General features: G+C 60.8%; 2 protein-coding genes and 1 long non-coding RNA gene across 16 annotated transcripts; 1 reads left to right on the top strand and 2 right to left on the bottom strand.

Annotated features, from left to right (window-relative positions):
- Positions 1 to 10250: 10250 nt before the first annotated feature.
- On the bottom strand, positions 10251 to 36997 carry LOC139704650 (uncharacterized). Of its 7 annotated transcripts, none has more exons than XR_011706490.1 (4): positions 36213 to 36997; positions 33773 to 33919; positions 10890 to 18232; positions 10251 to 10717 (listed from the first exon to the last, which is right to left on the bottom strand). It is a non-coding gene; the product is annotated as an uncharacterized lncRNA (long non-coding RNA). The 7 variants fall into 7 exon arrangements; XR_011706494.1 differs by lacking the exon at positions 33773 to 33919 and having other exon boundaries at positions 10890 to 15291; positions 16235 to 18232; XR_011706492.1 differs by lacking the exon at positions 33773 to 33919 and having other exon boundaries at positions 10890 to 16331; positions 16504 to 18232.
- On the top strand, positions 34657 to 43276 carry C2H14orf180 (chromosome 2 C14orf180 homolog). 8 transcript variants are annotated; one of them, XM_071607476.1, is made up of 5 exons: positions 34657 to 34746; positions 39630 to 39735; positions 41381 to 41510; positions 41866 to 41901; positions 42270 to 43276. In XM_071607476.1, exons 2-5 carry the CDS (start codon positions 39646 to 39648, stop codon positions 42557 to 42559), a joined length of 546 nt encoding a protein of 181 aa, XP_071463577.1. In that variant the 5' UTR covers positions 34657 to 34746; positions 39630 to 39645; the 3' UTR covers positions 42560 to 43276. The 8 variants fall into 8 exon arrangements, with proteins under 8 accessions (XP_071463577.1, XP_071463574.1, XP_071463575.1 ...); XM_071607473.1 differs by having other exon boundaries at positions 39630 to 39753; XM_071607474.1 differs by lacking the exon at positions 34657 to 34746 and adding an exon at positions 35137 to 35718 and having other exon boundaries at positions 39630 to 39753.
- Positions 43277 to 44994: 1718 nt separating this feature from the next.
- Tmem179 (transmembrane protein 179) lies at positions 44995 to 54110 on the bottom strand. Its single transcript, XM_027946644.2, has 4 exons — positions 53777 to 54110; positions 46974 to 47111; positions 46060 to 46138; positions 44995 to 45174 (listed from the first exon to the last, which is right to left on the bottom strand). Exons 1-4 carry the CDS (start codon positions 54079 to 54081, stop codon positions 44995 to 44997), a joined length of 702 nt encoding a protein of 233 aa, XP_027802445.1. The 5' UTR covers positions 54082 to 54110.
- Between the last annotated feature and the right edge of the window lie 14403 nt (positions 54111 to 68513).

Genomic DNA, 68513 nt, shown 5'->3' with positions numbered 1-68513 from the left:
AGCTGGACGAGTGTCAAGGGGCAGGATGGCTGGATCTCGGGGTAGGAGAGTGCCCTGGGCACTGCCCTTCTGCCTCCCAGCCCTGGGGAGCTCGGGGTGCTGCAGCCTCCCCAGCACTCCGAAGGCCCTGGGCCGTTCTGCTCACCTCACCTGGGTGCAGAGGCATCTCATTGTTGGAATTAGCAATTCTGTGATAGCAAGGGCCTGGGCTCTTTTCATATGCTTATCTGCCATCTGTCTGTCTTCTTCCTGCTGTCTCTTCAGATGTTTTCCATTGTTAATCAGGATGTTTGTTTCCTTATTGCTGAGTCCTGAGATTTCTTTGTATATTTTGGACAAAAGTTGAGTGGTGAGTGTAAAAATGAACAGAGCCCTATATAAAGAGAGACTGACCCCCGGCCTGCAGCCCACCACCCGGACAGCAGCCTCAGAGGCTGACCTGCTGGACGCTGGAGCTGCAGAAGCCAGGCCATAGGCTGCAGCAGGCAGCCCGGTGGCCAGCACTGTGATGACCTTCCCTAACCCCTTCCCCTTCTCCCTCAGCCCAACCACAGGAAGCCCACAGCAGCTGCAGCCACTTCCTGGGCCACAGCCCTGTCCACTTCCCTGGGCCACAGCCCTGTCCGGCACCCCAGCCTCTCCTTTGTGTGGTGTCTTGCACAGAGCAGGAGTTGTTGATTTCTTTCTTTCTTTTTTGGCACTGGGAATTGAACTCAGGGGCACTCAACCACTGAGCCACATCCCCAGCCCTACTTTGTATTGTTTTATTTAGAGACAGGGTCTCACTGAGTTGCTTAGTGCCTCTCTAAGTTGCTGAGGCTGGCTTTGAACTCGCGATCCTCCTGCCCCAGCCTCCCAAGCTGCTGGGATGACAGGCGTGTGCCACTGCGCCCAGCGAGTTGTTGATTTCTGTGAAGTCCAGCTTCCGGTTTTCTTTCAGGGATCATGATTCCGTATTGAGAGGCTCATTGCTGAACTTAATATTGGTTTGAGTCTCAACACGCTGTGTTCCTGGAGTCTGTGGTATTGCGTTTTCCATCAGGCCCGGGGCCTGGTGGACAGCTTCTGTGAAGGGTGAAGGCCTGGGTGCCATCTGCTGGGAAGAGCCCCACCCCAGCCCACCCTCCACCCTCCACCCTCCACCCCTCCACCCCTCCACCCTGGGCCTCTGTCAAGACCAGCTGCCTGAGTCTGTGTGAGTCTATTTCTGGGATCTTTACTCTTTTCCATTTATAAATTTTATACCTTGTTGAGTTTGATTAATGTTTTTCTAGAATCTTTGCATCTATGTTCTTGAGAGATTGGGGTCTGGTTTTCCGTCTGGGTGGGGATCTGGGCAGTGGGGCCACAGAGTGAGTCCGGGAGGCTCCTCTGCTTAGCTCTCTGGAGAGGGTGTAGGGACAGTACCACCCCTCCCTGAAGAGCTGGGAGCTGGCCAGCAGGACACCTGGCCCGGCAGGTCTTCCAGGGAGTTATCACTAGTGGGTGCCGCTCTTCAATACAGGAACCCCCTTGGCCACCGTCTCCCTTTGCACACTCAGCTACCCAGTCACCTGCAGTTTGAAAACAGTAAATGGAAAATTCCAGAAATAAACAACTTACAAGTTTAAAGTACGTGTCATTCTGAGCACTGTGAAAGCACCCTCACGCCCTCTGAGGACCCCCCCCAGGGTGCAAAGCACCCCTTCGTCCCGCGAACCCACACCGTAGACGCTGCCTGCCCGTCGTGGCGCGGTGGCCAGGGCCACCTGGAGTAGGTGCGTCCTCAGAGGGGCCATCACCTGAGCTAGGCCAGATCCCACCCTTCACCTCACTGCACCCCACACTAGCCAATGTCCCACGTCACCACAGGAAGGTGAGCGCAGAACAGCGCAACCCCAGGGAGGGGGCCGCGCACGTGGAGGAAGTACACGGGGGCTCCTTCCTGACCCTTGCCAGGACTGCCAGTGCCCTGGGGCTGGACCCAGTGGCTGGACCCTCAGAGCACTTGGCCCACTGGGTCCCCCGGGTGCCCTGGGAAACCCCATGCTGTGCCTGTCCAGCCTGCGCTGTGCCAGGAGGCTGACCCGGCCCTGCCTCCTGCTAGGCCAGGGAGATGCTCTGGCAAGGAGCTGTGGTCACCTTGTCTAGTCCCTGAGCTGTTGCTGTCCCCCACCACCATGCGCTTCTGAAGGGCTACAGCCAGCCGCCTCTCCATCTGCTTCTCCCCCTCCCCGTGGCTGACCCTGGGCAGTGACCAGCCCGAGGTTCCATCTCCTGCCACAGTTACGAGGTGCCACCTGGTTCTCACCTGGCGCTGGTGGATGCTTCTGCGTGGGATGCAATGAGGCCCTGGCCATGGGGGTGGGGGGCGGGGGGCAGCTGAAATGACAGGAGAAGCCCGAGGCCCCACCCTTGCCCCTCACTGTGAGCCGATGCCTGGCAGTCAGCTTGGGCACACAGAAAAGAGCAGCGTCCTGGGGTCAGGGACAGTGGAGGCAGCAAGAGCCTGGGCCTCTGAAACTCTAGACCACGGCAGACGAGCCCAACGTTGGACAAGGAGACTCGGGGCCTGTCCTTGCAGCAGGACCCAGATTCCAGCCAGGCAGTGACCTCTTCCTCTCAAAAGCCCTGTCAAGGTCCCAGAACTGTCCCTCTGGGCTGGAGCCACCTGACCACTGTTGCCAGGGAAATGGACAGTCCTGAGTGAGCCCCAGGTCCTCCCAGGAGCTAGAGGGAGGTCATCAGGCCACCCTGCAGCTAGGGGCTAGGGTGGGGCAGCAGCTGGGAGGAGGGTCTGTGCAGGCTCTGCCAGGCAGCCGGCTCCTGGCACAGCTCTGGAGCTACGTTCTGTGACGCCCTCCAAGCCCTGGCACCTTCCGCCCTGCGGCCCTCCTCTCAGCCTTCTGTCCATGCCTCCTGCGGCTACGCAGGCCCGTGGGCCTGGCAGGGATGCCCCTGCGCGGGTTCCCATGCGGCTGTCATCTAGAGTGAACGGGCTAGGGTCGAGGAAGGCTCACTGGGCCAGCCTCCAAGATGGCGGCCATCACAGGCACCTGCCAGCTGGAGTTGGGCAGGCCCGCTGGGGACTAGCATGCCCACACGTGGCCTCTTCATGGGCTCCCTACGTAATCCCATTTCTCACATGACGGCTGCTTCGAAGAGCAGGAAGAGGAAGTTCTGCAGCCATGAAGGGCTGCGTCCACAGCTGGCATGGCCTCTCTTCCACCACATCTTTGGACAAAGCAGTCTCAGGTTTCAAGGGTGGTCAGAAATAGGGTCCCGAGTACAGGGGCAGTGGCCAGCTACACGGCAGAGTGTGGAGGGCCCCTCTAAGTGTGCATGCTTGATTGCCTGTCAATCACACCTCAAAACACTGCTTAAAGTATGCTTTAAACTTAGAATTTGCCACCAGGAGGACGAACACGAGGACGCGGTCTTCTAGAACAGCAGGGAAACAAAAGTAAACAGCTCTCGAGCCAGAGAAGAAGGGAGGAAGCATAAATAACAGATGAGCCGCCAACACTCCTGCTGACAACAAACAGCGTCTAGAGCCCACGGTCCCCACACGCTCTCTGCCCAGAGTCCCCTCGAGCAGGGAAGGCAAAGACACCTTGGGCCAACCCAAACAGTGAAAAAAGAGCTGATAGAATCAACACCAGGTAGCTGGAAAGGACTAAGAGGGACCAAGGGTGATTGACATCGAGGAAAGACTGCAGGCCCAGGATGACCTTGATCAACTCTTAAGCAGCAGATGCTTCCCCATCCAGATCTGTACAGGTAAAGCTGTAAGAGATACACAGCAGATCCTCACGGAAACAGACGCCGCCCCAAGACTCGAGTTACATAAATTCACATTGTTGAACTCTGTCAGGTCTATTTTATTTTTATTTTTAGCTGTAGACAGACACAATACCCTTATTTTATCTATTTATTTTATGTGGTGCTGGGGATCAACCCAGGGCCTTGCACATCTAGGCGAGCGCTCCGCCACTGAGCCCCAGCGCCCGACTCTCTCAATTCTTGACTTTGAACAGTAGGGTGGGTTTGAAGAGTGGGAACCGTGTATGTCCTCCAGCTGCGACTGTGGAGTGTCAGGTTGACCTTGGTGTGGACCCTCGTGGCCCCCCCACTGGGGTCCTTCACTGTCCCAGGCTCCGGCAGGGGCAGCAGAGCAGAGTCAGCCAGTGGCCCTGGAGTGAGGTGGGTGGCGTTGGAGCCCCCCTTTCCTCCCTGGAGCCCAGGTCTCTGGCGGAGACTGGGGTCCCCTGCGTCACCCAGGAGGGGCTGGTGGCCGTTTCCCTGCAGCGTCAGGCCCTGGTGACCAGAGCTCCCACATGCTCTGCAGCTCCAGGGCTTTGCCACCAACCCAGATGCCTGTGTGGAAGCAGCGGGGGCCAAACGCCCCGTCTGCACCCAGCCTGGTTACAGGGTGACTAGACCTGACAGGGAGGTGCCAGACGCCCACCGGGCCCCACACTTCTCCTCCCATATGTCAGCAGAGACATGAGTCATGGCCATGAGAAGCCACCAGGTGCTCAGTCCCTACGCCCACCCCAGGGCACACCTCGAACCCACCGTGACCAGGGGTCTGCCTCGGCTCTCACCTGCCGTCTTCTCCAGAGCCCCAACCCAGACAGGAGCGCCGCCTTCCCCTTGCTCTGCCTAGCAGGGCCCCTCCCTCCACCCAGGTCTGATGGGGACCCTCCCTCCACCCAGGTCTGCCGGGGACCCTCCCTCCACCCAGGTCTGCCTGCACCCCTCCCTCCACCCAGGTCTGCTGGGACCCTCCCTCCACCCAGACCTGCTCGGGCCCCTCCACCACACGATGCGCCTGGCACACACCTAAAGTGACACCCTCCCACTCTGTCCCAGGCCTCAGCCTGCCCCCGCCCAAGCCTCCTGCTTCCCTGACCTGCGACTGAACCAAGGCTCAGTGTGGGGGGCACGAGTCCCCAGCCGCCACCCCTACCAAATGGGGAAACTGAGGCCGGAGAGGCTGAGGGACTTGGCTGAGATCACAAAGGGAGCTGGAGCCAGCATCCAAAAGGGGTGTCCCTGGGACAGCAATACCAAACGGGAGCCGGGGCTTAGAGGCGCAGATCCCTGGGTACCTCACACCAAGCCTGAGAATGCCCACCTGAGTCCTTCCTTCCAGTTTGAAGAAAAGCAAAGCTCCCGCCCTGAGGGGGCGTCTGCATGGTGTGTGCCTGTGCACGCGCATTTGTGGGTCCCTGTCGTAGGCGTCCATGTGGGCTGTGTGTCTGTCTGTCTGACCTGGGCCTCCAAGCCGAGCTCCGCCCTCCCCTGAGGCGGCCTAAGGGATAGATCCCCCCACTTTGTCCCTGGCTTGGCTGCCCGTCCTGGGGGTGAGATCCCTCTCCTGCCCTTTCTCCGTCCCTCCTCGGCCCAGGGGAGAAGAGGGCCAGCAGGGGGGCAGCCCCAGCCGGCCACTGTGCTCGGGTGCCAAGGCCTCTTGGAGGTTGTGGGAGGGAAGGGATCAATTTGAAACCTTAAGTATGGCTTTGGAACCAACTTGGCGCCTCAGTGACAGCCTGCCTTGTTCCAGATGGTTCCGTGCAGCTCGCGGTTGTTAGCATGCTAATTTATTCTGACTCATCCTGTGGCGCTCGCTGGGTGCCAGAGCAGGGCCCGGGGCTGACTCCCCGTCGAGCACGCCCTCCCAGGACTGTCACAGCCGGTGGGGGCTGGCGGGGTGGCCCGGGTGGCACTCCAGCAGCAGAGCTGACACTCGCAGGGAGCTGTCGCCTGGGACAGAACTGTCACACAAGGACAGGACACAGGGCTGGGGACATCCGAGCTGTGGAGTCCCTGGCAGATGCCTGTGCAGCGTCAACCAGCCTCAGAACAGGAGCCTGCGTGAGCCACCGCTCTCCCCAGGTGTCCCAGGGCTGGTGGGGGCTCAGCACCACGTGGACAGCAGGAGGGGAAGGGGCAGCCAGCCCAGTGGGCACCCTGCCCATATCCCCTGTGTCAGCTCCCCTGGGCACACAGCCACATGGCTTCCCACAGCCAAGGCTGCAGCTCTCCCCAAGACATTTTCTGGCCACCAGAGTGGGCTGGCAGTGCCAGGGAAGGCTGCAGGAAAGCCAGCCTGGAGAGATGGCTGGATACAGGGATCTGACCGGGCCTCCCCCCAGCAGACCAGGCTGAGCGTCCAGCCCACCCCCAGGACAGTGGGAGGTCTCTGCCCACTGAACAAACTCCTCTTCCCTGTCCTGGACTGAGCTGGCAGACCCATCCCACAGAGGGCAGGACACTGGCCCCTGACCTCAAGACCCCTCCTAGACTGGGATTGCAGTGGCTGCAGCTGGCCGCCAGGAACCCTGGGGAGTGTCTGTGACCTGGCAAGGTTCCCATCCGGCCCCCTCTGGCTGTCCCTCCAGCCTTCAGAACTGGCCTTGGCCTGCACGCTCTCCCTCACCTCTGCCCCTCACTGCCCCTCACTGCCCCTCCCGTGCCTTGGGGTCCCTGAGCCAGACAGATGGCAACCTGACTGCAGCATCTGCAGCGCCGCACTCACCTGCAAGGCCTCGCCGGCCCCGTGCAGGCAGCGGCCAAGTGTCGGTCAGCAGGGTGCAGGCCTGGACCGACCCAGAGTGCTCAGCACCTGTCTGCACCTCCAGGGCCACTGACATGAGTCTCTGTCCAGTCCTCGGGAGCCTCCGGGTGGGAGGAGGAAAGCAGGAGGAGGGGTGAAGGGACGGCCACTGTGCTGTGCATCCGCAGCACCTGGACAGAGCCGGCGCTCCCCTCCCCAGGTCAGGGCCTGCCTGGACAGAGCCGGCGCTCCCCTCCCTAGGACGAGGCCAGCTCAGGCCACCACCATGGGTCAGAGAAGGTGGCCTTCCATCCAGCTGGTCAGGAGGGGCTCGGGGTATGCCTATGGCTGGAAGCACCCTCTTTCTCTCCAGGTCCTGGTTGAATATGTTCCACGTGACAGAGAGAGGCTATGTCCCCTGATTCCAAGGACCTACAGGACAAGCCCGTGAAGTGGCAAGGAGACTAATGTGAAGAGTGAGCGTGGAGGGTCAGGTCGGAGAGCAGCCTCGCTGGGCAGCCTTAGCAGGGCCTCGGGGAGAGGCACCATGGGAGCCTCGCCTGCCAAGCTAAGGGGTGTGGGCCAGGGAGCCAGGGGAGGTCCTTGAGAAGTGGCACAAAAGCATCAGGACGTCTCTTGGTAAGATGCATCAGGCAGCCATGGGGGCCTCCTCCAGGAGGGGCTGCCTGTGGTGGGGTCACCTGTTTTGGTCCTGGCCACCTGCCCCCTACCTGTGTGGAGGGATCTCCCATTTGACCAGCTGGGTGAGAAGCGCGTGTGTGTGGGGGGGAGCCACGAAATCCCTGCACCAGCAGCAGCACATCCAAGCTGGTCTCCCCATAACTGGACGGTTCCCCTGGTCAGACTGAGGACTGTTCTGCCACCACAGAACTCCTAGGCTCCACGCATTTTCCAAGCCTGGTTCCCAAACTCCCCGTCCATTCTGTGAGCTGCCCGATCCCTTCTCTGCCTGAACAACCCACAGTGGAGTCTGTGGCTCGCAGCGAGGACCCTTGAAAGCTCAGGTCTCTCTTGGTGGCAGGCGTGGAGGGCAGTGGGCTAGGTGAGTTCCCTGCCCAGCAGCGAGCAGGGCATGGAAACCCTGGCACTCGGAGGGAGGCGCCCTGCCCACTGTGGTGCTGGGTGCCTAAATCACCCGGGGATGCCCAGGGAGGAGCCCTGAGGACATGCACCCTGGGGCGCTGACCAGGCAGGAAAAGGCCTGCAGGACGTGGGTGGCAGGGTGGCTGCAGCTGCCAGCAGGGGTCACGGGGGGCCAGAGGACACAGAGACCTACACCAAGCAGGGCGGACCCTGCAGGTTGCCACCTTGGTGCCAGCTCAGGACACTTCACATGTGCTACCCACCCAGTGACCCTAAGAACTGGGGGCATATTGGAGGTCCAGCTCAGGGACCTGGGGATGAGTGGGGCTCTGCCCTGCATCAGCTCAGGGTCAGCCTGAGGCCCCTGCCAGGCCTTGCTAATTCCTGAGGGCAAAGGAAAGTGCATCCCCGGGACCCCCCACCGGCTTGACCCCAGCACTGAGCTGGCCCACGGGGGCCCAGGCCCCTGCCACCACTGCCCAGCGCCTCGCCACTGTCCTGGTGAGTGCACTCCAGCGGCAGCCCCAGCACGGCTTTGATGCGTCTCCAAGAGTGCAACCACAGCGAGCGGCACAGCTGCGCGGTCCAGATGGGGGTCCTCCCGGGAACACCAGGCCCACGGCTCGGCCGGCAGCCGCTTCCCTCCTCAGGAGAACCGGAGCCTGAACCCCGGCTTCCGAGCGGCTGTGTGTCCCACCTCTCCTCTAGGGCTCACTGCAGCGCCCCTCCCAGTGCCACAGAATTGGCGTCTGCCTCACAGTCGCCCAGGCCACGTGCTGTCCCACGGCGCTCAGGCTGCAGGACCAGAGAGCACGATGTGGGGGCTGCCTGCTGAGGTGGGGACGAGCCTACCAAGTCCCCTGGCCTCCCAGTGAGCGCTGGCAACGGGGCTCTCTAGGCGGCCCCCCAGGAAGAGCCCCACTGTGAACGGCACCCTGGCCACCGAGACAGAGGCGCTGGCTCAGCTGGCCTTTGAGGGTGGGGGGCGGTGACTCCACCACAGAGGAGCTCACCAGGCCCCCCTTCCTGGGCAGACAACCCTGATGACCAGGGGCGTCACTGGTGCCCAAAAGGTGGGACAGATGGGAATTCCGTGCAAGGGTCCTGTGGGAGAGTCCAGCAGGTGTCCATCGAAGGTAGCATCTTCACCTGGCTTACGTGGGGCACAGGGGTCTGTGACACCTGACATGGGACACAAGTGACCCAGAGGTCCAGGTGGTCCCAGGTGGCCTGAGAGCCACCTGACCCAGGCCCGCTCACCCTCAGGTGGGCAGGAAGGGCCTCCAGAATCTCCCAGGCTGGCTCTGAGCCTGTGGAAGGGAGGGGCTGGGCCCAGCTATCCCCACCACCCCACCTAACCTCCCATGTGGGGTTGGCAACCAGGCCCCCAGCCCCTCAGAGGCCTGAACAGTGCCAAGAGAGACTGTCAAGCCTCAGGGTGACCCCTCCAGGGGCTTGCAGCGTCCCAGGAATTACCAGGCCATGCCCCCTGCCGGGAAGGCAGTCTCTATCCAGGAGGACAACCCTGGGCTTCCGGACGGAATGAGAATGTCCACTGCTCCAAGTCACCGTGAGTACGCAGGGCAAGGGCTGAGTTCCATGCACCCGCTGATTGCCTGGAAGGCGCCCTTACTTAATCATAATGAAAGCAGCCAGCTACCCAGCTCTCCGCTGTTGATCACCAGGGTGCCCAGGAAGAGCAGTGCCCCACCAGCTCCAAGCCTCACTCATCTCTGCGTCTTTGGTTCGTGGCAGGCCAGGGGGCAGGTGGATGGTGCCTGCAGCCGCCAGGAGGCCCCAGCTCTGTCCCCTCCCAGGTGTCGGCTGTGCCATCGGTGGCTGGTGACTCAGGGACAGGCTCATCACTTCCCACCCACACCAGGGCCATTCCATGGCCACAGGAACTTGCTGGGAGAATAGGCCAGGGGCAAACGCGGGCACCGGCCCAGCCCCAAATCCTGCCCTGTGGCCCCAAAAGTAAGGGGAGGAGGCAAGGGCCCAGGAGCACAGGTTTCAGGAGGAGCAAGGTCCAGGCCTGTCCAGCCAGACCTCCAGACTGGGCGCCACCCTGACTGGCAACCGGTCACCGCGTGCTCAGCTGACCCGCGCAGCTGGGTGCGCGACTCCAGTGCGTGCCTGCGGTGAGGCCTGCTCCGGGCTCTGCTGCGGAAAGGAGGCAACAGGAAGGAATCGGAGGCAGGTCCTCCCCAGGGCAGAATGTGAGAACTGCGGGTGTCCTGACCAGAGCCACCTGGGGTCCACTCTGCCTTCTGAGGTCACGCCCTGCAGCCCCTAATCTTGTTCCTGGCAGCAATGCAGCCTCCTAGGCACAAAGGATTCTCGGCACCCCTTGAAGCCAGAGATGGCCAAGCGCTGGGCCAATAGGAGATAAGTAGAAGCACTGAGATGGAGCAGCCACCTTGCAACCATGAGGCAAAAGGAGAAGGACGAAACCCACTTTAAGGAGAGTGGAACAGAAGGAGCCGGAACCCCTGGGGCATGATGGAGACCCCACTTCCACCCTGAACTGTGACATCCTCCAGACTTCTTGTTATGTAAGACATAGAAAACCATTTTGGTGAATCCATGTTAAATCAGGCCTCACAAAGCACAAAGTTGAATTTATTCCTGATCAATGCACCCAAGAATAATGGATGCTAAAAACAAAACCAAAAAGGTCTCTAGTGCCATTTTAATTGGGCTCATCTGTAAGGGGCAGATCCAGGACCTGGACCTGCGAGCTCCTGGACACGCAGAGGACGGCACCTGCCTGGCCCTGAGGTCAGGCCCAGCTGCCCACCTGAGGGCAGGAGAGCTGTGTCCCTTCAGGGGGCATGTCCCATCACCAGGGCTCAGCTCTCTCCTGTCTCTCCTGCCCACAGGCACCCCTCCTTGCTGGCCTTCCTGGCTCTCCACTCTTGGGAATCCAGGTGTCCTGGGCAGCGCCTGGTCTTCACTGCGCTTCCAATCCTCTGTCACACAAGGACCGGCCAGCAGCTGGGTCCAAGCAGCCCTCTGCTCATCCTCACCGACTGCATGGAGCCCTGCACTTCTGTGGCCTCCAGTGGCTACCTTGGGGAGTGGCCGAGGGGGTGACAGGAGTGAGTGACAAGTGTCAGTAAGGGTCAGAGGGCAGGTCAGCTGAGGGAGGGCCAGGCCTGCCTTGAGGGCCCCCAGGGTGGCCTGCGGGCTGTGCTCCCTCCTCTTGCCGTCTGCACTCCCAGCCACCAGCTTCCCCTCTCACCAGGCCTCACCGCCTGCTCCACAGAAAGGTCCAGTCTCTGCTGGTGGCTTCTGTTGGTGACGGGGACAGAGGACAGGGTCCAGCAGGGGGCATCCTCCAAGCTGCTCTGAATGGCTCCTCATGACAGCCAGCTGTCCTCAGAAAAGCGGCCCTGCCCTCCAGGCCCGCGGGGTCTCCCTGTGCCTGTCCCGCCAGTGTGAACAGCAGCAGGGAAGAATCTTCCAGAAGAATCTGCGTGCCAGGGAGTGTCCAGAGCCCAGAGGGGCCGCAGACGTCCCTCCACCTCTGGCTCACAGGCAGGGCTCCTTAGGACACCGCCACACAGGGTCCTGCCAGCCACAGGCCTGCCTCTGCCTGGGGATGACCTGACACATGCCGAGGGCACTCAGGCCACAAAGCACCACCTGAGCAGGTCCCCCACAGCCCTGCTGGCCACTGCCACTGGCCCTCCATCTGCTATTGCCCAGGCTTGAAATGTACCCCAAGCTGATGCGCTGACGGCCCTGTCACCAGCCAGGCACTCCTGGACAGCAGGGGCCCAGTGGGTGGTGCGGTCAGGGGAGGCAGATGGCCCGCCCCTCCTGTCGCTCTCTGCTCCCCCCTGAGGTCAGCAGGCTCCCTGGGCACTCGTCCCTGCATGGTGTTCTGCCTCGCCACAGGCCCAGCAACAGGCCGGGCAGCCAGGGCCAGAAGCTCTGAAACCATGAGCCAGCACTGAGCCCCTCAGGGACACGGGGACGAGGACAGAAAGCTGACTGACCCACGACCAAGGTCAGACCTCTGGGCCCCTCCCCTGACGCCAAGGAAACCCTCCCTTCCATTGACAGCTGACCCCGGTTCCACCCTGGTCCCCGGCACGTCAGTCACGCTGCCGGCAGCTGACCCTCCGAGCCACCAACATGGGCTGGAGTGGGACGGCCCGTCTGCACCCTCCCATGCCCATCTGGGGGCTTCGAGGAGGCCACTGGACTTCATCACCGTGTCTAGCTCCCCCAGCGGAGCTGCCCAGGCCTTCCGACTGGCCCTGCTGCCCTCACAGAGTCACCAGGCCTGCCCCTGCCGCTGTCCACAGGATTGACAGCAGGGGCGGGCCAGCCTGACTGCAGGCCCATGCCCAGGGCTGCCTGCTCTGTCCCCTCCAGTGAGCAGGCCCCATGCTGGCACCCAGCAGCCTCAGCAAGTGGAGCCTGTGTGGCCAGCGATGGATCTGACTGTGGGTCGCGCCCTTGGCCCTACAACTGCTCCTGAGAGGTAGGCCTCTTAAACGCCGGGCTCTGCAGGGACTCAGCGTCCACCTCCCTGGGCACCAGAGACGCGGGCTTCGCAGGGCCATGCCCTGCAGCTGGAAGGCTCGGTTGGGAGAAGAGGGGACAGCAGGGGCGTCTCCTGGCCCACAATGGACAGAGGGGAAGTCTCACCACCACGCCCACCAGCAACGCTTGGCTCCTCTGGGACGGAAGCCGGGGCAATGGGACCCATGTCCTCCCTTCTCACAGGATCCTTGGGACGCCATGTCACACCCCTCAAAAGAGGAGACTCGGGAGCAGCTGGCCGCGGAGCGGCAGGGGTGACCATGGTGGAGAGGCTGGTCTGGCGTGAGCTCCTGTGTTGGAGGCTCACTTCAGAGGTCTGCACTTCAGGGGGATCTGAGGCCCCCTGCGTGGGGAGGAGCCCCAGCCGCAGCGGAACTTCCTGCAGCTCTCCGGGCCAGCAGCCCCTTGCTCTGCGCTGAGCCCTGGCTGGCCTCCCCGCCCACCCTGCCCAGCCCCACTGCAGGCCTGGAGCGAGCAAGCCCCTGGGGCTGCCAAGCCTCGGGAGCAGTCGCCTGCTGGCTGGTGGGAGACCACGGGGACTTCATCTCTCCACTCTCCTGGTCCCTGGGTCTCTCTTAAGTTGGGTCTGAAGGTGCTGAGACTGGAGGCCTGGTGGGGCCTCCCTGCGTGTGGCTGCGACGCCACGTTACGGTTGCAGATCTCGAGGAAGGGGCAGGGGAGCTCCGTGTCCACGGGGCTGCCACCCGGCAGAGCCCGTCCTCCTCTGGATTAAAGAAAGGCACCACTCAGTAGCGTCTGCAGAGCGGGGGCTGCAGGGGCTTCCTTCCACAGCTGGGCTTGGAAACCAAGCCACCCAGTGGTCCCTCAGGGCTCCACGGCCACCTCGACCCGCATGGCATGCGTGAGCTCCTCTCCAGGTCCCTTACCACACCTAGAGCTCTGGGGATGCCACTGGTGGTCCTTACAGGTTGTGTCAGGGGAGGACGACAGGAACAGAGCCTACGCCTTTTCTTCAAAAGTCTTGGATCCTGGATTGGTTGAACCCGCCTGGGCAAAGCCGGCGGCTGCCGAGGGCTGATTGTAACGGCAAACACAGGCCAAGGGTAAGAGGAGCTTCCAAGGCCAACGGCAGAATAAGGTAAGGGAGCTCACTGGTGTGGGCTGACGGATGACCGCCCAGGAAGCGCCCGGGGCCACGTGGCTCTACGCAGGGGACTGGCCCAGCAAGGGAGCCGCAAACATCTCAGATCCCAGGGCCCTGGCATGCGTGTGGCAGAGGAAATCAGTAACCAGTGGCCTCTGAGGACGCACTTTTCAGCTCCAGGGAAGGGCTGCCGGGGAGCTGGACAGGGCGACGAGGGAACCCCAGTTCTTGAGTCTGCCCGTGAGACGTGGGCTGAGCTTGCTGGGACTTTATCTCAACAGACACCTGAGTCAGGGCTTAGGTGTGAGGTGTCCCCACAGCTCGTGTGAGACAATCCAAGAATTGTCCAAGGTGAAATGACTAAATTGTGAGCGCTGATCAGTGGACTGATCCACTGGGAGGTGACCGTAGGGGCAGGCAGGGGGTGGCCTGAGGAGCGTCACTGGGGCGTCCTGCCCACAGAGCTCTGTTTCCTGGTGCCGTGTCCTGAGCAGCTTTCCCCATCACTCCCCTCCGCCGTGATGCTCTGCCCCACCTGGCCCTGAGCTATGCAGCTGACCACGGACTGGACCTCTGAAACCACACGCCAAAAGAAAGTTTTCCTCCTTCCAATTTGGTTCTTGTCACAACTTTTGGTCACAGGGATGACAAGGTGACTAAAACAACATTCCTCGGCTCTTCAGGAGGCACAATGGCCAACCCCGGCTCCGGCTTCTGAAACAGGTCCCCAGGATCTTGGGGAAGTGGTTGGCTCCGTAGGGGGTGCGACAGTGCCTGGGTGAGCCTGGAAGCTTCTGACGCGGCAGACAGTGAGGGCGCTGCCAGAGACATCAGGTTCAAGCCACAGAGGAACAATGGCTTCAAAGAAGGGCCGTGGGACCACGTGAGCTGCCCCCCACCCGGCTGGCATGTCTAGACCCACAGCAACCCCAAACAAAAACCAGGCCGGAGGGTGCTGGGGTCCAGCTCTCAGACCCCATGAGTACGGGGAGAACCGAGCTCTGCCCACTCCCCTGGGTGAGCTGAGCCCTTTGGGTCCCGGAGCCTCTGGGGGGCTCAGCTCTGCCTAAAACCAGATGGACTGAGGGACCAAGGCAGGGGAAGCTGGAGGTCTCCGTGGGCAGCTCCAGGCAGGGAGCCCACAGCGCGAGGAGACAAGCAATGCTGTGGGACCCCTGAGCTGACCCGGCACCGGCCCTGAGCCCGACCTGGAGACAAGCGGTGACAGGCACCGCCATGCGGCCAGCACAACTGGACGGAGTCTCTCCTGGACAGGCAGCTGCTTTTAAAGCTGGATCGTGCCATGGAGAAAAGGAGCCCAGGGACAACCCGAGCCGACGAGCACAAGGGCCCCGCAGCCCCCGCCACCCCGTGCTGCCCGCTGCCCTGGCCCTTCCATGTGGAGGGAAACTTCCCTCACCCGGGTCACAGCCAAGAGCAGGGCCCTGGACGCAGCCTGAGCTACCCAGGAGGACCCGTTAGCAGCAGGACGTGCTGGGCAGGAAGGCAGGCTCCTCAGAGTCCTGAGGATCAGGGTCTTACCCCTACGGGGCCCAGCAGCCCTGGGCATTTGGCCACATCCTTGCCCCACCCCTGGGGCTCTGGCGAGAGCTGTCCCCACTAACCAGCTGCAGCTGCCCACCCCGCTATGATTTTCAAGGCAGCTGGAACACAGGATATTTTTAATAAAAATTAGGTACAAGCAGATACAGGGGATTAATAGTTGTATTATGATTTTATAGTTCTCCATATATGGCACCGTGGAAAAGACAATCAGAGAGTGCAGCCATTTCAGGCAGATAAAATGGGGCATTTATTTTTAATGGAAAGAGAATTTCAGAACTCACCCAGCCGTGGAGAAAGCGCTGCTATGGGCTTCGTGGGAGGGACAAAGAGGAGGCTGGGGGCTGATGGCCAGGCCTCCGAAGAGCCCCTGAGGGGAGAGGCACCTGGGGCTTCTGGGAGCAGGGCAGGATGCACCGAGCTGGGGGCGGGAGGGGATGGGAGGCGACGGCAGCCCATCAGATGACATGAGGCCCCGCCTGCAGAGAGGCCAGGAGGGAGCCCCTCCCTCCCGCTTGGGGCCTGGCGCGTCTCAGCCTCGGTTTCCCCTCCTGGGCAGAGCTCTCGGGAAGGGTGGCGCCCACCAGCCCAGGGGAGGGTTGGCACCCGCCTGCACGGCCTCCGCTCCTCTCCTGGGCAGTGGGAGTGGACAGACAGGCTGCTGGAATCACCCTCCGCACGCAGAGGCCAGCTGCTGGCTCCCTTCTCAGGGAGCAGCACTGTCCAGACCTGCCTTGGCCAGGGGCTCCGGCCATGCTCAGGCTCAGGGGTGCCCCCAGGTCGCTGCCACCTTCTCCCCTGGTGTTTGTCAGCAGAGGCCGGGTCCATCCGGGTCCTGCAGGGCTGGCTTTGGAGCCCGGAGCTTGAAAACCACACTATTGACAGGAAGGAGCCCTCGGGGCGGCTTCAGAGCCAGGGGCTGTTACAGCTGGAGCCCTGCCTGGCCTGCTGGGACAGGGCCCACCCCCAGGCTCCCACCCCCTCAGGAAGCTCTGAAGGGAACAAGGGGCAGCAGCAGCAGCAGGTGGGTCCCCTGGAGATGGAGAAGCCACACCTTGGTCAGCTTGCAGCTCCAGTGCCCGGCAATCTCCTTGGACCCCAGAGCACCCTGTCCAGCCTCCTCCAACATGGAACTTGTCCTTGGCCTCTGAATCCTGCGCTGTGTGGGCTCTGGCAGAGGACGGGCCGGGCCCCTCTCCCCAGGAGTGGAGACCGGAAGGCATTTCCCTCAGGGGCTCCCAGCCCCGCTGCTGAGAAACCCCAACCAGAACATGGCTAAAGGCCACAGGGAGCTGGAGAGGGTGGTGGAGGAAGAGCAGGGGAAGGGCCTGCAGAAGCCCCCCCGTAGGGCAAGTGCCTCTCACCTTTCTCACCTGCCCAGGGGTGATGTCCTGAGCCACCACCAGGAGGCAGGCCCTGGGAGGCTGTGGTCTGTTATGTCCACCCCGCTGGCCACTCATCCTAGAGATGGGCTCTCTCAATTGACGCCCCCCAGCTCCCCCAGAATCTCCCAGAGTCAAAGAAAACCACAGGCTCCACTGTAGTTCCCAGGCCCAGAAACCTGGCCCAGAAGCTCCCGGGTGCTAGGAAACCCTCCCTAGCCCCAGTCAGGGATGGGACTGGTCCTCCTCACCTCAGGTCCCATGTGAGTCCTGGACACAGCCCCAGGCAGCTCAGAGAGAAGCAGACACAGGAGCTGCAGAAGGCCAGGTGACAGCTGCTTCCTGAGGTGCCCTGGCCCCTCTTGGAGTCCAGCGGGCATGGAGGGGCAGCATGCACCAAGCCTTCCCCACCCCTCCTCCAGGGACACACCGGGGGCACTGCAGGCAAGAGTCCAAGAGTCCAGAGTCTCAAGCTTTTCAGGAATGAGCCACCAAGAACACTGGAGACCACTCCCATCGCCAAATTTGGTGGAATCTGTTCAATTCTCTTGGCTTGGCATGTCGAAGTCACCAAACTGAAACGCCTCTTAGCAAACACTGGCTCCATAGGGATGTGAGCTGGGAATCACAAGGGCCCCTTTCAGGAGGGTTGCCACGAAGCACATCAGGGGACATGAACCCCGGCTCAGCACAGGAGGTGATATCAGGCTCAGTACAGATGAATCCAGGCTCAGCACAGATAGACCCAGGCTCAGCACAGGAGGCGATCCCAGGCTCAGCACAGGAGGTGATGTCAGGCTCAGCACAGGAGGTGATGTCAGGCTCAGCACAGATAGACCCAGGCTCAGCACAGATAGACCCAGGCTCAGCACAGGAGGTGATATCAGGCTCAGCACAAGAGGTGATGTCAGGCTCAGCACAGATGAACCCAGGCTCAGCACAGATAGACCCAGGCTCAGCACAGGAGGCGATCCCAGACTCAGCATAGGAGGTGATCCCAGGCATAGCACAGGAGGTAATCCTAGGTTCAGCACAGGAGGTGATCCCAGGCTCAGCACAGGAGGTGATGTCAGGCTCAGCACAGGAGGTAATCAGGCTCAGCACAGGAGGTGATCCCAGGCATAGCACAGGAGGTAATCCTAGGCTCAGCACAGGAGGTGATCCCAGGTTCAACACAGGAGGTGATATCAGGCTCAGCACACAGGAGGTGATCCCAGGCTCAGCACAGGAGGTGATGTCAGGCTCAGCACAGGAGGTGATACCAGGCTCAGCACAGGAGGTGATCCCAGGCATAGCACAGGAGGTAATCCTAGGCTCAGCACAGGAGGTAATCCTAGGCTCAGCACAGGAGGTGATCCCAGGTTCAACACAGGAGGTGATATCAGGCTCAGCACACAGGAGGTGATCCCAGGCTCAGCACAGGAGGTGATGTCAGGCTCAGCACAGGAGGTGATACCAGGCTCAGAGCAGATGAACCTAGGCTCAGCAGAAGTGGACTCTTACGTTCCCCCACTATCTTGCAGCCTCTGGCCTAATGGGATGGTGGCGTGGCCTTTGAAGACTCAGGTGCCGACCAGCTGGGCCAAAATGCTCCTAGGGGCTGGGCAGGGACAGCCAGCACGCAGCACCAGCTCCTCACCACTGCCCCCCAGCCAAGTTCATGGTCCTGACATCTGAGGAAACGGGTCGGCTCCTCCCATGGTTACCCATGTGACCCCTAAGTCATGACACCGTTAGGACCCTCGCTGCTTGGTCCTTAAAGTGCAGATGGGTCAGTCGACCTCAGAGCATGTCTGAGGGCTGTGCTCCCCCACGGGCTGGCCCCTGCAGGCCACCATGCAGGCTCACCCCTCCAGCCCAGGGGTGCTCAGCCAACATCAGCAGGAGGCAGCTGGGGAGGCCAGGCCACACAGCCCCAGCACGGTGGGGTGGAGTGGCCGCAGCCAGGTGGAAGGCAAGGACGGAGCTCAGCAGGGGGCCCTGGAAATGAAGCATCCATCAGCCAATTAGTCAATCAACAAAAACAGAATATACTGGTGAGCCAGCGCCAGCAGAGGCCGCCCGACACCGTGGCCACCACAGAAGTGGAGGCTCCTACTTTCTAAATCACACAAATTAATTTAGAAATCAGAGCGGCTCCCGCAGCTAGACTGCAGATTTCAAAACAGCTTAACAAATTACCGAATCCCCTTTAAGAAGATAAATTATTCCGGCTCCTCCACCGCCTGGTTAATTATGCATGCGCTTTGTTAGGCCTCGTTAAATATTCACTAGCTGTGGCTTTGCACTTGTGACCTGAAGCCGCATCTCCTTGTGGGTCAGCAGTGCCCCTCGCTGTCCTAGCAGCTGGGACGCTGGCCTTGGGACCTGGGGCAAGGGCCCCCTCCCCTCTCAGCAGGGGCGGCCTCCCTGGCGCAGCCCGCCCCCGGCAACCTCAGCCCCCAGGCCTTGCCCAGAACAGAGCAGACCCCTGCGCCTCTGCGCTGCTGGGTGATCCAGGGCAGGGACTGGAGGCCTCTCGACTCCCCCAGCCCATCTCCCCACCTTTGGCCTCCAGGTGTCCATGGGCAGTGGCCTCCCACCAGGCGGCCACAGTCTCTGTCCCTCTCCCTGCAAGACAGACGCCATGTCTTCCAGGCCCAAGTTGAGGCCATCCCTTCCTGGCCATGCCAGCCACCCCCGCCCCACAGTCAGTGCCGCCCAGAGAGACGGGGTCCCTGCCCAGTTCATGCCACACCGTGGGTATTCAGAGGGTATGGGAGACCCCAAGGGGTCCAGACCACCAAGTAGAGCCTTCTTCAGAGAGATTCTCAGGGCCCCTGCATGACCCTTGGGTGGCCGGGGACACCACTCCCCTTCCAGAGGGGCTGAGCCCTCATCTGTGCCCACCGCCTGGGAGTGTCATGGGAAGCTGTCATGGGAAGACATGGTGGAGTGGGGGCTCAGTATGCCTGTACAGGGAGTCCCGGCTGTCCCTGGAGCCAGCCCTACTGCCCCAGGTGCCCCTTCCTCCTGGGCCTCCAGTGTTCTCCACTTGGACAGGTGAAGAGAGAGTCAGAGTCGGGCAGGAGGAACCCAGAGGCTCCAGCCACCAGGGCCACCCCCTCCTGGAGCCCCTGCTGTGCCCACGGGGCCCCCGGCTGTGGGGATGTCCCCGCTCTCCTGCTTCACAACAGGAACCCCTGACACTACACGGCTGGAGACCAGCTGCAGGTGTCTTCTCAACGTTCCACCTAATTAGGTCCACATTAAGAGGGCCAGAAAGGACGAGACAGTTGCTGCCAGCCAGGGCCACCCACACTGCCCCAGTGGGCCCCGGGAGACAGGACGGTGCCACCTCCACGCTCCAGGCACCCCCCACGGCGACCCACACTCTCAGCTCAGAGGAGCCAGTGGCTCCCCAGCACACTCACAAGTGCACGCACACACACAGAGGGCCACACCCTCGAGCATGCTCAACCACGTGGCGGACACAAGCTTGCACACCCCCACGTGCACCCACATGCCCATGCCACACGCAGCGCACACTGGCACCCCGCGGCATGCAAGCCTGTACGCCCGTGTGCACACGGCCACCTGGAGGCCCCAGCACAAAGCAGCACTTGAGCCCAGGAGGGAGGGGCTCATCCAGCCTCCCAGCAAGTGAAGATGGGCAGGCCAGCAGGCAGGGTGCAGGACGGCTCCCCGCCCCCACCCCTCACAATGCCCCCAGCTGGAACCTGTGTCCACCACCTCCCAGGACCTCAGGCTGCCCTCGCCCCAGCCAGGCCCACCCTCCCCCTGTGGCCCAGCCAGCTGCCACACGTCTTCATGGGGCACCCACATCTTAAAGGTCAGACTCCATACTGGGGTCACAATGTCCAGCCTCACTGGGAAAGCAGCCATGTCAGCGACCCTCCCTGAGCGGGTCAGGGAGCCCGAGTGGCCATGGTCTGCAGCCCCTTCCCTGACGTCCCTCCCCAGCTTCCTGCCCGGCCTGTGGGCCAGTGGGAGAGGAGGGCATCCTCCTGGTTGCAGGGAGCAGCTCTGGGAGCTGGGCCTGAGGCTGGACCCAAGCTTCCCCCCCTGTCGAGGCATCCCGCCCGGCCCCATGTCCTGGGCTGCACCCAGGAGCACATGAGGATGGCCACACACACTGCCTCTCTGGGCCACAAGTTCCTGCTGTCACTGTCCTTCCCCAGGGGAAAGGAAAAAGGGACCCTGTCCCACAAGTCCCAACACAACCCCCCAGGCAGTGCCCTTGACCCACCCAGGTCTGCCACCCACTCTGGTGGCCTGTAGGTCCCCTGCTCTGAGTGCCAGGGCAGCCTGCAGTCCAGAGGACACCCTCAGCGTTCCCTGCAATGCGCAGGCAGTTCAGCGGGCCGTGGGCCGGGCAGGGCGGCCAGTGTGCCTTTGCGCTGGCTTGGGAAACTGTGGTTTCAGCAGTGCTGCTGGCGACCGCTCACGGTGGCCTTAAAGCTGTCCCTGCTCATAAATCACCAGGGTTTGAATAAGCGTCTGTGGCAGGTAATTCTCCAGACTCCCCCACACTCAGGGATGAGGTGGAGTGCAAGGGAGAGGACCCCCGCCCTCGGCCCCGGGGGCTCCGCATCTGCAAGTGGGGGTCAGCGGCCTTCCTCACCCTGCAAGCCCATCTCCCTCACGCCCACCGCACAACTACTACCACCCGCCCCACCCCCAGCACAGAGCCTCTGCAGTCTAGACAGAGGGAGCCCGTATGGCTTCCCTCCCCCGGGCTTCCTTAAGGCAGACAAGGCTCCCCAGGGTGCAGGCACCAACAGTGGAGCCAGGAAACCACCCAGAGCCTCAAGTGCACTCCTCTGCCTGAACAGGGCACAGTGTCAGCCCCAGAGCCACACCCCACGGAACTAGCCAAGGGAAGCAGTCAAATGCCTCCTCAGGACGTTACCCAAGACTACCCTGCTCCATGCTAGGAGGTGTTGCCCCAAGTCTGCCCATCACTGGACAACCATCCATCCTCACAGGCCCTTAGAGACCTGCCTGCTCAGACCACAGGCTGAGGACGGTTAGGAGTACAAGTGGGCTGGGGTCACGGCTCAATGTGGGGCTGAGACCTAGGCTCAGTGGGCTGGGATCAGGGTTCAGTGTGGGGCTGAGACCTAGGCTCAGTGGGCTGGGATCAGGGTTCAGTGTGGGGCTGAGACCTAGGCTCAGTGGGCTGGGATCAGGGTTCAGTGTGGGGCTGAGACCTAGGCTCAGTGGGCTGGGATCAGGGTTCAGTGTGGGGCTGAGACCTAGGCTCTGTGAGCAGGAACCAGGGCTCCAACAAGGACTGAGACCTAGGCTCTGTGTGATGTGATCAGGGCTCCGTGTGGGGTTGAGACCTAGGCTCTGTGAACTGGGATGAGGGCTCCACTTGGTTGAGACCTAGGCTCTGTGGGCTGGGATGAGGGCTCCACTTGGCTGAGACCTAGGCTCTGTGAGCTGGGACCAGGGCTCCAACAAGAACTGAGACCTAGGCTCTGTGTGATTGATCAGAGCTCCATGTGGGGCTGAGACCTAGGCTCTGTGACCTGGGATCAAGTCTCCATGTGGGGCTGAAACCTAGTCTCTGGGAGTTGGAATCAGGACTCCATGTGGGGCTGAGACCTAGGCTCTGTGAGCAGGGACCAGGGCATCACTTGGGCTGAGACCTGGGCTGTGTGAGCTGGGATGAGGGCTCCACTTGGGCTGAGACCTAGGCTCTGTGGGCTGGGATGAGGGCTCCACTTGGGCTGAGACCTAGGCTCTGTGGGCTGGGATGAGGGCTCCACTTGGGCTGAGACCTAGGCTCTGTGGGCTGGGATGAGGGCTCCACTTGGGCTGAGACCTAGGCTCTGTGGGCTGGGATGAGGGCTCCACTTGGGCTGAACCTAGGCTCTGTGTCTGGGACCAGGGCTCCACTTCGGCTGAGACCTAGACTCTGTGAGCTGTGATCAGGGCTCCACTTGGGCTGAACCTAGGCTCTGTGTCTGGGACCAGGGTTCCTTGTGGGGCTGAGATCTAGGCTCTGTGACCTGGGATCAGGACTCCATGTGGGGCAGAGATCTAGGCTGTGTGAGCTGGGACTAGGGTTCGGTGTTGGGCTGAGACCTTTGCTGAGACCCAGGGACCTGGGGAGATATTCCTGAGGCCATGGTGTCCACCAACGGAACTGTCTGCCTTTCCAGACAGCCCAGACCAGGAGGGTCTCCCTGCCAAGGCCAGGCTTTGTCCAAGATCACAGGAACCCTCTGGGGATGTGTCCCTGCAAGGTCTCAACCAGGTGCTGGTGGCTCACATGATCAGCCCGCAAGGCGGGCGTGTGGCTGTTTTCCAAATGGTCACTAAGGACCCTTCCTTTATACGACTGTAGAGCAAAGCCCTGGTCCTGGCCCCGCCAAGGGCCCTGCCTCTGCTCCTCCCCCAGCACCAGCAGCTGTTGCCCTCCCTGAGCCCCAGAGCAGCCCAGGGGATGCGAACCCCTCTCCCTGTCCCTTATTAAGATTCCCGGGAGGGGGACCCCTCCCAGTAGGGAGCAGGGTCACCACTGACCCACTTCCCTTGCAGTGCCAGCTCTCAGGAAGCAGACCTGCAACCACATGAGACCTAGTGACGTCCCCAAGCGACCCCAGGGTGGTCTGTGACTGGGCTCTTTCGGGACCCACTCTGATAAAGAAAGATGAACGTGGAGGTGGTTTTGGCCGACAAAGTTTTCAGATGCGCCAGGCATCAGGGCACCACAGCCAGCGGCCACTGCCCTTTAGGCTGGGGTCTTCCTCCCCTGTTGTCCCGAGGTCCCAGGAGTGTCCGCAGCCCCGGCCTGTGGATCCCTGACTTGCCATCCTCCTCTCCAGGCCCCAGCTGGATGAAGCTGTTCAGGTGTGAGCAGGTTGGTCCCTGGTGCCTCCAGAGCAGAGCCAGCCCACAAGTCAGGGGTGCCCCTGAGGAGGCTGCGATTCCTCCACGCTGTCCCTAGGCCCCGCACCTGGTGCGTCCAGGCGACAGTGTGGTCCTCCCCGGCCCGACGTTCAGAGGGAGGCCCCTGGGCAGCAGGAGGGCCTCCAACAGCCCCACCAGCAGAGGCCAGCCTCCCCACCCTCCTCTGTGCTAGCCCACGTGGGGTGGGACGCGCCCTGGCCTCCCTGGCTGGTCCTCCATCGCCACCTGGTGGCCCATGGCACCCCTGCTGCCCTCCAGCACCAGCTGGGACCTCTCCATAGTCCTCCCCCAGGCCCAGCGCCTTCCTGGACCTGAGCATGCCAGGTCGGCAGAGGCCAGTGTCCAGGAGGCCCCGCCCCCGCCCTGGGGGGGGAGGGCCCAATGGGGCAGTTGGCTCTTGAAAAAGAGTTTTGGTCATCAGAGGAGCTCTGTCCCCAGAGGGCAAAGGCGATCAACAGCACATAAATGCAGGCCATTCGGCTGGTCCAGGCAGAGGGGCCCAGCTACTAATCAGAGCCTCTTCCTAAAGCTCCTTAAAACCCTTCCTGAGCCACATTATTGTCTCGAAAGAGCTGTTATCACTCTTATAAAAAAAACTTGTAAAAATTCTCATCAGCAGTGGTCTTAAAACATGCAGTCTCCGCGCCCGGTAGGGAAGGGGCGGCTGGCGGGAGGGGGGAAGGAGGGGAAGCCAGGAGGGGGGAAGCCAGGAGGGGGGAAGCCAGGGGCTCCGCACCCCAAGGCCACCCTCAGCCTCACTGCCTCTGCCACCATTGAGCGGATGAAAACCGTGTTTGGGCTTGAAAGTTGCTGACCGAGCCCCGGTGTCCTCCACCCAGGTCCAGTCCACCAGGAGAGGCGGCCCCTGCGAGTGGCCCCCTGGGGTTGGCCTGCCCTGGGGCCGCCTGGGCTACTGAAGCAGCCCCCCCACTTCTCCCTCTCCGCCTCACCTGGAGAACTCCACAAGCCCAGCCGGGACCCGGCGGAGCCCAGAGTGGGGCCAGGTGTGGAAGCCCTGAGCAGACGGTTCCCCTCACGCACCGCCCAGGTCAGCCTTGCCGCCCTTGTCTAGCCTGGCACATGGAGTGACCCCTCAGGCTGGCAAGGTGCTCTTGAGTCAGCTCCCTGTGGGCCCCTAGGCCACCAGTCTGGAGCCTCAGTTTCCCCCTTGGGCACCCCGGAGCCCGGCCCTCCTCCCAGTCAGGCTGGGTTGGTGTGGAGCTCGGCTCCCCATCCACCGTGACCTGAGCCTCAGGGGCCCACAGGTGAGTCTGAGAGGGCCTGGCGGGGAGCAGCCTTGGGCTTGGGCAGGCCTTCCTGTGGGCAGCTCCCCAGTGCTCCTGGGGCAGCATCCCCACTGCTCTGACCCCCTCACCAGGGCCACCCTGCCCTCCTGTCCTCCAACTCATCTTTGCCTCCCTGGCAGGGCCTGCCCTGGTGCAGCCAGGCTCACAGTGTGGCAGAGGCAGGCAAGATGGACAAGAAGATGCTGATGGGGGTCCTGCCACAGGGTCCTCACTCCACACAGAGGCAGTCTGAGGCACCCAGGAGGGAGAGTCAGGGGTGCAGTTGACACAGGATGTTGCCAGGTGCCCCCCCAGGCCTCCCAGCTTGTGCCAATCACTTGCCCAGTGGAGCTGCTTCCAGGAGGGAGGTGCCCGTGAGAACGGGGTGGCCCTGGGGGGTCGCAGGCCCCACCTACCTTCATCTCAGCCCCCTGCAGAATGAGCAGCTCCTTCATGGCATGTGGGCCCACATCCCTCCCACCCCTGGGGACCACCCCAAAGAGGTTTCTTGCCCCTCATCAGGAGGATGCGAGGTGAGAACCCACAGTGCCAGGGTTCATGCCCCAGGGGAAGCGGGCAGCTGAGCACTGCCAGGTGCCTGGGCTGAGTAGCTGCTGAACAGGGAGGACACCCCATTCTCTTTCCCTAAGCCAGTTGGTTATGTGTGTGACCTGAGCTCCCAGACCACGAGAAGGGAATCTGCCAGGGACGCCCCGATCGGAGGAGGACTTGGAGGGGCCAATGTTGTGGAAGGACCAGCTGGGGGCTGGTTTCACAGGGAGGACGTCTATAGGCTCAGGCCACTTCCACAACAGAAATCAGAGGACGGTCTGGGGATGACCGGGCCGCCTGACCTGGGGTCTTCATTTGGCTCCACTGAGACAGTCTGCACGGGAGGTGCTGGGAAGGGGGCTGAAAGTGTGGGGGTGGGCCTGGAAAGCTGGGGGTGTGGGGGTGGGCCTGGAAAGCTGGGGGTGTGGGGGTGGGCCTGGAAAGCTGGGGGTGTGGGGGTGGGCCTGGAAAGCTGGGGGGTGCCAGCGCTCCTGGCCTCCCCTCCTGTTTCTTGTTCTTCTCCAACTGAGACAGACGGGCTCCCACCCAAAGCACCTGCGCACAACCCTCCAGGGTTTCTCAGACTCCCGGAGCCTCCTCCAGCCAAGCCTGCCCCGCGCAGGGTGCAGTGGACGGGCCTTGCCCCCGGAGCCTCTGACCCGAGGAAGACATGCCCAAGAAGGAATCCAGGAAGAGAGACCTGTAGGAATGCTGGGGCACAAGGCCAGGAGGGTTCCCAGAGAGGAAGCTCCGGGCAGGCACTCGGGGCTGAGCAGGGAGGGCAGGCACACCCGGGCCGGGGAAGGGGAGTTGGGAGTCGTGCTGGGCAGGAGGGGTGCAAGGGGGGCATCAGAGACCCTCCGCCCTGGCTGTGCCCAGAACTCCCCCAGAAGTGCCTGGGATCCAAACTGCCCCCACAGCTGCTGGGAGATGGTGCCTGACCAAGGTGAGCACCCCTCCTTGAGGAGGCACTGGGACGAAGATAGGCCCAGAAAATCCATCCAGCTGGCCCTCTGGGGCCAGTGCCGAGATTAAAATGCATGATCCTGGATATGGGGCTAATAAAGTGAGCTGTCCCTCAGCTGCAGAAATAGAACCATAACTCAGTGAGGAAAGTACAGATACGCTCCCAGATAAATGCTGAGGAGCCCAAGGTGTGGGCCCTCGGGGCATCCCCCACAGCAGGGCATCTGGGCTCCCAAGGCCTGCTTAGGAGGCTGGACAAAGAGCTGAGCAGGCCCCAGGCCAGTGCCCATGGTAGCTCAGGATGCTCAGGGTGCATCCCAGGGCCCTTACCAACCTGCATGCTTCCCTGGTCTACAGAAGGCAGGACAGGGCTTGCCAGACTTTCCCACATCCAGGTGTGGACAGAACCTGATGACCCAGCACTGCAGGCTGTGGCAGGGGCACCCGTGGTCAGTGGTCCTGAGGAAGGAGGAGCTGTGGTCATCCAGGTCCCACCTAACAGAGGTCAGCACCTCTGCCGGCAGACCTGGCCAGGACCTCCACACCCAACTTCACTATTCAAAGCACCTCCTGTCTGACACGCAGCAGCACCAGCTTCCCCAGGAACATTCTAGTCACAAGACCCCTGGGCCCACCCAGACCTCCAGAACCCAGATGCTGTGAGCTCACAAGTGGGAGCCTCCTGCTCCGCGTCCAGGTGGCTCCCATTGCACATTGAAGCTAAGTCACCGAGGCCACCTGTGGCCCTGGAGCACCTCTGTCTCCCTGGTAAACTGCGAGGCCTGGCTTCTGGGGGGTGTGGCCTGCGAGGTGCTCGCAAGCCACACAGAGGAGACCGGGGATCGTGGGTGCTGCTGCCTGCCTGCGGGTGGGTCTCCGGGGCCCCTCCGCTCTCCCTCCCCCATGACGGAGGTCCTGCTCCTGGGGGCCAAGCCAGGAGTCATGTCAGAAAGCCATGGCACCACCAGTGGGGCTTTGGGGCGCGTTCTGTCCAGCACGAAAGGAGCCCACAGAGGAGCAGGAGGGTGCTTTACCACCAAGTCAGTCCACCTCTAATTTTAACGCTCTGAAAAGGTATTTTTCTTAACGACTCTGTTACTTTTTCATACGGTGAGCCATAAGCCCCCTCCTGCCCCCTCTGCGCTGTCTTGCCCTCTCTGCCCAGGCCCCGAGCATTACAGCAGCTCCTCACGTACAGAGCAGAGCGCAGCTCTGTTGAGTGGTGGTATAGAATCCTGGGTCCTATGAATGTCCCCAGCCTGTTTGCACACATGCAGAGAGCCCCTGGGGCCTGGACTCATCAGCAGAGGCCCTGAGCTAAGATCAACACACCCCAAACGCCAAGCTGAGCGGTTCTGGACGAGGGAGAGTGCTCAGGACCCCAGGGCTCCCGGCTCCTGCCACCTTCTGCCATGTCCCCACCAGGGCAGAGGCCTTCTCCACGAGCGCAGAGAGGCCTGCGTCCAGCCACACCTGAGTGATCCCACAGGAGGGAGGCCACAGAGGGAGTGACTGAGGTGGCTCAGCCCCAGGGACCAGGTGCTTCCTCCGCCTCACACGGCACAGGCTCACGGGGCAGAGGTGCTGAGGGTGGCACAGAGCAGGGAGGGCGAGACGGGGCAGCAGAGCCGCAGCCAGGCCGAGGCAGCGAGGGGCCTGCAGTGCTCCAGCACACCCCCGGGGCGGCCTAGTCCTGGCCTGCTGGGTCCTGAGGCCCTCAGGGGACATGGGGAGCCAGAGCTGCTGGGGACCATGAGGTCAGAGGGGCGAGGGTAAGCCGGGCTGGACACAGGTCCCCTGAGAGGGCTTGGCCCTGGACATCTCCCTGTGTCCTCCAGACAGGCTCTTCTGCTCCTTGCTCCGGTGGATCTAAGTCAGTTCCTTGTTGTGCCACCTGGACTCCCGGGTAGGCCTCTGTCCAAGGCTCCCCAGGCAAACTTCCCGCTTTCCCTGAGGGGGGCTAGGCGAGGCCAAACGTGGCCCTCTGTGCCTGGCCGTCCACACCCCTGCGACAGACACCGGACTTGCTCACTGCTCTCCCCCAAAGGATCAAAGGCTGTGGGTGGGGGAGTCAGCCTCAGGGACACCCTAAGTGCTGTGAACACAGGCGCAGGGCAGTGTGAGCCCGGCCCCCCTTGCCCTCAGCTGGACACTCAGCCTCTCGGTGGGAGGTGCCTCAGGCAGCCTCAGCCTAGTGGCCATTTGCAGACCCGCTCGCCCACAGCCCCAGAGGAGTCACTGGGCTGTATGTAACAGGAGTCACACCCACTGCCCAGCTGGGCTTGCAGAGTGGACGTCCCAAAGCAACACCATGTGGCCCGTGGGTATGTGGCCTGTGGGGCATGTGCTGGGCAGTGCCCAATAACACCCATAACAGCCATAGTGACAACATTGGCCCACTGTCACCTGCGCCTGTCCTGTTCACTCAGAATGTCCCTAGAGGTGGGCACATCTCAGTCCCCACCTGCGAGTAAGGAGACCCACAGTCCTGTGTAGCTCTGGAGACGGGGCCCTCCTCAGAGCATCACCCACATCCATTGAAGGACCCTGGTGGTCACCATCCATGCAAGGCCGTGTGCCCATCAGAGCCCCTGGAGACTCTGCCTGGACACTCGGCTCTCAGCGCAGGTGTGAACTGGGGCTGTCTGCACTGAGGGTCAGGGCTTCCTGGGGCTCCTTTGGGGTGAGAGGAAGGATGTGGGGTGTGCGCAGGACTGAGGGAGAGAGCGCAGGCTCCTTGGTCAGCCTTGGAAACCCTGGGGCTGACCTGACAGGGGCCAGCTTCTCTCAGGGACTCTCAGCTCAGGGTCAGAAAGGCCTGTCGCCAGGCTCTAGGCCCTCACATCCAGACCTGCTGGTTCCCCTGACGAGGAACACAGCCAGCCGTCCCTGCCCAGCTGCCCTGGCCTGGCAGGCCTCCCCTCCTGGCCTGGACCCCAGCCTCCAGTGCTCAGCTGGGCCTGTCGGACCTCCTGCAGGCTCCGGACCTCGGGGAATCAGCAGGGAAGGGCTGAGCCCCCAGCCCTGCCCCCGCCTGCCCCGCCCCCCAGCATGGGTGTGGGGGAGAGGGGAGGTGGGCTAGGGTCAGAGAGCCACTGTTCCCTCTTCATCTGTAGCCCAGGAACTTGGCCAGCCTGGTCACCCTCCCTCTTTCAGGCTGTGCCCTCTCCACTGTCCAGCAGGCAGGAGACAGAGCCACACGCTCTGCGCCCACCCTGCGTGTCCATCCTGGGGCCTCCTCGTCCTCGCCTCCCAACCTGCTCCCCCAGACGCCCCCAGGCTGGTTGCTGCGGCCCAGGAGTTTGTGTCCCTCACCCCCTTGGGCTGCGGGGCTCACACCCTGCCACTGGAAGGTGCCCACCCTGGCCCTCAGGCCATGGCTGAGGGGCCCCTTGTGTGTGGTCACTGCCCTCTGCTGGGGCAGCCACCTGGGGCCGGAGCTTCTCCTCCTTAGCAGCGAGTCATGACTGTCCACGGGGTGGGTGGCCGAGGTTCCGGGCTGTGCAGGCCCAGTCCCCTGACAATTCCTGGCCTGTGAGGGGTGAATCCCGTGGCTTATCTAGCATCTCGTGACATTAGAACTTGGCAGCAGCAGGGAGATCCTGGTGGCAGGCCCTGTGCCAGGCCCTGAAGGCCCATGCCCTGGGTCTCCCTGGGGGGCCAATAGGGGGCGCCACACAGATGTGGTACCAGCCCTGATATCTCTAGCATTGACTGGGTCAAGCACCATGTCATGAAGACAGTTGGCCCCTGGGCCTTCTGGGAAACTGAGGCAGCGTGAAGACCCCCCATCCCTGATCGTTGAGACCAAGTCAGAAAGATTTCAGCCACGTCGCTCAGAGTAACAGGAATGAGTTTACTGAAGGAATAGGAAAGGGGAAGGGGACACTCCCAAGAGATACAGTGGGTCCTCAGAGAGGAGAGGGACATTGTGCCTCTCCTGCACTCCAGCTTTATTGGGGATCCCTGGGAAGAGTGTCCCACCCAGAGTGTCCCACCCAGGTCCCCCTCTTGACTTTGACAGACTGCAGGAAGACATCAGATTTTAAGTCCCCATTGCCATGACCACTGTAGGTCACCTGGCCCACACTGACTGGTTCTAATTGGATTCTTAACCATATATTCTTGCAGACTTTATGGTTAGGAGGAAGTACCCTTATCTCCCAGAGTTTCAGGATCTGGTCAGCTTCAGGGTGACTTGGGTTCCTCCCATCGACATTATTTGGGGCTTGCATTTTTCCTGCAGTTAACAGGTAGTTGGCTGAGGAATGTGACATGGCCTGTCACCAGACCAGGCTGGGCTGCAGGTAAATGGCTTCTTGGAAAAGAAAGCCCATGGGGGTCAGCACCGTGGACCATCTACAGAATCCCTCTCTCACCTCGTGTCCTGACCCTGCTCCTCTGTCTGGCCCCTAACAGTGCAAGGTCGTGCATGGGTACTGCTGGGCCCAGGGGTGTGGCTCCTGGCCATGCACTGAGGCCACTCAGGCCCTAGCTCCAACAGCTCTCAGAAGATCTGGACACCTCTCCTTCCCAGTGGGCGGTTCCCATCAAGTCCAGAGACTTATCTGCCAAGAGCCCAGGAGGCTCCCGGCAGAGGGTAGAAAGGTCTGGGAAGCTGCAGGCCATACCTGGGTGCAGAGCCTCAAGATGCCCAGGCAAGGCCATACCACCTGGGCTGCAAGGCCACAGGGCACCCAGGCTGGGCTGTCCAGTCGCTGTCATGATAGCAATGAGGAGGACCAGTCTCACTTGTCCCCCCTGCCTGCCCCGCCTGCCATCTCAACGTGAAGTCCCCCATCCCTCTACAACCTGCATGGATGGAGAGGGGTCACTATGCTCATCTGGAATCCACAGCCCAGGTCAGAGGCCAGCAGGGGGCCCTACCAGGCTCTCAGCTCTTCCTAATGAGTCTCCTGACCTGCGCCCAGCAGCCGTGTGCACAGGGGCGGGGCAAGGCCACACCCCCTGCCCTGGTCCTCATCAGGCTCAGCAGGAGCCTCCTCTGGCCAGGGGCAGGGTCCTGCCTCTAAGAGCCCTCGTCCTCTGCAGCCCCCGAGGCCAAAACGCAGGCTTGGTGGGGCAGAGAGGAGCATGCAGGGGTGCCCACTGGGCACCCGCAAACAGGCCCTGCTCTGCCCACCAAGGCGCCTGGGCCCTGCCTATACCTGAGCCCTGCACAGGGGATAATTCTGCTGTGAGAACTCAGGGTGTGTGCTGTGTGCAAGCTGGGAGCAGCCAAAGCCAGGCCCCCTCAGTGGGTCCTCAGGCCCAGGGACCAAGGGCAGGGGGCAAGGGCACCTGCCACGGGGCCCAGGTCCACTGTCCCCCAGGCTGGACCCAGAACCCACCCTGTGATTGCCCCTATAGCCAAAAGGACCCCACACCGCCCCCTCTGCAGGTCAGGGGACAGACGGAGACCCCTGCCCTGGCATTCCCTGCCTGCTCCTGCGGCCCCCAAGGCCCAGCCGGAGAAACAGCTGTCGCGGCAGGTTTCGGGGCGTCTCGGTTATGGCTTATGTACAGCCCCCCAGGCAGCCAGCTCGAGGGAGGCACTGACTTCACAAATAAAATTTATCATTGTAATTATGGCCCCTGTAGAGAGCCGAGGACATTTACGGCCTCTTGGAGGTCATGAATAATTCAGCAGGAGAGAAAGGGGCCCTTTTGTTAGTGCCAACGGGGTCCAGTGCTTCCTGCTAGCCCGGGCTGAGCGGGACGTCGGGCCTCCCGCTCTGGCCAGGCGCTGCTGGCATCCTGGCCTCCTTAAGGGCTGGCTCTGCAGGGGTGGCCAGACACAGCCCTAACTGTCAAAGGTCCCTGCTTCAGTCAGAATGACGAGCTGCCCGCTCCACAGTTGAGGGAGTTGACCCCATGGCCAGTGGTGATCAAGCAGGACCCTTAGCTGAAGTTGAAAGCCAGAAAAGTGCCACAGCTCTGGCCGTGTGCCAGGCAAGCCACGGGGCAGCAGGGAGAGCAGCAGACACATGCTCCCCGTCCTGCGTGCCCTCCCATACCGTGCACTGTCCCCGAGAGTCCTCAAGGCAGCCTTATCCTTTGCCTGCCCAGTGGCAGAGGACTCACTGCCCACTATCTGAGATCCTTCCCTTGGCCAGTTCTGGGGTGGATGCTCCCCACCCCTGCCCTACAGAGGGCTATGGAGCCATGGGTCCCAACCCAGGCCCACCGCCTGCTGGGACGGTGCCTCTGCCTTCCAACCCAAAGCCTACGCTGTCCCACTTCCTCCTCCTCCTTCTCTCCTGGACCCCAACCCTCAGGCTACACTCCTCCCACCCACCAAGGTATGCTGGTGGGCCCACTTGTGACCAGGTGGCCATGGCCGGTGGTGACTTTTGGCCCCTTGTCCCTTTGGGCCTGGTGACTGGCAGTGAGAGTCCTCTCCCTTCTCTTCCAGCCCCAGGGGCCCTAGGACCCCATCTACCAGCCCCAGCTCCATCCCTGTCCTCACACCAGAGGGTCCACTGCTCTGCAGAGACCTCCATGTCCTCTGGAGACCTCTGTGTGCTCTGTCCCTGGGGCTGGCTTGCTGCCCCCCAGGAGACTTGAACAGGAAACCCCTCCACTGAGGGGTACAGGCTGGGACTCCAGTCATTCCCCCCGCACAGGGGACAGCTTGGGTCACCTGGCTGGACAGTGGCAGAGTCAGGACCAAATCTGGGGCTCCTCATCCTTGATGGTGTGGCCGCCCAGGCATGGGAACCCTTCTCTGGCCGTGGGCAGGCCTGAGATGGCAGGGCCTGGCCCCTCACCCATCCCTGGCACAGAACAGGGGCATCTCTGAGTGTCTGTGTGCACCCTGAAGCTCAGACCCACCCTGAGGAGGCCCGGTGGTGTCCTGATCGAGCAGGCATCAGTGGAGGGCACAGGGCAAGCCTTATCAGATGGGGCTGGGGATACGGCTGGCGGGGACCAGAGGGCTCAAGGGCATCAAGAGCTGCTGGGCCTTTGTGGGCATAATAAATCACCCGGAGCAAATGGCCACGGGACAGTGGTGGCATTCCCTTTCCAGAGAGAGCAGGCAGTAGGCAGCTTCCAAGGCCTGGGCCAGCCCTTCCTTCTCTGGTCAAAGGACAGGACAGGAAGGAGCTGCCCAGAGCTCCCCCCTCTGTGCCCAGTGGGAACAGCTCCGGCTTTGGTGGGTCAGAGCTGAGCCGGGATCTGGGCTTTGTTGGCGTCAAGACCTTGGTCCTCCTACATGTCCCTGCTGCATAGGACTCCCTCTGCCCCCACCCTCCTAGGCTCCTAGGCGGTCTCCCTGGAACAAGGGTCAGTAAGTCATCCTGGGCCAGCTGGACACCTGGTCTTTGTGAATAAAGCTTTATTGGGACACAGACATGCCAGATCCCCATGTCTGAGGGCAGAGTTCAGTGTGGCCCAGGGAGCAAGGAACTGACCACCTGCCCTTACAGGGGAAGTTGCACCTGCCCCAGGGTTAGCCAGGGAGTGCCCCCCCAGCACCCCTGCATGGGCATGGGTGGTACGTCCAGGCGTCTGTGGCCATTGTGGCCCCTGGTGGCCTGGACATCGTCCCTCCCCTCACCCTGCCCCTCCCATCCTGCACACCCAGGCTCAGGGATCCCATAGCTGTACCTAAGCAGGATATGCCTCCAGGGAACATTATGAGACAGGTGTCTCCACTGTCCTTCGACTGTCCCTCAAAACAGTTGAACCCCATAAGTCACCCAGAGGTCTGCCCACTTGCCGACCTCATGCCTGTGGCAGCCCACAAAGCCCCCCTCAGATCCAATTCCCCCGGGGATGCCATGCTCACCTGCAGATGGGGCTACTGAGCAGCAGCCACTGAGCCTGAGCCAGCACCTCCTCCTGGCTGTGTGACAGTAGGTGGGTTGCCTGGCCTCTCTGAGCTGCACTTTCCTCATATAGATGAGGAGCCAATTACACCTGCCAAGCAGGGCAGCTACAAGCAGCAGATATAAAGGAGAACCCTGTGTGCCCCACTGGGCAGACCCTGGACACTGGTCCCCTCACTCCCACTGTGCCTCCCTGGCCCAGATGCTGTTCCTCCTGCCAGGCACTACTGGGACTCCGACAGCATGCCCCAAACCCTCAGCTTGGGACTTGTCCTTTGCCCTTTTCCCCTGAAACCTCAGGGCTTGGGGCCATGTGGGGCAGAGGAAATGGGCCCAAGGGGGCCCCTCCCGAGCCCAGGGCTCCGCCCTGCAGCAGGGCCTCGTCAGGGCTGGGCTCCCTACAGCCCACACGACCCTCACTGATCCACTCATTCAAGCCCTGGGCTTTCTGTAAGCTACACAGCTCTGGAGCTAGCCTGGGAGGACACATTTGGGCCAAGGGGGAGGGAACAGTGGCCCTGACCCCTGGCCTTGTCTGCAGGCCTGGCCTGCTGTCCACCAGGGGCCTGGGGAACAGCCACCTCCCACCCAATCTGAGGCCAGAGGCCTATCCTCGGGTTGTTGCTATTCCTGCCAAAGGGGAGAGGTGACCGCAGCTCAGCCCTGGAGAGCTGGACAGACTCCACAACAGAGCAGAGGGGCCAGGCTCAGGGACGCAGCTCGCACCAACTGGGTCCTGTGGATAAGCCGGTGGCCCCTCCAGGCCAGAGCCAGAGGGAGGCAGCAGGCCCTTCACCTGTGTGCCCTGCGGGGCTGCCCCTGGCCCCCCTCCTCAGTGGGCAGGAGGGGCTCTGCCATCCCTGACACAGCGGACACTGCTGGCACCTGCAGAGCAGGGCTGATTCTGAGCTACGAGGACCCCGGAGGGAGCCAGGTGAGAGAGCCAGCTCCGGGAGCAGGCGGACGCAGCTTCCTGCTCAGGAACAGACGATGGTGCAGGCCAGGAACCCGCAGGGTGGACAGCAGTCAGAGGCAGGGGCTAGCAGGCCACCTCCCCTTGCTTTCCACCCAAGACTGAGGGGCTCCCTAAAGGGGACAGTTCAGGAAAACCAGGGCTGGTGGCCCCAGAAACACCCAGCTCCTCTGAACCCCATCTGCATGGGGAACCGGAGAGTGGACTCAGGGACATCCTAGCCCCTGGTGTTCTGAGACTCCTGGGCCGCCAGGACTGGCCCAAGGCTGTGCGTTTCACCTACACCCCCAGCCTGTGCCCTTCACCCACACCCCCAGCCTGTGCCCTTCACCCACACCCCCAGCCTGTGCCCTTCACCCACACCCCGCCCCAGCCTGTGCCCTTCACCCACACCCCCAGCCTGTGCCCTTCACCCACACCCCGCCCCAGCCTGTGCCCTTCACCCACACCCCCAGCCTGTGCCTTTCACCCACACCCCCAGCCTGTGCCTTTCACCTACACCCCCAGCCTGTGCCTTTCACCCACACCCCCAGCCTGTGCCCTTCACCCACACCCCGCCCGAGGCTGTGCCCTTCACCCACACCCCCAGCCTGTGCCCTTCACATACACCCTGCCCGAGCCTCGGCCATCTTGGGGAGGCGGGAGCCAGCCCATTGGGGGCAGAAGCTGGATAAGGGCCTCTCAGCCACACAGAGGCTCCAGCTCCCCTGGATGGTGGGAGCTGCTCCAGGCCAGCCCTGCTCCCTGTCCCCCGAGCCAGGGCCATTAGGTGTCTGAGTGAGCGCAGCCATGGACAGAGCAGCCAGGGGCTCCCCAGTTCTGCCTCCGGCTTAAGTTGGAAGCGTGTGTCTGGGGAGCTGCCTGCGGGTTCTGCCTGCCTCTGGGAGCCCTGTGCCCCGCACCCCAGCTTGGCCCCCCACCTACAGAGAGAAGGTCAGTGGGGCGTCCCTGCTTCCTGTTTCTTCCCAGCGGGGAGAAGGCACAGCTTGGCTCTGCAGCTTCAGCTCCTCTAGCCAAACGGCTTAGGTGACTGGGACAGTGGGGCCCCAAGCCCCGGGGTGACAGCCTCCCACAATCCACTGCTCAGAGGCCCCCCGGGCAGCCAGGCCCTCAGGGCTGCTGAGGCCACTGCCTGTGTTTCTGTAATGGAAACTTCTCCGCCCGCCTGTGAGCGGCCTCACAGCTCTGGTTCCCACCGGGCGAGGCTCTGATGATCAGCAGCGTGTGGGACGCAGCAGGTGGGCAGCTCCCCTGGGACAGGTGCAGCACTGCAGGAGCCCAGGTGGGGTGTGTGTGTGTGTGTGTGTGTGTGTGTGTGTGTGGCTCACGAGCCTCCTCACTCTCCCAGGAGGTCTCCAAGGAGCCTGGCCCGTCCCCAGCCCCGTAGAGTGCTCTGGAGGTGGTATAGCTGGAAAGCCGCTACTCACCGGGCTCCGAGCACCTGCCCTCCAGGACTGTGGGCCTGGGTCCTGCATGCCCACGGGCTCCACTTCGGAGTGGGGGTACACGAGCAGCAGCTGTGGGTGCCAAACAGGGTGTCCATCGGTGGTCAGAGCCGAGGAGGGGCCCGCTGGCAGCACCGGCTGGGCACTGGGGCCGGCACAGGCTAGCCACTGGACCTGGGCCCGGCCAGCGCCCTGGGCAAGGATGTAGACGCAGGTGACAGGCTGTGGGGGTAGGCGGGCGGCACGGAGGGAGCAGAGCAGCCAGTGAGCTCCTTCCTCCACAGGCCCTGGAGGCCGGGGAGGGGCCGGGGCTTAGAGGAGGGATGGCAGGTGGAGAGACGTGGCATGGGGCTGTCACCAGCTCCCAACAGCTTCAAGATGAGGTGGGGCACTTGGACCAGCCCCAAGAATGCTCAGAGGGTCTTTGGGGCCCCATTTGGCCCAGAGCGAGGGGCAGCACCCGTCAGACAGGCACCCTCCCCAGCAGTGTGGCATGGCGGTGACACTCCCCAGGCCCAGGCCCCAGGAACTATGTTCTACCCTTTATCACCCATCTGTCACCAGCCAGCCCCAGAGCAAGTACACTCGAGTTACACCCTGTCCCTGCCACCAAGGCCTCTGCTGGGGGGCGGGGACAAGCAGGCCTCCCCTGCTACTGTGCATACCAGGGCCACCTCTCTGCTGCGTCACTTGGGGACATGAGCCCCCAGGAGCTCACTCACATGACCAAGGTCACAGAGACCAGAACCCCGCCAGGCCTGGGGACACCAAAAGCCCTGCTTCCTGAGGAAGCTTCCTCCCCTCCTGGAGGGGAAGTCTGGGCCCAGGCAGCACCTGCCTGTACAGGGGTGGGTGGCCTCCTGGGAGCAGGGACGAGGGCAGCCAGGTGAAGTGCACAGCTCCAGAGGGGCCGCAGGCCATGGGGGAGGGGCTGTCCCCGTGCCTGGCATCCACTCTCCCAGGAGGGACGACGGGGCAGATGCACCAGCTGGGATCTGCTGTGACACAGCCCACCTACACCCGGCAGGGTCCAGGCGCAGCTGCCGAGGCTGCTGGCATCAACCAGGGAGCAGGTCAAGGCCCAGGGAGGCTGAGTCTCACTCAAGGTCACAGGTGGCCACATGAGGAGCTCCAGAGCCCAACCCCCAACCAGCAAGGTCACAGCCCAGCACCCGCACAACACGCTGCACACACTCATCACGTGCTTACACACCACGTGTACACACCACACAGACACACCCACAGGCACACACAGTCACATCTGCATGCACAGACACACATGCACACACAAATAAGACACACACAATCACTTCCGTGCAGACATGCACACACAGTTGCAGATAGGAACAAGTGAGTGTGCATTCAATCCTGGCAGGTGTACGCTCTCCCACATCAACATACACCATCACATTCACTCACATGTACATACGTGTGGGCACTCCCAGGGACACACATGCTCTCCCACGTGTGGCTACTGTCATAATCACACATATGACACAGACATACTCACACGCACATGTCGTCCTGCAATCCCCCAAAGAGCCCTGTCCAAGGACAGCGCACCACAGATCTCCTGACCATGCGGCCAAGGGGCTGAGTCTGGTGTGGCCCTGCCTGGGGTGGCCCTGGCCTACCCAGCCTGCTCTCCAAGGCAGTGCAGGGCATGACCTGGGCAGGCTGGCTGCAGGGTTGGGGTGCCCAGTCTGTGCAGCCACAGGAGAAGCCAAAGAGCCCATAGCTCCCCCTTCTGGGCCCAGGAGACTGACAAGGTTCCTGCCCACCCTTGACCCCAGCCTCTGACAACCTGGCAGGGCTTCATCAGTTCCAGGCCCTCCCTAGTGTGAACTGGGTCCAGCACCCTCTCTGCAGATGCTGCCCAGGCTGCCTGCCAGGCAGTGTCCCCAAAGAGAACAGCCTGGTGCTCTGTGACAGCACTGGCCTGGAGGCTACGTGGGCCTGAATTCCGATGGCCTCAGCCCTGGGCACTGAGGCCGCACAGCCTCTTAGCAGAAGGCCCTCCCTGAGCGTGGGTAGACATGCTGGCTCCTGCACCCGGCTCCTTGCTCAGCCCTGTTTGCAGTAAAACCTGACGCCACCTTGGGAGAAAGCGCTCCCCGTCAGGTCACCGAGCCTGGCGGGCCTTGTGGTGTGGATGTCAGGGTGTGTCGGCTCACCCCACGCTCAGGTCCGACAGGGCTCCAGGAGCCAGCTCTCTCCCAGAAGGAAGGCTGCAGGCGGCCCAGCCTCACCCCCCCAGGCAGCCGGGGACAGGGGAAGCCCCCAGCCTGTTCCCAGCCCTCAGGGACAGGGCCCGGGAGGGTCCACAGAAACCAGGACGCTTCTCATGAAATTCAAATTTTTGCCACCACCCGGAGGGCAATAATGCCCACCAAATGCCCCTCATCAGGGCTCTGGGAGAGCCTGGGCAGGGTGGAGGAGGGCAGATGGCCCCAAGCCACCCATCTAACTGGGAAGGAGCCGGGAGGACCAGCCCCCAGCAGCCCTGTGTCAGCCTCTGTGGCCAGGGACACTCCTGCCCTCTCTGACCTCACTTCCCCTGAGAAGGTAGGGAGGTGTGCTCAGCAGCCCCAGGCCTGGGAGGGCTGATGTCCGGCTGCCCCTGCTGGGATGCCCAGTGGCGTCCGCACCTGGAGCAGGACAGGAGACCTTAGAGGTCAAGGCCCAGCCAAGGCTATGGAAGAAGGAAATCTGTGCTGGGCAGCCACCCTGAGCAAGGCACAGGGGACATTGACAGCTCCTGGCAACTGGGGACACACTGGTGGAACAAGAGGTGCCTCTGTACCAGGAAGTGAGCAGCGTGACCCAGGGAGGGACAGGTCAGAGACAGAGAGGCAAGGAGAGAGAGATGTGCTTAGAGACAAAGAACCAGAGACAAAGACAGAAGGACAGAGGGTAGAGGGACAGACAGCAGCAGGGACAAACCTGGCCAGTGCAGGGGTGGGCTCAGGAGCTCAGGGGCACAGCAGGACAGCTGCAGGACCCTCTGGAAGAGCCTTTCCCAGGGCCCGCTGAGCCCTGGCATTGCAAAGCTCCCACCCTTCGTGGGAGCCAGAGCCACCCTGCTGAGAGAGGCAATGCAGAGAGACACACAGTGACAATGACAGAAGGCACACTGCCAGGTGGGTAGGTGCAAATCAGGGCAGTATTATGCCCTGAGGAGTATTATACAGCCAGAAAGACGAGGGTGATGGAGACCAGGCAGCAGCAGAGGAACTGCCTGCAGGAGCAGTTCTGAGCACACAGGGCACAGGCTTCGTCTGTGCTGGGCAGGAGGCCGGCCGGAGCTGGAAGCCAGCCTGGCTTCCCAGGAATCGTCTCCTCATCCCTTTGTCTTTAATGGGGAGCGCTGCTCATGCAGTGAACCATCTCCTGTCCTAGGACCATGTTCCAGTAAATGAAGACCACAGTGCCAGCCTCGCACCCCGAGCCCCGGCCAGGGCCCCGACGTCAGCCCAGAAGAAATGAGGCCACGTGGGGCTCACAGGTGCCCAGGGCGGAAAGGGTGAGGCGGGCTGCCAGAGACGTCCCGCTGCACACACTGTGTCCCCTGGGGTGGGGGCAGTGAGGAAGGCAGGGTCCCCACTCTTGCTCTGAAGGTGTCCTCTGCCCCAGGAACAGCAGGAGGGGGACTCTGGGGCCTGGTGGGGTAGGGAGGCCACCTTGCAGGGCTTGGTCTGGGGAGGAGGCACCAGGTGGGCACACAGCATCAGGCCAGGATCCCAGGCACGGAAGCAGCACGGGGGTGGGAGATGGCCAGACTGAGGAGGTCAGCGGCAGGGAGCTGGTTACTGCCCTGCTGCTCAGCACTGACCGGTTCCATGTGAGAGCAACTGGCAGGGTGGGGGCCGGATGGAGGCAGGGGACGTGGGAGCCACGGAAGGTGACAGAGCTGAGGAGCGCAGAAAGGCCAGTGCTGGAGCGAGGGAGCAGGTGAGACAGGACACCTGAGGCTGTCACCAAGCGTCCTCCAGGATGAACAGGGATGGGACCTGGAGGGGGTGGCAGCAAGGGAGTTCTCCACAGAGCAGGATCGGGGACGTCCAAGCAGGAGGGACCCAGACCTCAGGCCCTGAGGCCTAACGGAGGCTCTAAGCTCACTGCCAGGTCCAGTGCCCTGAAGGGCAGCCTCCCTCACCCCAGAGCAGCAGGCTGTGTGCGGTGGTGGTGCCCAGCTGGGAGAACCTGGGGATGGCCCGCAGACAGCCTCTTGTCCCTGTGCACAGACAAAGACACTGGGGCCCACAGAGGCCAGGAGCTCATCTTCCAACCTGGGGCTGGGCAGATGAGCTGGTAACGGAGCAGGTGGGCGGCAGCCCCGGGTGGGCACGTGGGTGCACAGCTGCCTTCCTGCTCACCCCGGAGCAGCCTGGGAACATGCTGACGCAGAAAGGGAGGCCGAGATCCTCGAGGGAGAGGCCCCAGTGGCCAGGCAAGGCCACAGCCAGCCCCGTGGAGCTGGGTGGAACTTATTATCTTGGCCCCCTAAGCCAGGGCCCCTCCCCACGCCATCCCCATGTTCCATGTCCCCCGAGTCCCTACTGGGGCCAGAACAGCAGCCAGAGATAATGCGGAGGAAGGGGCCAGGGCTGGCATTTCCTCTCAGGGAGGAGGTGCCCCGCGCCTTGCTGGTGGGTCCCCAAGCCCTGTCCAGGCCCTGCCCCTCATCTGTATGAGGGGGTTCTGGGCAGGGTAGAGCTCTGTACCCCCGTCCCTCCCCGCCTGATCGCTGGTCATCAGCCTTTCCATGCCTGGTTTTTGGGGCCCCGCGACACAGCCTGCAGGAACTCAGTGGGACTCAGGGCAGGCTCACAACCCTGGGGCGGAAAGTCCTCCGTCAGTGGCCGGTCACCATGGGGTCACCTTAGGATGGGTTATTCCTCTTATTAACATGCAAACATTGCTGTGCCCCACTCGGACTGGGAGGCACAGAGTGTGGGCTGGACAGGGGCCTGCTGGTTACTGCCCTGCCTGCTCAGCACTGTCCGGGTTCCATGTGAGAGCAACTGGCAGGGTGGGGGGCCAGGGGCAGCTCTGGGGTCTCCACACCTGTCCCTCTGCCTAAAGCCCAGGGGACAGTGAGGACTCTGCTGAAATGGGCTCACTGCTGCCTGCTTCCCACTCTTGGCCAGGACAGTGACAGGAAGCAGCCCCGCTCCATCCTGAGACGCGGCCAGCCCAAGCAAGGGCCTCGCGGGGCCGACCCACAGAGGATTTCCAGGCACGTACGGTTCCGAGAGCCCTTGGAGGCGGCCATTCATTGTAAGAGGGCATGTGGGCCAGCATCAGGGTCTGGGAGAGGGTGGTGCCCGCAGTGCCCACACAGCTCTGGCAGGACCCTGGACCACCAGAAGGGGCAACAGTCCCTGTTCTGTTTTCCCAGTGGACCCCCAGTAAAACCTGGGCAAGAGGTCACATGGACACAGGGTCGTGCTCAGTGGGGCAGCTGCTGATGGGCGAGGACTGTTCTCCATCCCACTGTGCTTGCAGGGTCAGGGCCCTGAGGAGTGGGCCCTGTCTGGGGCTGGGTGGCTGCTGGTCCTTTGGGCTGGGGTGGGGGAGAGACAAGCAGGGCTGGGCGCCCTGCAGGCTGAGGGATCTGTGCTCTCCCTCCTAGACATCGCCAGCAGGGACACCAGGGCCACCGTCAAGGGTGAGTTCTAAGCCCCAGCCCCATCTGCCCAGCGCTCTGGGCCTCCACCCACAAGGAGTTCCTGCACGTCCCGGCCCCACATCTTGTCCCCATGCCCCCATCTCCCCTGTCTGCTCCAAAGCTGAGGCTCCACACTGGGGTCCTTGGTGCACACAGCTGGGGAGCAGGAGTGGGGATCCCCATCCCACAGGGACTCTAGGAGTCACCCCCAACCCTCCCAAATGTCCATCCTGATGGGCACAGGACAGTGGCCCGGCAACCTGGGTCTCCTTCCATCCCTTTCCCTCCAAGGGGAAGCCCCTGGCCAGTCCTCACCCGAGAGGGTCAGGGCACAGGCCACAACTGACCCGCCCTGCCTCGGCCCACAGTGTCGGGCCGGCGCCTGCCCCGCCGCAGATCCCTGCTCCAGCGCCTGCCGGGTGGCAGCTCCCTGCTCCTGCGGCTCTCCGTGTGCGTCCTGCTCGGGGCAGCTCTGGGCCTGTGCTGTGGCCGGGCCAAGTCCATTGCCACACCCCTGGAGGACCTCCGAGCCCGGCTCCTTGTCCTCCTCATGCGCCTGTGGCACGTGCTCCTGGCCTGCTGGCACTGCCTCCTGGGTGTCTGGCCAGTGGCCAGCCAGGACGTCCCCTCTGGACAGCCCTGGGTAGATGAGGGTTAGGGTAGAGCGTCAGGCAGTCCTCGGGCCCCAGGACCAGGAGACAGCCCTGCCAGCTTGCTTGGCAAACCCAGGACTCCTGGCAGGGGGACCTAGGGACAGTGACCACCTTGACTGGAGGCCAGACGGGAGACGCACTGCCCCGCCCAGCGTCACCTCCCCGCCGTTTTCTGTGTTGGGGTCCACTGTGAGAGTCTGTCAGAGGACGGATCCAACTGCCAGCTGTTGGGCCTCACCTCCCTCGACCCAGTGGGGACCCTGGCCTGAATGGGGGGATACACTGAGGCAAGTCCTACCTGGACACCCAGCTCACTCTCTTCTACTGCTTAGGGGACGGATCCCCCAGGCCTCAGAGACCATGGGTAGGGGTCTCCAGGGTTTCCTGCAGCTTCAGGGTCAGGGGACCCCTGGTTACCACTTCCCTGCACCAGCCCAGCCGTCCCCAGACCCGTGCCACCTCACCCACCCTCGGAGGACAGGCAGGACCCCACCCCTACTGCAGATGAGAAGGAGGCTCTGAGAGGAGGCCCACGGCCCAGGCTCAGCCCCTGGGCAGGGGCTGCCTCTCAACCTGGTTCTGGGTCAGGGCTGGAAGGGGGCTGGGCCCCCTCCCCACAGCCAGCTGTCCACTGCAAAGATGGCAGAGAGAGGCGTCCAGCTCTCAGGCCCACAGAACTGCCATCCCAACTGTTTTTGTAATAAATGTTGCTCAAACAAGGACTTAGAGGAATCCCTCAAATCCGTCCAAACACCCAAGGGGTCACCCAGGGGCCGTGAGACTCGGACCCCTGAAATGCAGGCGTGAGGCCCACTGTGCCCAGAAGGCCATTCCTGATAAGCCCCTGAAACTGACAGTACAAGCCCAGGATGCAGCGGTTCAAATCACAGACTGCAGGCAGTCAAAGCCACGGGAACAGGGAGGCTGGGGGAGGCTGGGGGAGGCTGGGGGAGGCAGCCAGGAGACGTGACAAGCCCTCATCCGCAGTGGAGACAGGGTTTGCTTTTATTTTGACTTGGAGAAAGAGACACGTGGAGGTTCAAGATCTTCACTTTCAGTTTAGCCAGAAGGAAAATTAAAATAAGGTGCCCCCCTGAAAACAGCCAGGGAGGAGTCCAGGCATCTCAACAGCAGTCTGCAGTGGAGCCACTGTGGGGACCCACACCACAGCCCCCAGGGGCCCGGGGCCCGGGGCCCACGGCAGGCCAGCACCCAGGTCAAAGGCCCCCTCCTGGAACCCCCAGGGCCTAGGTGTCTGGGGAGCCATGCACAGCCCCCCAGGGAGCTCCAGTGCAGGCAGACGTAGGTCCACACAGCGCTGACAGCGGCTGCCCTTGGCCAGCTGCCCTGTCCCCTGCCCTGTCCCTCTCTCCTCCTTCCAGGGTCCCGGGGGCTGTACCCGGGGCAGAGTGAGGCAGGAGCCACTCCACTCTGTGTTGGGGAGACAGACCAGGACCCTTGGGGTTGGGAAGGGTCTTTGTGTCCAGTGGACTAGGGCTGATGTGAGGGGCCCAGGAGGAGAGCAGCGTTGGGAACCTCAGACTGTCACAATACTGTCCCCTGAGTACCTGCGGGAAACTCCCAGCTGAACCCTGGGCTGGCAGCAACCTGCCCCACCTGGCCTGGACTTCCCCTGGACTGGCACCTGCCTTCAGAGTGTCCTGACAAGTCCCTGCTGGCCTTGCTTCCCAGGGCCCAGCTGACCATGCTCACCAAGCCTCCCCAGGTGGGTCTGAGCTACCCTCCGCCTGAAACACAGCAGTCACTGGTGGACAGCAGAGAGCTGGACACGGCTGGGCTCTCCCTTCCAGAAGGGCATGGCAGTGCAGAGGGAGCCCGTGGACTAGCTCAGGGCAACTGGCTCACGGAGGCCAGGGCGGGGGGCTCTTCCACGTGGGGTCCCAGCCCCTGGAACAAGGTCACAGAGGAACATGCCCTCCAGGGAGGACCGGGCTCTCCTGCAGGGCTGCGCAGCCACCACCAGCGCTCACCACCGAGCGCAGCGTGGAGCCCGGGCTCCCTGCCTGGCCAGGCTCTGAGGCCTGGGCTGCAATCTGCAGGAGGGGACAGCAGCACCCTCCTGGGCAGCTGCTCTGCACCTGCACCCCCCTGTCCACACGCCCACAGGCACGCACAGTCACACAGAGGCGGAGTGTGGACCAGCCGCCCCAGTGGCAAAGGGACCCGGGGACCTGGCCAGGAGGAGAGCCAGGAGGAGTGCTGCGTGAAGCCTGGCAGCCCCTGGCCCTTTGCTGCCTAGCCAGCCGCTGCCAGGCTCCGGGTGGGAATCGGGGTGCTCACCTCACAGCAGGCAGGGCGGGGGGACACATGCAGGGCGGCGCTGGCAGGGGTGGGGGCCCGGGCAGGGATCCCCAGCTGCTCCCCCAGGACAGGACGATGGGCAAGGATCCTGGGGTCGGCGCCCCTGCCAGCGGGGAGCCTAGATGACAGCACTCTTCTCCCCCTGGAAGGAGGCGCGGGGGCCCGGCCTGGCCAGCAGCAGCTCCTTCTCGTGGACCAGGCTGTCCAGCAGGTCCTCCTGGCGGCAGTTGTGGTAGACCTTCAGGAAGGCCAGGATGGTGATGGCCAGCCAGGCCAGCCAGGACGCCCAGAGGCCAAACTGCACAGAGAGCAGGGCAGCGTCAGGGCACAGCCCGCACCCACCCGGCCAAGTGTCCCACTCTGTGAGTGAGGACATGTGCTGAGAGGCCTGGGGACCTCAGGCTCCTCTCTGCAGCCCCCTCCAGAGCCAAGTTTGTGAAGGAGCCTGTGGATTCCATTCTCTCCCCCAGGAGGGGGTCCCTGGGGAGGAGCCAGGGCCACGTCCCCCCAGCAGCTGGGGCTGCTCAGCTCCAAGGAGCTTGCACACAGCAGGACCCCCTCCAGCCACTGGAATAAACTGACCTTTATCTGCTGTTTCCAAACAGTTGAAAGAGAACAATTTAATCAGCTCCAGGCCGGCTCCACGTCTACCCGATTCCCCTTTGAGCACGTCTGTCCCCACACCATCTAACTGGCACAAATCAGGCCCGGAGCATCTTCTGCTGGATTTACATGTCACTGTCTGTGACCGTTTCAGGTCACCTCAGAAAGATCCTCACCTCCAGGCTCTGCCTGGGGCCCCGCTGACCACCAATGTGTCCAGCCAACAGGATGCCCAGCATGGAGCCAGTGAGGGCTGGCAGGGCAGACAGGCAGAGCAGGAGCCTCCCGTGCACAGGGACACCTGGGACACCACAATGGCCTCCTGTTCTGCTCCAGGATGACCCTGGGCCTTGCACCACCCACCTGCACAGGGCGCTCTGAGGCCTGTCCAGAACACAGACCCCTCCCTTCAAACCCAGGACGTGACGCCCCTTTCCAGTCCCACCTCCCCACACCCCATCCGGCCACCAGGAACCTTGCCCTCCCCTCCAGGTGCACCTTCTGCTTCTGCTTCTGCCCTGGGCCTGCTCCTCCCTGGGGAGAGATCCACGAGTAACCGGCAGTGATGGCCCCACCCTACCTGGGCGATGGCGAACTGATCATAGAAGGCAGAATTGTCCACACTCAGCTCCAAGTCGATGTCCTGGAACTCCTCACAGCTAAAACGCAAGGCGTGGGTATGGAGGGTGATTTCTGTGGCAGACTGGCTGGCAGGGAGCAGGGAGCACCGCTCCCAAGTGCTGAGGGCCGTCCACCCGGGGGAGGGGGAGCCTCTAGGTCCCCACCCCCATCAGCACAGCAGGACTGGCTCTGGGGAGAGGAACCCGCAGACCCACCCCAGCCTGGCCTGGGATAACCACTGGACACACAGAAGTCAGGCAGGCAATGTGCCCAGGTCTGCGTCACCTAGTTAGACATCAGGTTCCAGAGTTGATTTTCTTAAAGAAAGAATGTGGAGCCTCCGGAAGAGGTGACCTGAGGTCCTGCTTCCCAGGTCTGGGCCTTCTTAGGGCTGGGCAGAAGTATCCCGGAGGGATATGGGCAGTCACATGCTCCACTTTGGGCACCCTGATAGTCAGAGGCTGCCCCAGGTCACAGCCAAGTGGCTGCCCTGATCACAGAGGTCCCTGACCCGCCAGGGAGCCACCTTGCCCCACCAGAGCCTTCTACTCTATTCTCCACCCCCTACCCTGCCAGACCTCCAACCCCACCAGGAACCAAGCCTCTGTCCCCCACAGGCAGCTCAGGACAAGACCCCAGGGTCTCGGACTGCATGGCCACCTTGAGCTTTCCAGGGTCCTCCAACCCCTGGTGGCTCTCCTAGCCAGGAAGGAGGGGGTGGGCTCCCAGAAGGGGCGACCAGTTGTGCACAGGTGGGGGCATGGGGGAGGGAGGGCCAAGCTGCAGACCAGGACAGGATTCAGAGGGAAGATCCCTGGGGCACAGGCAAGGCTGGGGAAAGGTCTTCCAGGGACACAGCAGGGGGCAGCATACCTGTGGGGCACAGTGCCCTTCTCAGTGACAGTGTCACACCACATGGTGAAGCCCACGCTCACAATGGTGCTGGCAATGAAGACCAGGAAGACCACGAAGGCGCTGACCAGGAGGTTCACGAAGGCATAGAAGAAGGAGCTGCAGCCAAGGACAGGAGATGGACGCAGGGGGCACTCAGCACCCCCAACATGGGCCCAGCCCTCTGGACTTCCTGGTTGGCATCTGGGCCCCAGATGGGTCCCAGCAGGGCTCAGGGGCTGCTCTCCTTCTACAGCCATCCCTCGGCCCTAGTCCACACGCAGCCCCGAGCTGCCCATCTCACCTTCCCAGAGACCCAGAGCTGGAACCACGGGACGGTCACTGCACAGGGGAGGCAGGGCCAGCAGGAGGCCAGCACAGGGACGAGACGGCTGTTCCAAGGCATCAGAGACAGTGTGCACTGGCACCCAAGGCGCCCTCCTGAGGCTGTGCAGCACAAGGCCACAGCCCAGGCCACCCCCACCGTCACCCACTACTGTGGGCCGAATGCCCACCCCAAAGTTCACCTGTGGAAATCCCAACCCATGGGCATGGCACGAGGGATGGGCCATGGAGTGGAGCCCCAGGAACTGGGTTACTGCCTCGTAAAAGGGACTCATCATGTGTCCAGCACATGAGGACACGGCAAGAAGGTGCCGTGCACGAACGAGGAAACAGGCCTCCCCAGACCCAACCTGAGAGCACCCTGGCCGCGGACATGCAGCTTCCAGGACTGCAGCAGGACACCCAGGTCAGGGTACTTTGCTTTAGCATCTCAAACAGCCTAAGACACTAAGGAGGGTCTTCTACCTTCATGGTCTCCAAAGCACTGGGGACTGGCTGCACTAGGGACTTGCCGAAGGTGCTGACTGACCTATTTAAAGCTAAAAGGACAAGCTGTAAGGGGAACTGGCACAGACCAGGCCAACCAGGGCCAAGCTGGGAGCCCGGGTCAGGGGGCCATCAGGGGGGCTGGCTCAGGCCTGGGCCCACTGCCCCGGGGGCCCCAGGGCCTCCGCCAGGTGCACACAGCCACGCCACCAGACCTCTGCCTTGCCCAGAACATCCACCATCCAGAAGCCCCTGAGATTCAAAGTCCCTTAGGTGAGCCTCAGGTCAGCTGCCCACTAAGGTGCCAGGGGGTGGGAGACAGGGACCGTCCCCAGTGGGGCCCTCACAGGCAATACCCTCATGTAGGACAGCAGCAAGGAGCAGGGTGGCCAGAAAGGGCCTGTCCACCTCCAAACTGCCACAGGCTTATAGCCCACTGGTGCTGTCCATGTGTAGACTCTAAGCAACCTGGCTTTGGGACCACCGGGAATCCACGTGGCACCCCAGCCAGGAAGTCGGGCTGTGGCCCCCAGTGTGGCAGGTGCTACCCAGGCAAGCAGATGGGCAATGCCCCTGGGAGCCTGCTTTGTGCCCTCCCTCCCCGCGCCCTCCTCTTGCCTCTGCCAGGCCCTGTGCTGGAACAGGAGCCTGAGGTTCTTCTGCCCAGGAGGTGACACACCAGTGACAAACCCAGTCCCTGTAACCAGCTCAAGGCAGGTGTCACCAGGCTTATGAAGTCTCGGCAACGATCCCACAGCACTGCTACCAGGGGCCACCTGCATCAGTGGCCACTGGGCCAGCAGCCGAGCCCCAGGATGGGAGGCTTGGACCCCAGCCCTGAGGAGACAGGGGCCCGAGGACGTAGTGCTCTTGAAGCCATGGGCTGTGACCCAGCAGTCACAGCAGCAAGAGCAGGGCAAGCAGGACCGGCAGGCACCCAGATGGGAGACCAGGCCTCCACCCAGGCTTCCGACCAAGGGCCCAGCGAGTCGAGTCCCATCCCACCTGCAGGCGCACAACGGACACTGGCAGCAGACAGACCCCACCCTGGGTGGACGCTGCCCTGTGGCCCCGCTCTGCACAGGACCCTGTGCCCTGCCCGGCCTGCTCGCCCCACAATGGCTCTTCACTCGCCTTCCCACCCCTGCTGGGAGGCAGGTGCTGTCCACCAGGTAACCCAGGGCCCCACTCCCAGGGACACTCACTCCCTGCCCACGCCTCCCAAGACAGATCCCCTGTTGTGAATGGCCCACTGCCCTCCCAGCCCTCAGTGCTCATCTGGAGCTATGTCCAGGGCTAAAGTCAGCGCTGCCACCAAGAAACTGGGCTGCAGGAAGTGCAGTCACCCATGGGCACCAGGTGCCTGGAGACTGGGGCTCAGAACTGCTGCACCCTGTGCAGAGCAGCCTGGGACTGAGCAAGCTGGGGGAGCAGGGGCCTGGCCCACTGGAGGACGGCTCATGGAGGACAGCAGGATGGTCACCCGGGGCTCACCCCCATGCAGACTTGCACTGGCTATTCTGCTCCAGCCAAGGAGGACAGGGTGGCCGGGGGCAGGCAGGGACTTGGCCTCCACAGACAGAGCCAAGCAAGAGCCCTGCCTTTGGCACAAAAATCCAGCTCAGTGGACAGCAGCAGGGTGAGGACTCAGCCTGTGCCAGGACACACTCGTCCCTCCACCTGCTGGACAGCACTCTGCGGTCCTCCCAAGGACCACCAAGGTACCTGGCATTCCCAACTCCCAGACAGGTCATCCCAGCTGCTGCTGCCCCCTGCTGGTCTCTGCAGGGCTGGGCTGGCCACAGTGCAGACAGTAGGCCAGACAAACTGACAGACCAGCACCACATCTGTGCCTCCCCAGTGGGGATGGGACAGCAGCCCCTGAGCTGTGCAGTGAACTCCAGGCGGGGTGGGAGGTAGGCCTGGGGAGCACTTCCCACGGGCTGGAGCTCCTGCGCAGGGTCTTCCTGAGCCCGTCCCCGAATCCCTTGGTACAACACACCTGGGACGCACAGGGGCCCTGCAGTCCCTGCCCCTGTCCCTTGCCAACACTGAGGATGCTCACACACAGGCTCCAACAGCCAGAGACTCTGATGATCTGCAGACGCCAGACACTTCAGCATCATGGTTTTCTCCTGCCATGGCCGGACACAGAGCCCCCAGGAGGCAAGGAAGGCCCAGTCAGAGCCACTGCTGACAGCCTCCTCCGCTATCTTGCCACTCCTGGTGGGTTCCCACGGAGCCTGCTGGGCTTTCCAGATTTTTGAAGATTTGGATATATGTGAAGCCTCATCTGGATGGAGCCCTCCAGGGTCACAATGTCACCCCACCCTGTCCCCCAACACACAAACCCAGGACAGGACACCGTGGAAGGAGGAGTGTAGCACACACAGGGTTAACATATCTTCTCCCCCTGCCTCTCAGGGTGCCCAGCCTAGGATGTGCCGTCTCCATGGTGACGGCTTCCCTGGGAAGCCGGGAGCAATTTGAAGGCTGAGCGACAGGTGTGGGCAGGCAGATGGGTTGTCTTAACCCCCTGCTCCCCAGCCAGTCACAGGCTGCTGCCAAGCCTGGCGCAAAGGGTTCCTCTCGGCAGAGCTGCCCCAGCCCAGGCCCACAGCCCACATCAGCCCTGCCATTTGCCCTGCAGGCAAGACCCCCAAAGATACAGGTGCCACCGACTCAGCCCAGAGCTCTGGGGTGATGCTCCAGACCCACAGCTCAGGACCAGCCCAGGGCCCCTCAACAGGCCCCAGGCTCTGCCTCGGTGCTGGCAGAGGGAAGCCAGGGCCTCAAGGTGGCTGCCTCGCCTTGGGAGAAGCAGTGCGTGTGCTGACCTCAGAAACCAGAGACTGACAGAGTACTGATGGCCCTGAGAGCCTTGCCCACCACACGAGCTCATTGTAGATGCCTGCCCTAGCCCCTTAGCTGTCCCAAGTCCCTTTGCTGACCCAGCACTTGTGCTCGCCTGCATTGGAGGTGCTGCTCTGGGTTGACCACCTCGTCCATTGCTGGCCTCTGCAGACCCAAGCTGTTCAGGAGGCCAGAACTTACTGACACAGCAGGTCTGAAGGGCTGACCCCTAGGCTAGCTAAGTCATGAATCTACAAGGACTACAGGACCAGCTGTGTGCCCCCAGGGCAGGACACCTCAGGACCCAAGCATCTTGCTGATACCTCTCAGCAAACATCATTTGATGACTCCCACACACCAGGCCCTGCACCCAGCCCTGAGGACACAGAAACAAATAAGATGCCTGCCCTGAGTTCACCCCACCAGGGTCCCCTCAGGCTGATGCCCTCAGCCTGGAATGGCTTGCAAAAGCTTTACTCAAGTCCTACAGAACTCAGATGAGTACTGACATCACAGCTGACCACCATCTAGATTGTGCACTAGGCCAAGAGGAGGGCAGGCAGCCAAAAGCCCTGTGGCCTTAGCCAATAGCTCCTGATGGGACATTATGTGCTGGAGGAAAGAAGGCTGGACCAACCATGGCTGCCCACACAAAAACTGGAGAGGGGTCATTCCAGGCAGGACACGAATCCAACCACTAGAGCAGAGAGGCCCCAAGATTCTACCAGCAAAAGCTGCCTGGGTCTGGCCCCTGGTGCATTCAAGCCATGTGGTCCTCCTCGGAGTGCCCTGACCACCCAGCCACCTGTTTCCTAAATCCCACTGCGGGCTGGTCAGCTTGCCTTTCAGCCATGATGCTACTCAGGACCTCAGGAATGACTCCATGCAAGAGCCCAGGAGAACCTGGAAACTCATGCCTCAGTTTCCACATTTAAAGTGGGCGATGCTGGCCATTCCACAGGGCAGGTGGACATCTTCTACAAGATGACAAGACAGAAGCCGGGGCTCCCGGGGTCTGCTGCCTAAGTCATGCAGAATGAGCTTCCCTGTGTGACAGATCCCTGCCCTGCAAGCTCTGGGTCTCTTCACTCCCTCGCCTGTCCCTCAGCCTCAGGTGGTCGCCCCGCCTCTCTGAAATCACCCATTGCTGTGGCCACAAAGCAGAGTCCTGTCTAGAGACCTGCTCTCCTGTCAGCCCTGGCCAGCCCATGAGCACCCTGGGGCCAATTCTCCTGCAGAGGCCCAGAAGGCTGAAAGGATGTGCTTGAGCAGTGGCTGACCCCCCATGGCCTGTACCCTCCACCTCCAGAGGCCCAGGCAGGAGGGACCCCAGGACCTGGGGCATCCCCTCCTCTGACTATTCCCATGTCCCCTCCTCAGCCCCAGCTCCTGTCCAGAGACGTTTCTACCCCCTGGACCTGCAGAAGGCTGACAGGGTAAGGCTTGGTTTGGTGATGTGGGTGAAGGTGACATCTCAAACATCTCCTCGGGACCCTAGCCATTGAGGAATTGAGAGAGAAGGAGACCTGCCAGGCTCACCCTGGGCAGACCCCAGCCTCACAGCCCAGAGTTTGGGGCCCCAAACCCTCAGCACTTGGAGGCCTCCCCAGCTGACATCTGGCTTCCTGCAGGCCCTGTGTGCAGAATCTTAGTGGAGTGAACTGTGTCTCCAGAAAGCTATGTCCAAGTCCTAGCCCCAGGTACCTGTGACTACTTGGAAATAGGGTCTTTAAAAGTGTCATTAAGTTGAGGATTGAGAATGAGATCATCCTGGGTACTAAATCCAGTGACCATGTCCTCATGAGAAGAAGGGAAGACCAAGAAACGGAGAGAAAGCCATGTGAAGACAGACGCAGAAAGGAGTGACAGCCCCAAGCCAAGGAACAAGGAGGGCTGCTGAGCAGCCCAAGCTGGAAGGCACTTAGGAAGGACCCTCCAAAGGAAGGGGGCCCTGCAGACACCTTGATTCTGGACATCCAGCCTCCAGACCCGGGAGAGAAGAAGGGCCTGAAGCCCCCAGTTTGTGGTACTTGGTTACAGCAGCCGCAGGACACTCCCACACCTGGGGTCCTAGGACTTGCACCCCTCCTCCAGGTCCTGCAGCCCCACCCAGGCACAGCCTGCTGGCCCCACTCTCTGCCCCAGGAGCCCCCTTCATCCTCTCTCTCTGCCTCTCTGTGTGACAGCCACACTGACAGCTCTCAGGGTGGGCAGCAGGAGTCCTGCTGGCCCCACTCCTGCCCACCCCCACATCCCCAGAGTCCTTGCCCATCTCCCACCTCCCTGCAGAGGGAGAAGCCACTAAAACCTGCCAACAAGTGACAGATGGGGGCGGGGCAAAGTTTGAAGGCCTGGATCTCACTGTCCCTCACACACAGGCACCCTGGCTCCTCCCAGGCCCAGCAGGCCTCAAGTGGGTGGGGGTTAATAAGATGCCACTGGTTGAGGAACCCACCCAGCCCCAGTGAACCTCCTCCCCCAGCTCCAGGGTAGTGCCAGGGCAGGACAGGGTGACGAGGACAATGGTAGCAGAGGAAGGGAGGTAGTGGAACCAGGAAGCAGGGCCTTCCCTCATTGCCCTGCCCCCAGCCAAGGGTGTGCCTGCCCAGGATCCCCCCAGCACGCTTCTGTCCCAGGATGATGGGGAGTGCTGGAGGGCACCCCCATTCTCCTGGCCACCAAGGCCTGGGCCCTTCCCCCATTCAGGAGAGAGCAGAGCAAAGCGCAGGCACAGAATCTGGCTGGGAGCTGTCCCCAGTTCTGGAGAGTGGGAGCCTGGCTGCGCCAGCAGAGGAAGGCCTGAAAGGGCCTGGCCAGCTCGGCCATGACTGTGCAACATCTGCACCACAAGGGGGGTCGATGACCGGAAGCTCGTGGGGAGGGGAAGGAGGCACTGGCCTTGTACCGATGATCATCATGGCCCCTGTGTTTGCGTGCGTAGGTGGTGAGGGCCCAGTGTTGACACCTGCAGGTCTCTGGGCTGCGGGAACCCTGGAAGTGCTCGTGCTCCTGTGGATAGGAGGGCCTGAACGCTGAGGGCAGGAAGGGGCACCTGCGCGGCCTGAGGGCTGCGTCTGTTGGGGCTGAGCGCCCCCACTTACCCCTCGTGTCCCTTGCACAGGAAGAAGAGCGTGCGCCAGGCGTGCGCGGCGGCCAGCAGCAGCGAGAGGAGGCTGGCGAGCAGGCTGAAGCGGCAGGCGGCCGGCGGGCCCCACTCCTGCACCGTGAAGCGCTCGCGCTCCTGCACCGTCAGGTTGGCGCTCAGCCACATGCCTTCGGTGAAGAGCAGGCAGCGGCCGCGGAAGTCGTGGCCATTCTCGGACAGCGGCACCACCACCACGAAGCTGAACAGGAAGGCCAGGAAGTAGCAGACGCACTGCGCGAAGAGGAAATTGTTGAGCGCCATGGCCGGGCGCGGGTGAGAGGTGGTGGGAGGAGGCCGCAGGCCCGGGAGTCTGCGGGCGCTGGCCCGAGGGGCGCTCGGCGGGGCCGGGAGCCGGGCAGCGAGAGTCTCCGGGCGCAGCGCGCAGGCCGGACCGCGCGGGAGGCTGCGCAGTGGCGGCGCTGCCGAGTCCCGCGCGCCCCGCCCGGACGCGTGCGCATCGGCCAAACGCCGGGCGCGCCCGCGGTCAGCACCGCGGACAGCTCCAGGCGCGCGCACAGGGGAAGGAGCAGGAGGTTAGGTGGGTTAGGTGAGGGCCACGCTGGACCAGGCCAAGCTCCATTGATGGAGATGCTGCACGGAAACCGGGGAAGGGAGCGGGAGTACAGCCAGTCGGCTTATGGAGACCAGACTCTGCCAGTAGCTGTGCCACGAGCAACATTTGTGAGCGCTAAGGAAAGGAGGTGGGGGGTGAGTTTGAAGTCTGAGCTAGAGTGAGGATCCACTTGCCAGGATCCTGGAGCGCACGAAGCCCGGGGTGGGGGAGGGGCGCCAAGCGGAGGAGCTGGGTTAATGAGAATGGGACGGAGGTCACCCCCGGGGAGAGGGGAGGGCCCTGCTGCCAGCCAGGAGTGTGTGCTGTTTGTGATCTCAGCACCCAGCCCTCAGCCTGACACAGCAGGGCCTGGAGCTGTTTATAAGATGGATGCCCCAGGCACCTCATTAAGACATCTTTGCTGAGGTGGATTCCACTGATGCATTAATTAATAGAATTAATGCCTTTTCTAGTTTCCCTGAAGACTAAGTCACATTTAGTCCGATTCCCAGAGTGAAGAAGCCACACACTTTTGTTGCAAGCACTAAAACTCTTTGTTTTATTGCCAAAGTAATATATGCTTGTTTCTAAATCCCAGCTGTATAGATATGTATCACAGAAAAGGTGAAATTCTCCTCTCCCCACCCCCCACAACAGGGTGACCACCTTAACAATCTGGCATCCACACTTGCAGACACCTTGCACTTTACCACACACGCCTTCCACAGCAACCTTCATGCTGTACCTGGGTTCTGCAAGTCCTTTCACTCAGCAATATGGACAGTGTCCTGCCTGCAAGCACAGGTCTATTTTATTCTTTTTAATAACAGCATAACACTCCACAATAATGATGATCCAACAATGTGCATAACTATTCCTCTTTGGGTGGACACTTGCCCTTGAATCAGAGACCGTCCTCAGGCCCCTGGCATCCCGGGCACCCAGCATCTGTCATCCAGTCCAGTCCGTGCTCCTGCACTTCCTGCTCTGCCCCCGCCCCTCAGGCTCCTGAGGTGAGTGCCACCTAGGGCACTTCCTTCCCTTGACATGGTACTCAGGTTCCCCAAGGGAGGGGCAATCATTCTGTGCCAACCACCAGCAAGGTGGCCCCGATACTTACCTGCCCTGGTCCAGTCCCTAGTCTCCTGCCCAGTGTCTTGAAGCCCAGTGTGTGTCTCCCAGAAAACCTGACCTGGGCTGGACGAATGTGGGGGTCCTCTGGGAACAACACCTAGGAGCCACCAAGAGCAGCAGGACTGGCCAGGGAGAAGTGCCCAGTGACTCAGGCAGGTAAGGACAGTCCCACAGGAATGGCCCTTCAGAATCACCCCACACTGGGTAGGGGCTAGACTTCTGCACCCCCAAATCGACCAGGGGCTGGATGGGGGCTGCTCCCACTGCTTCACTCCGGCACCAGTTCACAGCTCATGGCCCAGCAACGGTGTCACAGTGTGGATCTGCAAGTCTCCCAGAGGCTCCTGTGTTGAAAGCCTGGCCCCCAGTGCAGCAGTGTCCAGAGAAGGAGCTTTTAGGAAATGGATCCTGAGGCTCCAAGCTCATGCATGGGTTAATCCTTTGTGGCTGAATGGATTATGGGAAGTGAAGGAAACTAGAGCGCGGGACATGGTTGGAAGAAGTGGGTCACTGGGAGTGAGTCTGGAAGGGTTTTCCTGTCCCTGACCCTCTCTCCCTCTTCCTCATCTCTCTCTCAGCTTTCCCCCGCCCCCACCCTCTCCCTCCCACCAGGATGTCCTGCCTCACTTCAGCCCCAGAGCAATGCAGCCAACCAACCATGGACTGAATCCTCTGAAGCTGTGAGCCACAGTAAATCTTTCCTCTTCTAAGTGGTTCTTGTCGGATGTTTTACCCACAGCATCAAAAGCTGACTAACACAAACAGCCTCACAGGCACACACAGAATAACGTTAGATGAAAACCGGCCCAGGCAGGTGGGCACACACTCAGGCCCAAGGCAGAGCAAACCCGCTGTGTTCCCACAGCCAGAACCGAGAGTGAAAGACGACAACAATTGAGGAAGAAAACCTAAGACTATTTTTTCACAATCAGAGGTGAGGGAACCACTTCTCAGCAGGACAGAAAATCCCGTGACAATAGAGACAAGACAGGGCTGGGGATGTGGCTCAAGCGGTAGCGCACTCACCTGGCATGCGTGCGGCCCGGGTTCGATCCTCAGCACCACATACAAACAAAGATGTTGTGTCCGCCGATAACCAAAAAATAAACATTAAAATTCTCTCTCTTTAAAAAAAAAATATAAAGACAGAAAGTCGAAACCATGTAAAATTTCAAATCCTTTGTGGCAAAATAAAGTGTATTATCATCAAAGTCAAGAGGGAAACAGAAGAGTGGAAGAGAACATGGGCAGTCACGTCACCAGGCCGGCGAGGTTTCACTGCACACCCCCAACCCACGGGCAGGTTGGTAAGATAAAGGACAGGTCAGTCACAGAAGTGGGACTGAGCACGATTGTAACCCCGTCCTGCTCTGGGAAGACGCAAACAGACAGAAACAAGCCCACGGCCATAACCGGCTGACTCTGCGAGGCTGAGCCTTGGCCTGGCCAGGGGGCTGTGCTGCTCCAGGAGAGACCCTGACAGCACTTGTGGGAGCCACAGCCAGCACCTCTCCTTGGCCCTGGCTCTGCCACCTCTACACAGCCACAGCTGCAAGGAGAAGGTCTGTTCATAAGGACACGCGCACATGCATGTTGGCTCCGCCGCTCGTTCCAGCCAAGAGCAAAAACAGCTAGGACGCTGGCTCACCAGGCAGAGGCGGGAACCTGGTCACTTTTATGATGCAGAGCCACGCGCCAGTGAGCAGGAGCCAGAACTGCGGGCTTGGCTGGAGGGAGTGTCTGCTCGGGCTGAGCCCTGTGCGTGCACTCGTGTCGGGGATGCTGTGTGTGAGCGGGGTGGGCGTCTGACTCCACGCAGCTAGCTGCACTCCCACCCTGCCTGGCAAGGCACCAAGCCACCCGCACCCAGGTCAGTGTGGTCCACGGACCCAAAGGGGCTGGCATTTAAGAGACAAGCCTGGAAACTAGAGGTGGCAGTCACCTGTGTTTCTGTCACCTGCTTTGGGGGCCGGACTGTCCCTCCTCCTCTGGGTTGGTGGGGCAGAGGGGAGGCTGGGAGTTCCCTGTGGTCCGCAAAGTGGCTAGGCTTCCACTTGGGAGGCTCAGCTTGGGGCATGGCTATACCTGAGTGTCCCCATCCTTGCTTCTGGTGAGGACCTCTCCCAGGGAGCAACTGTGTGCCCTGTCCCGGAGGGCCAAGGGAAGAGGGAGCCCAGCCCTCTCCAAAGGCAGTGGGGGTCGGGGACAGGACCCAGAGCTGTTGCCCCCTATGAGTAAGGGCCTGGCAGCTCTTTGAAGAGGCACTGAGCAAAGCACCCGGGGAGTGGGGAAGGAGGGCAGGGCAGTGGACGGACAGTGAAGGCTCAGCTGGGAAAGCCATGAGAACCTCAGAGGCCAAGCAGCAACCCCAGAGCTGCCCAGAGGGGCTGAGGCCCAGACACCTCACAAGCTGACCCCTGCACTCCTCCCTGTGGCCCCGGCCTCCTGTGCCCAAGGGGCCTCTGCTTCCAGGGGGACCCACAGAGGGGCCGAGGGCAGATGGAATGTCGGAGGCCCTGAGCAGGTAATCTGGACTGTCGAGCTGATTGGATCACGAGGCTTCTGGGTGTGAGTGAGGGTGTGTCGAGGAACGCCTGGCGTGGGGGACAGCAACGGAAGAGGAGACCCTTCTAAGCGTGGGCAGCACCTGCCAGTAGGCCGGAGGCTTGGATGGAATGAGAGTTGAAGAGCAGGGAGCCGCAGCAGAGGCAGCTCGGTTCTCCTTGACAGGTTCTTGACTGCGGCTGCCACCGCCTGAGGATACTGGACTCTGACTTCTTCACTCTCCTGAAGTCACTCTGCAGTGATTCTCCAGGGAGTTCCCAGAGGCCTTGGGTCTCAGAGGAGGGTCACACTGTTGGTCCCTCTTGTTCTGAGGCTTCAGCCTTTGGGCTGAGCAGCTGCTGTTCGTCCAGCTCCGCAGCCCCCAGATGATAACCTGGGCGCTGTCCAGCCTCTGGTCACCAAGCCAACCCAGTAAATCCCCCTTGATCACTGTGCTTCCTGTTGATGGGTTCCTGTAGAGAACGCTGACCCATACAGTCCCCTCAGTCCTCTGCTGGATCCCAGAGCTCTGGGGGAGGACAGGCACCCCTCTGAGGCCCAGAGGCCCTGCCTCCGTCCTCTGCCCATCTGCCCTCTGTGGGGCTCCCTGGCCTCCTGTCTGCTGCGCCCCCACCTTTGCTGGCTCCTCTGGCTCCTGCCCATGCCCACTCCACAGCAGGGCCTGCCTGTCCTTCCCACACTGTGACCCTTGTCCCTTACCTGCAGGTGGCTGGCATCCCGTAATCCACTCTCCACCACAGTCTCTTCCCTCCTCCAGGCTCCCTCCAGGGCTAGAAACCAAATCAGGCCAGGCCACACACCTGCTAGTCCCCACTAACAAGGGCACAGCAATGAAGCCCAGGTGGCTGATGGGCACCTGCCAAGCAGCAGTAACTGTGCCCTGCTCACCACCCAGAGCTTGTGGGCAGGTCAGGGACCCTGCCTCATTCTCCCCTCCTCCCTCCATGGACAGAGGCCACCTGCTCTGCCACATGGGTCCAAGAGGACACAGCAGCACTCCCTCCAGGCACCATGCCCATGGATGGAGGACAGACACGCAGAGGCAACAGGTGGCAGGGGTGCCAGGGGGAAGGAAGCTGCCAACCTGATGGGTCCAGGAGGACCTGGAGAGCTGGAGGGGGCGGGGGACACTAGCAAAGGGACAGGGTGCCCTGAGGGACTTCAAGTAGGCGGGATAGAGAGAGAAGACTTGGGAAAGAGCCTCCTCCTGGGGCGCTCCCCGGCCCACCATGTCCCTGCATGGAGCCGTGGCTGTGGCCGGCCACAGGGCTGTGCAGGGGGGTGCCACACAGACACGGGGGGGCAGACTTGGCCTGCGAGGCCTCCAGCCGAGGGAGGGGCTGGCAGGGAGGAATCCAGGCTGAGGGAGGCCAGCGTGAGAAGTGGCCCAGGAACAAACAGAAGGTCCAGAGCCACCTCTTCACTCTGAGGGTGGACACAGGGAAGGTGACACAGAGAGAAGAGCCCTCTCTTCTCAACACAGCTTGAAGTCCACAGTTCCTTCTCCCTCTGCCAGCTGTGCTCCACCTGAGACCCACAGGGCAGTTCTCCCTGGACCCTGGGAGAGAGATGAGCACTCCCCGGAAGAATGGCCAGATGGGGACTGCCCAGAGGCATAAGGGGTAGAGGGCGGCAGGGCAGATGGGGAACGAGCAGGCGGATTAGTGGACTGGTGCATCATTGGGGGCGCTAAATGAATGAGGGTGAGTGAGTGGATGGGTGAGTGGATGGGTGGATGGGTGAGTGGGTGGATGAGCAGATGGGTGGGTGGATGATGGGTGGATGGGTGAGTGGGTGGGTGGGCAGATGGATGCGTTGGTGAGGGGGTGGGTGAGTGGATGGATGCGTTGGTGATCAGGTGGGTGAGTGGATGGGTGGGCATGGGTGAGAGGGAGAGTAGATGGATGGATTGATGAATGGGAGGGGGATGAGGGTTAATAAACGCATTGACGGAGTGGCCAGGGTGGAGGGATGGGTGGATGTGTAAGAGGGTAGGTAGGTGGATCACTGGGTGGGGAGGGTAGGGATAGAGAATGGTTAGCAAGTCCTGGAGCCACACTTTGGAAAGCACCACAGGCTCACTCTCGTGGGATGTGATCGAGTTTACCATCTGGGGGTGAGGGCTTCAGTACAGCAGGCTCAGAACACAGGCTCATGGTTCCAAGAGGACACAGCAGCACTCCCTAAGCTGATTCAGAGTCTGATAGAGAAATCTCAAGGGTCAGTGTACTGATTGACCCTGGGAGGTGACTGTCAGCAGGACCAGAACAGCCATCCATACCCCACCTGTGAGTGCATTTGCTTCTGGTCAGCAGTGCCCGGGGGAGGCACCATGGAGAGCAGAGCATGGAGCACAGATGAGAGGCTTACTGGAGAGCAGAGTCAGCAAAGGACGGAGGTCATCGCATGACGATGCAGCCTAAGTGGAGATGGCACCTGCATCTCCAACAGTGTCCACCTGCCCAGCCGACTGGGAGCACTTGAGATCCAAAAGGAGCTGGGGGACTCTGTCCCTGGGCAGTGCTGGGAAGGACATGGCCAATACTAGGTTCTGGGCCATGGACTGCTGTTTTGATTAATACACCATTTCTCTTGAGTGCGTTTTTCTAGCATTTCAAGACAATGGGTTCAATCCCCAACATCAAAAAGGAAAAAAATCTTAACCTACTATTTTTCAATTTTAATAAATAAAATATGGCTATATATTTTCCTCTTAGTAACACTTTGGCCATATCTGATAGGTTTATTTTGTTTGTCTTGTTTTTTGGTACTAGGGACTGAACACACAGACGCTTAACCACTGAGCCACATCCCCAGCCTTTTATATTTAATTTAGAGACAGGGTCTCACTGAGTTGCACAGGGCCTCACTAAGTTGCTGAGGCTGGCTTTGAACATGTGATCCTGCTTCAACCCTTCCAAGCCGCTGGGGTGACAGGCATGTGCCACTGTGCCTGTGTATCTGATAGGTTTTGATGTGAAATATTCTCATAGTCATCAGTTACGAATGGTTTACAATTTCTATTTTTGTCTGTCTTCAATACCTGCTAAAATTAACAGTGCATTTCCAGATGCACACAATTTGAAGGACTTTTTTGTTGTTGTTGATTTCTATTTTATTGCATTATGATTGTTGAATTTAGCCTGCACAATATCATTTTTTAACTTGCTGAAATCTTGTCACCTAGTACAGTGTTTGAATGTTCTTTCTGTATATTCTGTTTCTTGGCCATGAATTCCTATATGTCTATCAGGTCAAGCTCTGGTTGCATTACTGAAATCTTGGGTAGACTTATTTATAGCCTTTTCAATTCTTCAGTGTCCAGGGAAGGTCTCCCACCATGATTGGCAATTCACAAATCACCCTTTGCTTTATATATTTTCATTGCACATCTCAGTTTATGACTCTCATGTATTCTTTGCGAGTTGCTCCATTTGTCTATATGAAATATTGCTCTTTTCTCCATTAAATATTTTGCCTCAGATTGCATTTTATATCATGTAAATATTGCTGGGACTGCTTGATTTTTGTTAGCCTTTTTAAAAACTGTTCATCTCTTTATATTCTAATCTCCTAGCTTACTTTTAGACATGTGTATATCTTTTGTAACATTTTATCTAGAATTTATTTGTCCTGATTAAATCCAAGAGTCTCCATCTTTTGACACATTTATTTAAACCATTGACATTTATTGTGGTTTCCAATAACATTAAATCTTACTATTTTCTGTTTTGCTTTTCCCTTTTCTTGTCCTACTTTAGAGAAAAAGGTTGATTTCATTCTGTATTTTTTTTTTTCTTAACCGCCTTTGACATGTTTACATTGTTTCCAATTTACTCTTCATTACATGTGGATTTTTGAGAATTAGGATCTGGATAATGTCCATACAAGACAAGGCCCTACACACAATTCTCCTTCGCTCTATTCCCCGCGTCTCCCTCCAACGCCCCGTGCTCCTCCTATGTGGACTTTCAGTTCTAGAGTGTTCACTCTTCTTTTAAGAATTAACACGTGGTTGAACTTACTAACACTCTTGTGCTTCACCTCCTCACCTGTGAAATGGGAACAGCTCCTGACCCACAGCGTTAATATGAAGATACCCTAGTCCGTCTTCTGCTGCTGTAACAGAACACCCCAAACTGGGTTATTTGTAAAGAAAAGAAATTTCTTCTCAGCATGCTGGAGCCTGGGGAGCATGGCTGAAGGGGCTGTGCCTGGTGAGGGCTGCATGGTGACATGGCCAAGGGCATCCCGTGTTGAGAGTGGCAAGATCAAGAGACAGAGACAGTAACTAACCCACTCCTGAACAACAGCGTTCATCCATCCATGAGGTGGAGCCCGTGACCTAATGACTCTTAAAGATCTTGCCTCCTGACCCCTGCACGGTGGCAGTTACACTTCAGCATGAGTTTTGGAGGGACAGTGGGACCCTAGCCGAGGACAACCCTAGATAGTCCATGAAGAACACTCAGCAGTGCCCAGAGGGTGACACCGTAACGGCCCCTGTCCCTCGTCTGTGTACCTCCAGACTCCTGGAAGCCCTCCTGAGCCAGGCGCCTGTGTTCCCTATCTGCACACAAACAGTGGGTGTCAGGACGGACGGCTCCTCAGCAAGGGGAAGCCCTGTGTCTCGCCTCCTCACTTCTGGTGACTGCTGAGAATCCAGGTGTCACCTACCCGCTCCTTCAGGACAAGCTGGGTCCCCACCCCTCCGCAGCCTTGGAGTCGATGCTCCACATCACATTTGGTCACCCAGGTCCAGTGCTGGGGCTTCTCACTCACGTGTGTTTGTCCTGCTCGGTGCTTGGTGGGCTTTTTCTGTGAAGCTGGTGCATGAATTTAGCTCTGGAAAAGTCCACCAGGAGCGGCATGGACAGCGGCCCCGTCCACCTTCGCCTTTCGCCCCTGGAAGTCCTGTTGGATGCACCTGGAGCTCCAGGCTCTGCCCTCCACGTCTCAGCGGGCCGCGGTCGCTTCCCAACTCTGTCCTTTGTGCTACCTCTACCTGAAGCCTGGCCACCTTGCCCGCCGGAGGTCCACTGCAGCTCTGCCCATCGGTGGAGGTCATCTGGTTTTGTCCTTGATTTGTTTTTAACTCCAAGACCTCTCTGAGGCACCCGAGGCCTGTGTCCCTCTGGGCCACCAGTCATGCTGGCTTTCCCTTCTTTGCAGGCTCCGTGGTGCTGCGCCTCTCGCACCCCTTCCACAGTGCGACTCTCCCTGGAAGCTGGGCTGCTCCCCTGTGCAGGCACCCTCCCATGCAGAGTCCCCATTAGGTCACCTGCTGTAGTCTCTGCCACCCCCTGAGGGGGTGAAAACACTCTCCATTACCGGAAAGAACCCAGCAGGGCAGGCCACGTCTGCTGAGACATTTGGCATACGCTGGGACAGCATGCTCCACATTTCTCCTAGGGACACCAGATGTGGACGGTCCTGACTCTTTGAATCAACAGCCCTCACTGCGGCCCCAGCCCAAAGTGGGGAGGAAGACAGTGTGCAGAGGTGGCCGTCATGTGAATACAGGTGAGAGGCCGGAAGACAGGTGCAGGTGCAGGGGGAGACCCAGGGCGGAAGCTGGAGTGCAGCCAGAGAAGGGGCAGGCCCCATGTGTCCTGCCCTCAAGGCACCAGGCCACCACCTCATGCACCCCACATACGTCTGACTTAGCAGGAGCCACGCCCCAGCCTGGCCCTCTCTCCCACCGAGGACATGGCCCCACAGCCATCCTTAGACCTCTGGGGCAGCCGAGGGACATGGGGTGGTCTCCAGAGGACAACTTCAGCTCTCCGAGGTGGAGGAGGGAAGCCTGTTGGGAAACCCCAAATCTGGAGAACTTGGGCTCATAGCGGGCACTTCCTTTTTTAAAAGAATATCTCCAAGTCTCGGAATATCCAGATAGGAGTCAAAAATTTAAATAACTAACTAAACTGCCATGCCTTCCTACCAAAGGGTCCGTGGCAAGGCATGGGATCTGCACCTCGGCAAAGAAACCGTCCCTGGAAAAAAGTGCAAATTGCTGCTTCGCTGAATGTAAATGAACTGCTAATTGCTTTTTGCAAACAATATTTATGCAAGTGGTCCCCACAAGCCAAGTGCACATATCATGCGCTCTCTGGCAATTGTCACCGGCCGTCCCTTCATCTGCGGACCTGAAGAGCTGCAGAGTCCCCTGGCTGCACACACAGCACTCCCTGGGCCTCGGCCCTCTCTGCAGCTCCTTCTCCCCATTGACTCTGCCCTGCAGGTCCAGGGAAGGGAGCTGAGTGCCCTCGGCCTGTCTCCCACGGGAAGGCCCTGATCCCAGGTCCCTCTGCCCCGAGTGAAGGCCGACCCAACCACTGGCCCTGCAGCGGAAGCTAACAGCATGAGCTCCCTCAGCAAAGCGAGTAGAGAGCCGAGGAACTCAGAAGAACTGCTGCAAGGCCCATCGCCATCGGCACAGGGCACGTGAAGACTTCACAGAAATGCATAAGCTAAGCCCATGGTCAGCAGAGTCAAAGCCCCGAGCAAGATGAAGTTACAGAAAACAAAACCCACTGATGTCACACACAAGAAGAGCCTTGAGATCATTCACGAGGAAGAGACGTGCACATGGACCATGCGAAGAGCACCCGGGCATCCCGGGAGACAGGCGACAGCCTGGGCTCCCTCGCCCACGTCCACCGGGAACCAAGGCAGAACAGGATCCCAGACAGAGGCCATTCCCCACAGAAGAAGGGAACACCCGCTGGGAAAGACCCACAAGAGGGAAGAAGAAACCCCAGCAAGCGATGTCACAGCCCGAGTGGGAGCGGAACAAGAATGGTCACGGGAAAGAGGAGATGGGACCTCGGGGTGGGGGGGGGGACATCGCTCCGACCCCCAGGAACAGAAGGCCTGTGCTGCCTGTGAGAACGGTGGCCTGGCAGACCAGAGCGCCAAGGGCAGCGGGGGAGCTGCAGGGGACACCAAGGCACAATGGGAACACAGGTTGGTTCCCAGGTGGGAATGGAAGGGGAGGATCCAGTCACCTCAGAAGAAATGAACCAGACACCCCAGAAGACACAGGGCCCTTCCCTCCCGAGGCCACCTCAGAGTGAAGACGAGATCCAGAGAAGACAGCCCCACACTGACTGGAGCAGGGTCCTGTGACCTCCCCCAGGGCATGAAGTGGACAGAGGAAAGTTGAGTCTCATCACCACAAGAACCAGGAGGTGATCATCACTCAGCTCTCCTGGTAAACTTCCCCTTCCCAGGAAAAAATGAACAGGGAAAACGCAGGACGACATCCCAAACCGAATCCTACGAACTCACAGAAGTACTGGGATCTGAAAGCCCCTCTCAACTCAGAAATACCCCAACTAAGAACACACGTGGACAGAGGCAGGAGGACGCAAAGAGACGGACATCAGAAAAGAAAGGAAGAAACAGACAGATCCATCCCAGAAATGAGGACTGAAGTATGAGATGCCCAGGAAGAGTGGACTTCGAGAGGCCTCGCGGAGGGGAGAGCATCCTCCATCAGGAGGGCGTAAGGGCCAGAGAGGACGTGGTACAAGAGGAAGCTTGCAAAGGAGGACTCACACCTGCACAAGTGGAGCCCGGGAAGATGGGGGCGGGGTCGACAACCACTGTCCAAGAAAAAGCTCCACAGACTCGGCTCTGCCTGGGGGGCTCCAGCCTGCGGAATTCTGGGTAATGACCTGGAAAGTCCCTAATGAAACTGTTTCACACACAAAGTAAAAGTAACTCCATGAGAGCAAAGTTCTACCTGAGGTCAGATGTCTCAAAAACAATAGCAAAGCAAGGCCACAGGGAAGGGCATCTTCAAAATGTCAGGGAGGGCAAGCCAGGCCAGATTTCATACCTGCAGAGAAAACGTCTGCCGTTTCTGCAAGGCCGTGGCTCTCTGAGCAATCACTGTAACCTGGGCTAAAGGACACCTGAAAGTCCAGGAAGCTGCAGATTTCAGACATGAGGAGCCCAGGAAAGGAACACAGGCTCACCTCCCTATGGCTGTGTGTTCCAATCTGCCCCTGGGGACGACAGAGTGAAAGACGCACGCACTAACGTTGCCTGGTGTGACAACCTACGAATAACACGACTTGGAAAAGTTGAGGAGAAAAGAGAAAAACAGCGAGCTTCATCAGTTAGCTGCCTCGCAATCCATGGGAATGGGTGTCACCCCCAGGGACTGGCAGCAGAGAAAAGGGCAGCGGCAAAGGACACCATCTGAGGATGACATCAGAACCAGTAGCACCCTGCTGTTATGAGGAGCTGTTCAGAAAACACCTAAGTCCAAATTCAAACAAAAGAGCTTACGTACCAGGCCAGGGACTGTCACCCACCCACGGAGACTGAAGCTCTATGGGAGAACAGCAATTTCCTGCCCAGTGTCTTTGGAATTTAAGGACAAAAACCACAGCGGAGGGACTTTCCTTAGCGTGGTGCAAGCAAGCCAGTCACAGGAGCTGAAACAGCAGGTGGCAGAGCCTCTCGGGTTTAAGCAGGGGTTAGATAACTATCCTGGGCTCCAGCGGGTGGTCAGTGGGGGCGAGAATGGACTTCAAAGTCATGTAGGTCACCAAGCCCACTGTATCCTGGGTTGAGTACTTTTAGTGGTCCTCAACCCACAAAGTGCAGAAGACAATATATTCTTTATAGTAAAACAGCTTTCATTTCAGTTCTCTGAGACAGCTCTTGTAGCAGTTTTTATGGAAGTCAGCAGAGCCGAGTCTCAGGCCGTGACAGTCCTTGCTTTATAATTGTCTCACCTCACTTGTCAAAATCTTACATCCACAATCTTTTGTTTACTAATCTGTAACCTATAACTTACAGTCTTACTGACGCTGTCGATCAGGTCAGTCCTCAACACCTACGTGGGCCTTGCTGCTGCCACAGAACACTCCAGCAGGGGCAGTGGCACGTGCCTGTAACCTCAGTGACTCCAGAGGCTGAGGCAGGAGGATCCCAAGTTCAAGGCCAGCCTGAGCTACATAATGAGATCCTGTCTCAAAATAAAAATGGGCTGGGGGCAGAGCGCAGTGGTAGAGCGCCCCTGGATCCTCAGGACCACACACACCTGAGACTGGGTCATTTATCAATAACAGCAAGTGACTGCTCAGCGTTCCAGAGGCTGGAATGGAGGTGCCGCCTCCCGGGTCCTCACACCAGAGAAAGGCTCCCCAGGGTCTCCTTACAAGGACATTAATCCCATTAGAGAGGGGGAGCCCTCAGGACCTAGCACCCCAAGGGCCCCTCCTACTGCTTTTGCTGTGGCGGCTGGGTTTCCGCATGTGAGTCTGGGGAGATGCAGACACTCAGAAAACAGCAGGCTCAGTAACTGCAGGTGGGCTTGACTCTCCCCGCGAGAGAAGAAAACTTCCATTTGGTCCATGAGCGCCAGGCACCTGCGTGCTGTGTAAGACATCCCTGCCATGGCCCCAAACGCTCAAGTTGCAGGAACAGCCAGGGGCACCCCATGTGCACAGGCAAGAGAAGAAGAGGGCACTCGGCCGGCAGGGCTCAGGGCAGGAAGCTCTGAACACAACAAGGGACCGTTCAGTGGGAAAAGACAATTCACAACCAACACGAAACAGTCACCTGACTCCGCAACTAACACCATGAAGCAAACACACAGAAACACAGGAGAGCGGGGAGCACACGCGTGACCAGGACTTCGAGCCCCACGCTGGAACAGGCGGGTCAGGCTCAGAACACACTGAGGGGGTCGCTCGGGGCACCGGAGGCAGGCCAGCAACAAAGTCACCTCCCAGAGGTTGCTGAGGGGCACCTGTCAAGGCTCACCTGCCGGAGTCGCAGCAACCCACCGGGGCAAGGTCTGCATATCCGAGGAGTCCCGTGTGAACACAAGTGGCCCGGCCCCGATGGCCACGTGGCACAGCACTGCCTGCCACTGCCCAGGCAACAGCAGCCTTGGTCCCACAGAGCCACAGCACAGGCTGCCAGCTAACTGCCGTCCTACAAGCCAGCAACACGTTCTTTCCGGAAAGACCTGAGTGACACGGCACCAGGCACCAGCCTCAGCAACTTAGCAAGAGCCTGTCTCAAAATAAAACTAAAAATGGCAGGAGATGGGGGCTGGGGCTGGGGCTCAGTGGTAGAGCACTTGCCTGTCCTGTGTGAGGCCCTGGATTCGAATCTGCACACCACATATAAATAAATTAAATAAAGGTCCATCAACAACTTAAAAAAAATCATTCTTTAAAAAATAAAAATGGCTGGAGCTGAAGTTCAGTGGTAGAGCACCTCTGGGTTCAGTCCCTAGTACCAAAAAGTAATAATAATAAATAAATGATAAGAGTAAAAGACATAAATAAAAACCATCTGATTATCTCCACAGACACTAAAAAAGCTTTCAACAAAATTCAGCAGCCACTCCAGATTTTTAAAAAAGAACTCAAGAAAATAAGAATAGATACTTTAGTGACATGACCAGATG

The sequence above is a fragment of the Marmota flaviventris genome, chromosome 2, assembly GCF_047511675.1.
Source record: "Marmota flaviventris isolate mMarFla1 chromosome 2, mMarFla1.hap1, whole genome shotgun sequence".
NCBI classification, from domain to species: Eukaryota; Metazoa; Chordata; class Mammalia; order Rodentia; family Sciuridae; genus Marmota; species Marmota flaviventris.
The sequence above is the reverse complement of the archived record's forward strand: the minus strand, read 5'-3'. Positions and strand labels throughout refer to the sequence as shown.

Coding starts and splice junctions, on each gene's coding strand:
- C2H14orf180 (XM_071607473.1), top strand. CDS start 39,646: ATGAAGACCACAGTGCCAGCCTCGCACCCCGAGCCCCGGCCAGGGCCC. Junction 41,511..41,865: donor CTTGGAGGCGGCCATTCATT/GTAAGAGGGCAT, acceptor TCTCCCTCCTAG/ACATCGCCAGCAGGGACACC. Junction 41,902..42,269: donor CACCAGGGCCACCGTCAAGG/GTGAGTTCTAAG, acceptor CTCGGCCCACAG/TGTCGGGCCGGCGCCTGCCC.
- Tmem179 (XM_027946644.2), bottom strand. CDS start 54,081: ATGGCGCTCAACAATTTCCTCTTCGCGCAGTGCGTCTGCTACTTCCTG. Junction 47,112..53,776: donor CTGTGCAAGGGACACGAGGG/GTAAGTGGGGGC, acceptor CCTTGGCTGCAG/CTCCTTCTTCTATGCCTTCG. Junction 46,139..46,973: donor AAGGGCACTGTGCCCCACAG/GTATGCTGCCCC, acceptor CTTGCGTTTTAG/CTGTGAGGAGTTCCAGGACA.